The 69,531-nt window shown below is 46.3% G+C and overlaps 4 protein-coding genes across 10 annotated transcripts; 2 read left to right on the top strand and 2 right to left on the bottom strand.

Annotated features, from left to right (window-relative positions):
- The first annotated feature begins 3,276 nt into the window (after window positions 1-3,276).
- On the top strand, window positions 3,277-6,828 carry WNT8B (Wnt family member 8B). Its single transcript, XM_061194264.1, has 5 exons — window positions 3,277-3,312; window positions 4,072-4,210; window positions 5,039-5,164; window positions 5,929-6,071; window positions 6,283-6,828. Exons 1-5 carry the CDS (start codon window positions 3,298-3,300, stop codon window positions 6,826-6,828), a joined length of 969 nt encoding a protein of 322 aa, XP_061050247.1. The 5' UTR covers window positions 3,277-3,297.
- A 3,954-nt stretch (window positions 6,829-10,782) lies between these two features.
- On the bottom strand, window positions 10,783-45,425 carry SEC31B (SEC31 homolog B, COPII coat complex component). Of its 7 annotated transcripts, none has more exons than XM_061206559.1 (28): window positions 44,880-45,425; window positions 42,569-42,653; window positions 42,330-42,431; window positions 39,353-39,439; window positions 38,873-38,996; window positions 32,779-32,974; window positions 32,481-32,576; window positions 31,378-31,521; window positions 30,876-31,018; window positions 29,921-30,020; window positions 29,640-29,801; window positions 28,961-29,095; window positions 25,816-26,046; window positions 23,797-23,871; window positions 23,440-23,538; window positions 21,458-21,557; window positions 20,758-20,936; window positions 20,361-20,487; window positions 19,857-20,002; window positions 18,970-19,143; window positions 18,296-18,457; window positions 14,524-14,701; window positions 13,794-14,102; window positions 13,507-13,565; window positions 13,072-13,218; window positions 12,657-12,773; window positions 12,130-12,201; window positions 10,783-11,902 (listed from the first exon to the last, which is right to left on the bottom strand). In XM_061206559.1, exons 4-28 carry the CDS (start codon window positions 39,429-39,431, stop codon window positions 11,723-11,725), a joined length of 3,534 nt encoding a protein of 1,177 aa, XP_061062542.1. In that variant the 5' UTR covers window positions 39,432-39,439; window positions 42,330-42,431; window positions 42,569-42,653; window positions 44,880-45,425; the 3' UTR covers window positions 10,783-11,722. The 7 variants fall into 7 exon arrangements, with proteins under 7 accessions (XP_061062542.1, XP_061062686.1, XP_061062708.1 ...); XM_061206703.1 differs by having other exon boundaries at window positions 13,117-13,218; XM_061206725.1 differs by having other exon boundaries at window positions 28,961-29,050.
- A 105-nt stretch (window positions 45,426-45,530) lies between these two features.
- On the bottom strand, window positions 45,531-50,694 carry NDUFB8 (NADH:ubiquinone oxidoreductase subunit B8). Its single transcript, XM_061206973.1, has 5 exons — window positions 50,567-50,694; window positions 50,176-50,302; window positions 48,590-48,689; window positions 47,998-48,153; window positions 45,531-45,714 (listed from the first exon to the last, which is right to left on the bottom strand). Exons 1-5 carry the CDS (start codon window positions 50,649-50,651, stop codon window positions 45,622-45,624), a joined length of 561 nt encoding a protein of 186 aa, XP_061062956.1. The 5' UTR covers window positions 50,652-50,694; the 3' UTR covers window positions 45,531-45,621.
- Window positions 50,695-50,786: 92 nt separating this feature from the next.
- On the top strand, window positions 50,787-61,107 carry HIF1AN (hypoxia inducible factor 1 subunit alpha inhibitor). Its single transcript, XM_061194251.1, has 9 exons — window positions 50,787-50,850; window positions 52,342-52,560; window positions 52,851-53,101; window positions 55,741-55,889; window positions 58,228-58,373; window positions 59,172-59,278; window positions 59,702-59,765; window positions 59,992-60,102; window positions 60,955-61,107. Exons 2-9 carry the CDS (start codon window positions 52,384-52,386, stop codon window positions 60,997-60,999), a joined length of 1,050 nt encoding a protein of 349 aa, XP_061050234.1. The 5' UTR covers window positions 50,787-50,850; window positions 52,342-52,383; the 3' UTR covers window positions 61,000-61,107.
- The last annotated feature ends 8,424 nt before the right edge of the window (window positions 61,108-69,531 follow it).

Raw genomic sequence — 69,531 nt, 5'->3', positions numbered from 1 at the left:
GTCACCCTTTGAAGGACATCTGGGTAGTTTCCAATTTTTGGTTATTCTGAATAAAGTTGCTATGAGCATCTGAATACAAGTTTCTGAGTAAAAATAAGTCTTCATTTCTCTGGGATAAATGCCCAACAGTGGAACTGCTAAGTAGTGTGGCAAGTCCATTTTTAGTTTTGAAAGGAACAGCCAAACTATTTTCCAGAGTCAGATTATTTATTTTTGGAATTTAATTATGACTCAATCCCTAGAAAGTTATTCCACTGTTTACCTGTTTCTGATTAGAGAACTATTCTTCTCAGAGTCCTGTGGAGTCAGATGGACCTGGATTCAGATCTTGCTTCAATCACTAATTAACTGGGTGAGCTTGAACAATATATTTAACTTTTTTGAGTCTCAGATTCCCTATTTGAAAACTAGGGATAACAATGCCCAAGATAGTAAGGATTTAACAACATCAACATGTAAAATACTGAGAGTAGAGTGTCTGGTAGACAGTAGCAAGTTAATGCTAGCTCTCTTCCCACTCCACGGCAAAATAACGATCAAACATTACTCCCAACATTTTTGGTATTTGAAATTTTAAAACTCCAAGCAAAGCATAATACTAGCTCCTTTTGTACATGTTCTTTTTTTTTTTTTAACTAAATTAAGTAGATTCCTTATGCAAAATTTTTCCTTGGAAAAACCATTTTCCCTTTCTTCCTCTCAATTACAGACTTGCTTTATTGTGCTTCACAGATCTTGTATTTTTTACAAATTGAAGGTTTATGACAACCCTGGATTGAGCAAATCTATTTGTGCCATTTTTCCAACTGCAGTTGCTCACTTAGTGTTTCTGTGTCACATTTTGGTAATTCTTGCAATATTTCAAACTTTTTCATTACTTTTATATTTGTCATGGTGATCTTTGATGTGGGAATTCCCTAGCGGTCCAGTGATTAGGACTCATCGCTTTCAATGCCATGGGCCTGGGTTCAATCCCTGGTCGGGGACCTAAGATCCTGCAAGCTGTGCAGCACGGCCAAAAAAAAAAATTGATATTACTATTGTAATTATTTGGGGGCACCACAAACAATGCCCATATAAGATGGCAAACTTAATAAATGTGTGGGTTCTGACTGCTCCACCTACCAGCCATTCCCATCTCTCTCCCTCTCCTTGGGCCTCCCTATTCTCTGAGACACAACAATATTGGCATGAGGCCAATTAATAACCCCACCATGATCTCTAAGTGTTCAAATGAAAACAAGAGTCACTTACTTTCAATCAAAAGCAAGAAATTATTAAGCTTAGTGAGGAAAGCATGTCGAAAGCCAAGATAGGCCGGAAGCTAAGCCTCTTCCCCAAACAGTTAGCTGCATTGTGAATGCAAAGGAAAAGTTCTTGGAGGAAATTTAAAGTGCTACTCCAGCGAACACAAGAATGATAAGTGAAACAGCCTTATTGCTGATACGGAGAAAGTTTCAGTGGTCTGGATAGAAGATCAAACCAACCACAACGTTCCCTTAAGCCAAAGCCTAACCCAGAGCAAGGCCCTAACTCTCTTTAATTCTATGAAGCCTGAGAGAGGTGAGAAAGCTGCAGAAGAAAAGTTTGAAGCTAGCAGAGGTTGGTTCATGAGGCTTAAGGAAAGAAGCCATCTCCATAACATAAAAATGCAAGGGGAAACAGCAAATGCTGATATGAAAGCTGCAGCAAGTTATCCAGATTCCAGATCTAGCCAAGATAATTAATGAAGGAGGCGAAACTAAACAACAAATTTTCAATGTAGATGAAACAGCCTTCTACTGGAAGAAGATGACATCTAGGACTTTCATACCTAGAGAGGAGAAGTCAATGCCTGGCTTCAAAGCTTCAAAGGACAGGCTGACTCTCTTTTAGGGACTAAGTCAGCTAGTGACTTTAGATTGGAGCAAATGTTCATTTACCATTTTGAAAATCCTAGGGCCCTTAAGAATTATGCTAAATCTCCTCTGCCTGTGCTCTATAAATGGAATAACAAAGCCCGGATGACAGCACATCTGTCTATAACATGGTTTACTGAATATTTTAAGCCCACTGTTGAGACCTACTGCTCAGAAAAAAAAAAGATTCCTTTCAAAATATGACTGCTCATTGACAATGCACCTGGTTACCTGAGAGCTCCGATGGAGATGTACAGTGAGATTAATGTTGTTTTCATGTCTGCTAACACAACATCCATTCTGCAGCCCATAAATCAAGGAGTAATTTTCACTTTCAAGTCTTATTTAAGAAATACATCTTATAAGGCTATAGTTGCCATAGATAGATTCCTCTGATGGATCTGTGCAAAGTTAATTGAGAACCTTCGGAAAAGGACTCACCATTCTAGATAATTAAGAACATTCATGATTCATGGGAAGAGGTCAAAATATCAACATTAACAGTGGTTTGGAAGAAGTTGATTCCAATCTTCATGGATGACTTTGTAGAGTTCAAGACTTCAGTGGAGGAAGTAACTGCAGATGCAGTGGAAAGAGCAAGAGAACTAGCATTAGAAGTGGAGCCTGAAGATGTGACTGAATTGCTGCAATCTCATGATAAAACTTGAACGGATGAGAAGTTGCTTCTTATGGATGAGCAAAGAAAGTGGTTTCTTGAGATGAAATCTACCCATAGTAAAGAGGCTGTAAATATTGTTGATATGACAACAAAGGACTTAGACTATTACATAAATTAGTTGATAAAGCAATGGCACTGTTTGAGAGGATCGGCTCCAGTTTTGAAGGAAGTTCTACTGTGGGCAAAATGCTATCAAACAGCATTGCATACTACAGAGGAATCATTCATGAAAGGAAGAGCCAATCAATTCGGCAAAATTTACTCTTAGTTTAAGAAATCGCCACAGCCACCCCAACCTTCAGCAACCACCTCCCTGATCAGTCAGCAGCATAACATCGATGCAAAACCCTCTGCCAGCAAAAAGATTACGACTCACTGAAGGCTCAGGTGATGGTTAACACTTTTAATAATAAAGTATTTTTTAATTAAGGCACTTACATTGTATTTTTTTAGACATGATTCTATTGCATACTTAACAGACTACAGTATAGTGTAAACATAACTTTTATACGCACTGGGAAACCAAAAAATTCACGTGACTGGCTTTATTGTGATATTCACTTTACTGCAGTGGTCTGAAACCAAACCAGTAATATCTCTGAGGTGTGCCTGCACATTTGCTGAAGTAACTCTCACAACTCTTGGCAGCAGAAATGAATTGGTGTACCTCTATTATGTTCTGTGGTTTTTCTCTCTTCCAGGTCAGTGAACAATTTCCTGATGACTGGTCCAAAGGTAAGACAAAAAATTCCTTTGATTTATTTGGATTTCACTCAGCTTCTTGACTGAAGACTACACATGTCAATATCTTTTATTATATCTTTTATTATGCTGTATATATTATAGGCAGAAAAACTGTGGCACAGAAAGGGTTAGGGACACACCCGAAACCCCACAGCAAACTAGTGTCAGAGCCAGGACAAGAACTCAGGAATATTGACTCTGAATTTATGGCCAGAATTTCCAGAGCCAGAAAAGTTTTCTTTCACAGTGTCAGGCTACAGTCACCCATCCTTCTCAGTGCAGGGTGGGAGGCTGTCTTCCATTTTTAAAGTGCTGGCATTGTACTACATGATCTCTAAGGACATTTTCAGCTTACAAAATGTTCTCTTCTAAGCTAGTAGTAGGATGAAAACAGCTGAAAAATCATGAATTATGTAATTGAGGCTCATTTTGGAGTGACAGAATAGTATAATGAATAGAGGCAGTGAGGTCTAGAGTCTAATGAAACTGATTTTCATTCCTACTTCAAACATTTGCTAGTGGTGGGACTTTGGGCCAACTGTTTTACATCACCTCTCTGAGCCTTAGGTTTCTACCTAAGTTTATTTGTGATGTTATTTGTGATGTTAAAAGCATATTTAAAGTGCTTACTCTGTCATTATTTTGGAGGGATGGGAGTGCACAGGAAAAGAGGTGCTTGGCCACTTTAGGGCAAATGCCTCCCAAGTTCAGTTGCTGTGAGTCTGAAGTTTGACCCCTGTGTCCCTGCAGGCTTACTTGATCTACTCCAGCAGCGTGGCAGCTGGTGCCCAGAGTGGTATTGAAGAATGCAAATACCAGTTTGCCTGGGACCGCTGGAACTGCCCTGAGAGAGCCCTGCAGCTGTCCAGCCATGGTGGCCTTCGCAGTGGTAAGGAAAGCCTCGGCCACAGCTCCCTGGACCCCCTGGCCACAGGTTAGAGCCCCACTCTCCAGGGATGGCCCCCTGCCTCCTCTACACCCTTGTTACTCAGCTGGTGTCTGTTCTCAGGTCATCTCCCTCTCCAGGATCTTCTCTGTTCCTTCTCCAGCTCCTCTTTCCTACCTATAGAGCTTTTTTCTTTCTTCCCCAACACCCTCACTGCTCAACAAATGGACCTTGCCTCACCCCCAATCCTATACCACCCTCAGTCTCCCGGCTAGCTAAAGGCTTCCTCAAAATATAAATAAGGTAGGTAGGGGTCGTAAATCTTCATGCCTCTTAGTGCCTTCCTTCAGCAGGCTTAGCAGAGAGGTACAGGGCAAGTGGGAACTGACTTGGAGCCCGGATTCCCATGGAGAAGATAAAAAGCAGCCATGGAAGGAAATGAAAGAGCTGCCAATCAGTGGTTCTTTTCAGGACTGGCTAGCACCTGCCTCTCAGACTTCAATGTTCCAGGAGGAAGTGGGGATGGTTTCTTTACAACCTGACCTTCAGATTCTCCCCCATTTCTTTCTTGGGCTCTTTCCCACCTAAATCTCACCCATATCAACTATAATCTAGCCACTCAGTCATAAAATGTGTGACCCGAAAAGATGGGAAGGAAGAAGAGCAGGGCTGAGATCAGGGCTGGAGCAGATCCTGGAAGAGAGTAAGGTACATTATAAAGGTGGGGAAATAGAATGGAGCAGGGAGAGGAGGGTATAATGATGGTATTAAAGGTATGTCTTTGGGCTGTAACTCCTCCCTCTAACTCACTCAATTTTTGGTTCCTGTCAGCTAATCGGGAGACAGCATTTGTACATGCCATCAGTTCTGCTGGGGTTATGTACACTCTGACTAGAAACTGCAGCCTTGGAGATTTTGACAACTGTGGCTGTGATGACTCCCGCAATGGGCAACTGGGTGAGTAGTGATCTTGGGGGTGGGTAGGACAGCCCAATAAAGTTCACTTAAGTAATGAAAAGCTTGGTGGGTACTTGGTGGGGTGAAGAAGAGTTGTATTCTTCTAAATCTGAGGAAAATCAGGGCGAACCAGTTTGAGCCCAAACCCTACAGTGACAAACCAGGCTAAATGTAGCTGGGGACCCTTCTCTGACTGGGTGGTTTCCTTAATTTAAACACAATAACGATAAAGGAAGAACCCTCCCTTCAGAATCACTCCTATTACTGTCTCAAACATAGGGGGAACGCCCTTCCATGCTGTCTATCCTTGTCTCCTTTCCACTGTTTACCTCCACTATCCTTTCCAACCCTCTGCCCTGCAGCTCAACTGCCAACTGCTGTTCCATATTATCTCAATTGCCCTTCTCTCTCCCCCTCAATGCTGTGCTTTCCTCACCTTTTTTGCACCATCATGTCCCTTCCAGATGTCAGTCGCTGGCGGAGGTCTGCACACTCTGACCAAAGGCCAGAAACATAGTAACGGGGTGAGCAGGCACCTGCCTCACTTGGCAGCTACTTATGTCCTGGAGTCCTGGGCACGGGATTGGCTGAAGCTGGAAGTAGGAGCACAAAGGTGGCAAAAACAAATCTAGGGTGAAACTAATTTGGAGACAGGGCACTCGCCCCACCTGAACCCTTCCCCACCTCAGATCCCCCAAACCCACTTAGAACCAGCAGCCCAGGAGGCTCCGGGCCGTCCTTTCTTCCCACTGCATTTTTTCCAGGGGGCCAAGGCTGGCTGTGGGGAGGCTGCAGCGACAACGTGGGCTTCGGAGAGGCAATATCCAAGCAGTTCGTCGATGCCCTGGAGACAGGACAGGATGCTCGGGCAGCCATGAACCTGCACAACAACGAGGCTGGCCGCAAGGTGAGTCCTGCAGCCCCTGGGGTCAGGCAGCTGGCTCCATCCACTGCCAGCCCTAGGTGCGGACGGCTCTTCAATTCATTCATCAGATTGGGGAAATGCGGCATCGAGGCGGCTGGCCACGCACACTAGCTAGAATCCTCGCAACCCGCCAGAGGGTGACACTCCCCAGGCGCTTAATCCCTGGCCCGCTCACTCCTAGCTCTCTTCCCAGGCGGTGAAGGGCACCATGAAACGCACGTGTAAGTGCCACGGCGTGTCTGGCAGCTGCACCACGCAGACCTGCTGGCTGCAGCTGCCTGAGTTCCGAGAGGTGGGCGCGCACCTGAAAGAGAAGTACCACGCAGCTCTCAAGGTGGACCTGCTGCAGGGTGCTGGCAACAGCGCGGCGGGCCGCGGCGCCATCGCAGACACCTTTCGCTCCATCTCCACGAGGGAGCTGGTGCACCTGGAGGACTCCCCAGACTACTGCCTGGAGAACAAAACGCTAGGACTGCTGGGCACCGAAGGCAGAGAGTGCCTGCGGCGCGGCCGGGCCCTGGGCCGCTGGGAGCGCCGTAGCTGCCGTCGGCTCTGCGGGGACTGTGGGCTGGCGGTGGAGGAGCGCCGCGCCGAGACCGTGTCCAGCTGCAACTGCAAGTTCCACTGGTGCTGCGCGGTCCGCTGCGAGCAGTGCCGCCGCCGGGTCACCAAGTACTTCTGCAGTCGCGCGGACCGGCCGCGGGGGGGCGCGGCGCACAAACCCGGAAGAAAACCCTAAGTGTCCCCTTCCCCACTCTCCTTTCCCAATTTGTCCTTGGCTTCTTTTAGAGACCCCAGTAGTAGAGGAATCTAGGGAATAGGGACCCCCACACTACCAAGGCCAGGGATCCCGAGAGGGAGAGAGACGCTGCAATCTCTCCTGTGCTTGCCACTTTCCAACCTGTTTCCACAATTCCTCTGCTCTCTCCTCGCGCTGTCTGCATCATCTGCTCACCACACTTAGGTCTGAGAACCCTCTGTTCTGAGATTCTGAGCTATTGATCTTCCTTGGAGTAGGAAGAGAATAGGCGTTCCTCCTCCCGGTCCCAGCTGCCCTAACGCCTGGCCTAGCCTGTGGAGAGCTTAGGAACTGGAAGAACCCTTCCGAGATATGCAGGGCCCAGGGAAAACATAGCTTTTTTCTTTTACCCGTCTTCCCCGCTCCCCTCATCCCCTCCCCCTCATTTTTCTGCTGCCAGCTCTCTGCCATAGCCACATCTTCCTTCTGCAGAGGCCCTCCTGTGCTTCTGATTCCCTAACTGCTGGCATAGACTCCCCAGGAATCTCTGCTTTCTCTCCCCCCTTTCCTTCCTTCCTTCCCTGAAGGGATACTGAGGAAACTGACCCAGGAAAAAGCACGTCTTTGGAGGTTGGTTCCTAGAGGCAGGGGTTGAAGATGGAGGAAATGGGAACCCTAGAATGCTGACTTGCTGAAAACCAAGGGTGCCACTCATCCTTGTGATACCATGTCTCTAATGGACTTTGCCAGTGGGGCAATGACCTTCCTAGACAATCACCCAAGGTGCTCCAGACACATACCCACAACATCTAAGAATGATGTAAGGGCAGACTGCCGGTCATTTCCTACCCTTTAAAGTAACCTCCTCCCTGCTCCTAACCTATAGCCTCCTAGCAACCAACTTTACTTCTTCTCTTTCCCCAAAGGATCTTATTCCCCTGAGCCAAGACTGAGATAAATAAAGCTAATTTCCCATTCAGACCCTGGTTTGCACCTCTGAAGACAGGTCATGAGGAAGGAGAAGCTGGGACCCTTCCTTTTCACTAACCTGGTTCTCAAACAGGCAGGATTCAGGCATTGGATACTTTCCTTCAATACATAAACTTCCTGCAATGAAACTGTTAATAATAGGAAGTTCAGCACCTTGAACCTTAATTTATTGCAGTCACTGTGACATGTGCCTTTTTTTCAGGTATTGAACTTATTCTTGGGGATATGGGGAAGAGCGTGTGTAAGATATAACCTCTAGGTCCTCTCCTCCCTCCCACCTTGCCAGGATACTATCCTCCTGTGAGCCTCACTTCCCTGATGGCCTAAGTAGTTATCCTGGCCTGACAGAGGTTAATCTGCCAAGGATTAGTAAATCATCCCCATAAATCTTCTACTAATACATTCACTCAGTAGCTAAGGCCTTGCTGCTGGTTGTGCTTGAGTCTTCTGGTTCTCTTCTCAGAAAGCAGCAGTACAGCAGGGACTTGGTGAAATAGGGCTCTGGGAAGGGAAGAACTAATCCCTGACAGACCCTCTGCAGCCCAAGGAGCTTGCCGGTCATCTCCCTTCCCCTAGGGTGGTCCTGGGTCATAGGCACCAGGTAGCCCCGCAGCCCTTCCGGAGCAGAACTGGTCAAATGCTAGACAACTTCATCTCATCTCTTGTAGAGGAGGAGAAAGCACAGAGGAGTGGCTCCAAGTGGGTAAAATGGGTGGAGGCTCTAAAGGCTGACCAGTGACAGTGGAAAGGCTCTCATATTCCAAACTGACACAATGGCCAGGTCAGACCTCAAATCCCTGGCCTCATCCCTACACATCTTCTGGTCCCACTAACACTTACTAAGGAGAGAGGTTCCCCTTACCTCCTTACAGGGGACATGCTTCCCTTCAGGGTCTCCTAGTGCTTCATTTCCAGTTCCATCAGCAAAAGGCCTTTTGCTCCTTCCCTCAGCTTTGATCTGGGCCTCTTGAATCTCCCAACTTGCCCTTCGTCCCTAATCAAGCAGCAGCATGTACTAACTTGGCTGTCTCACTTGGCAGAATTACTTGATAGTGTACAGTAAGAAAATCTGGCAAGGCAGCTAGAAAATATAAAAGTACAATGTTGTAAAGGAAAGCTACATTCTCCAGGAGGTCTCTCAGCATACAAGTAGGAGAACTATTGTGCTCCACATTTGATAACTCCAGGTCAGTACTTGAAACATGTCATGCTGCCAGAAAGTTCTTTCATACGTTGTTTTGTATTCCCAAATGGATATGATTGATACCACATTCATTTGCATCTATAAAGAAAACAATACTGAGCTACCTTAGATCTGGATTGCTTTTTTCCCCCTCTTGCATTATCTATTCATTCATTTATTCATTCAACGAACACCAGAGTGGAAATACAGTGGTGAACAACACACTGACCTCCTGCATTCATGGAGTGTAGGTTCTCTCTTATAATCAATCACCGGTGCTGTGTTCCCCTTTATAAATGTGGACAACCAGACCGGTTGCTTGGGAAGACACCTTCGAGGTCAGCTAGTGAAACCTTCTGTTTTACAGATTTAAACTGATGCTGAGAAAGATGTCTGGCTTGCTCCACCAACTAGTAAGGTACCGTGGGGTGAGTCCTGGAACCCAGACCCCTTCCCTCCTCTTGTGTGCTCTTTAGGAGTCCATCTGTCTCAGCCAGGGGACAGAAGCAGAGGGAGGTCCTGAGAAGTGACAAGGATGCTGGGTGGAGGGGACAAAACACTGTCTCCTTCCTGTCCTTAGCCCGTGAGCCTACACACAGGCAGGGCTTTCTTTTCTTGAAAAGAATCGCAGCCTCAACTGGCCTTAGCAGCAGGTTAGGGCAAAGACAGAGACAGGGTCGTGCTCAGCGCTGGCATTGCTGGTGGTGGTGGGAGGGAAGGGCAGGCCAGGGCACTCGCCTATTGTGGGTCTGGATTGGATGCTTCCACTCATTCATTTCCTTTTAATTAACCCACATTCCTGGAGGAGAAATATTTATGTTGGCTCCCATAGAGGCAATCCGCAGACTGGAAAGAAGGGGGAAGAAAGCCTGCCTTAGCAAAACAATATCTCTAAAGAGCTCAAGAAGAGAAAATAAGAGAACAAAATGCCATTAAAATAGCCTTCTACCCCCACCGGAGTCAATGAAAACTTCATTTCACATGCTAATCCCCCACTCCGCCCCCTTCTCTTCTCATAACACCTTTCCCAAAAAGTGTTTGGGAAAAGTCTTCGCAGTCAGTACACAGCTCCCCGCAGCTCAGACTTCTCCTTGTGTTAGTTCAGGGCCCCAAGTGAGGCTCTCGCTCCAGCAGCGGCTTTTTTCTCCCCACCTTTAATTTAAACAAAGACTTCGGAGTTCATCAACCTCCCACTGAAATTCACAGCTGCTGAACAAACTAATCCCCTCTCCCGGCCTTTCTTCCCTTCAATGGGCTCTTGGCTTCAAAGACACTTTGGGAAAGGACTTTGCTGGGGCTCACACTGCTTCATCAATAGAAGTTAGTGCAAGTATTATCTGAAGAGCAAGTGGCTTTACAAACAAATACTGCCTAACAATCCCTTCCTCCCAAACACACACATCTAGCCTGCAGACATGATGCGATCTACAACAGGATTAGAGATCGTACCCCTGTCTTCACACCCAGCCCCTTTTGTGTAGCTGAGCTCAGCCCTGAAGTGGTGTGGGGAAAACCCTGGAGCTGAATGTCAGGCACGGATAGAGACACACACACACATACACACACACACACACACACACAGCAGAGTGACCATAAACGCTGCAAGGAGAGCCTAATTCAGTGCCACCTCCTTTCTTCAACTCTCCTGACTTCCTATCTGTCCCCAAGCCTCTCCCCTGCCTTATTAGGGTATAGGGAACAAGAACAAAGAGGACTGGGAAGACAGATAAGAGCAAACTAGGACCTAGAGGAGATAATAATTGGGAGATGACAGAGGATACCAAACTAAAGCAGCTTTATTGCACATAAAGTACATCAGTGCTTCAAATGCAGAGTCCAACCATGAAAGCGCAGCCAGAGAAGACAGCCCTGAGATGTGTGGGGCTGGGGGAAGAGGGCCTCCAAGCCTTGAAGAACAGTGCTAGAAGACTCTTTCATTAATATGGCTCCTATTCCAGAACCTGGCTTCTAATCACAGAATGAGTGGTCTAGGCCTTGGGCCAGGGATCAGGCAGGCTGAGTCAGGGGCCACTCCCCACAGGTAGTGGTCCCTCTGCTCCTATCCCATAACCTAAGACAGCTCTCAGCAAGAGGCATCCCATCCACCCTCCACTTCACCTAGCTCACCCTTAACAATGCTGGCAGTTGAGAGGTCCCTTCTTAAAAGGGTCTGAGTTCCTTCTCTTCGTTGTGCTCAGCACCCATCCCTCATGTGTATGACTTGTTCAAAGGGTGAACAGCAGTCAACTCTACCCCAGCCTCTGCAGCTCAGAGAAGTATGAACCTGGAAATATGAAGTCAGAGGCAAGGAAAAGGTAAAGTCAGGCTCATAACCCACAGAAGGGGAAAGACAAAAGACCCACAAGATGGGTACAGTCGAGGTAGACTTGGAAGTAACGATCCTGCTCACCCTCTCAGAAGCCACTTAGAATATCCCTGGGGGAGAAGACACACTGCGCCAGGCCCTGTTGGAGTACAGTTTTAGGGAAAGTGAAGAAGAACAGGCTGAGAGAGCCCTGAGCAGATCCCAGAGGGCCACGCATAAAGGGGTGGAGAGCAGGCACTCTGCTGGTTTGGAGCCAAGCCTACAGCATCATATACCTGGCAGCAAGGGAAGAGGGCTAGGAAAAACAAACGGAATCTGTTCCGAAATTTCCCTTTCCTGCAGGAAGGAGTTAAGTAACAGTAGAAGTGGCCTCCTGGCAAGAGGAGCTGCCTGGTCTAGATGTGTAGCTTATGAGCGATGGTGAGGACGGACTTCAGGACAGGCATGAAGCTGGAGACCTCGCTGAAGCTGCTGCAGCTCACCACCTGAGCATGGACGGCGAGGCCCCGCTCAAAGCTTCCTGCGTCCACACATCGGGCAACCTCGTGGAGCCCAGCCAGAACAGGAGGCGAGAGCTGTGGAAGGATTAGCCCGCAGTTAGTAAGCCCAACCCCGCCCCTACCCTGGAGGCATGGAAGGGAGAAGAGAGGACTTAAGTTCTAGAGCCCAGTCCAGGCAAGATGTCTATATTCTGTAAGGAACCCAGGGTCGGTGAGGCCTATAGGAAGGACACTGGGCTCCCTTTGGCCATGGGTGAAGGTGGAAGAGCAGGAGGCAGAGGAGCACCACTGACTGTACTTACTGTCCCTTCGCAGAGCTTCTCATATAGACACTCTAGACGTTGGGCTGCTTCATCCAGCTTCCGTTTTGTCTTCTGCAGGGAGGGAAATGGATTCTGATTCCAGCTACTATGCCTAACACTACACAGAACCATAAAGAATCACGGTACCTTAGAGCTAGAATGGCTTAATGTTCTTTCATTTCACGGAGGACAAAAAGGAGACCTGAAGAGGCTAAGTGACTCGCTCAAGCTGACACAGCCAGGAATGAATGGCAGGTCTCCTCACTCCTGGTCTCACCCTCCTTGCAGTCCTCCCTGCTGCCTTTCCAAGAGCTAAGTCTCAGTGCTGTTTGGTCTTGCTACCAAGGAGATAACCTCCAGACCAGACAAGTCCTCCCCAACTCCACATGGACATCAAATAAGTATAAGATACAGGAAGCATGTCCAGGGACAGTAAGAAGAGTCACACAAGGAACTGGTCTACAGCTAAGGGATCCTGGGACCAGCTAGGGTAGGAGGGAAGCATCATGGGGAAGGTTCAGACTCACTACATCAGTGGCACAGAGGGAGCAGCGCTGCAGAAGCGCCTCAAGGCTGATCTTCAAGGACTGATGTTCAGGGGGCAGCTCCTTCCTGTCCATCTTCTCAGGTGGCCGCTGCAGTTGCTGAGGAGGGAGCAGGGACACAGGAGAGAGAGGCAAGCTGTCCTGCTCACGGCTCCCCTCAGGACTAGGCCTCAGTGACTTGGGGGTCACACTGCTCCCACTAGAGCAGAGCAGAGCTGAGGAGGGGCATCCTCCCTTGTCTGCAGTAGGGACACTTGGTATCTGCCCCCCACCCCATCTCCTTCAGCCCAGAGTCTGCCTCCAACTTGAGGAATGAAGCCATCTACCGTGCTCCCTGCTTTTCTATACCCAAGAAAAGAAGGTTTCCAAGAGGAGGGAAACACATCATTCCTGTCACCTGCAGGCTAAGTTCTCCTGGGGCTCCAGGGGGAGCATGACTCACACTGGGGACAGCAGGCTGTGAGGAAAGGACCCCTCGTGGCTCAGGGGTGAGGCACATAACTGGAGCAGTAATTGGTGCTGGGGGCATAAATGTCTCTGGCAACTAAAGAGAGAGAAAAGAAAGGCACGTGAGTCTAAGCTGAAAGACTCCTTCGGCCCTGCTTTGAGGGAGTGGCAGAAATTATGAATGAACGAGGGCACAGAATAGTTTGTGGGGAACCTGGAAGTGAGAAGATGGTGAATGTGTATAAGAAGGAAAGAGGAGGGAGCTGAGGGGAGAAGAGTGAGTGGGGAAAGCAGAATGGGAAGGACCAGGCTGCTTTCTGTACGGAACTAGAGTGTGGGTCGTCGGTGAATGTATAAGGGGTTGAGTGGGGGGAGATGTGTTGACCTCTTTCCTCTGGAGGTTTCCCCTGGGCACTGGAGCATTTTCCAAGGAATCTTGACGTCCTGAATAGTATAAATATAGAGGTATTTTAGGGGCATGATCAAAAACACTGGAATTTTTGGTCTGAAGACCAGGAAAATTATTTTAGTTGGAGTCTGCCACACCTCCCTCCACAGACCAGCCACACTCTGAGTTGACATTCTCCAACCCCAGTTCATTGGCTTGAGGAAAGAGACTCCCAAGGTGGTAGTGGGGAGGGGAGGAGAGGGAGGCCATGGGAGAAGACTGACCTGGTTGAGGAGTCAAGATGCCAGTGGTCGGGAAGGCATCGGCGCATGGAGCACCTGGCCCTCCTGGAGGGTGTGCTGCAGAGAAGGTGACAGGAGGGGCTGGCGGCTGGGAGCTCATAGGGTTGAAGCCTGGTGCTCTCACAGGAAGCAGAGGGAGCCGTCGAGGAGTCTCAGGCAGGGAGGCAGAACCAGCCTGCATAATGTCTGGGGGTGCCGTGGGTGGACCAGGAAGAGGCCATGTTCCAGGGAATCCCATGGGGTTAGGAGCTTGCATCCTTTGCCCTCCTGATAGCTGCGGCTGAGATAAAGCTGAAATGGGATAGAAACAGGTCATTTGCCACCAAATTTCAATTTGGGAGAGACTCAGAGCACATCAGGGAGGAATAAGGCAGCAATAAAAAAAAACTATAATAATAATAAATAACTAATACATGTGTATGGAGATCTACCATTTACAAAGTACTTTTAACTATATTCTTTATTTGACCCTCAGAACAATCCTGTGGGGTTGAAATGACCAATAACAACCACTCTCAATTTTCAAAAGAAACAAAGTGGCTAGGTATATTGCCCACAGGTACAAAGCCAGTAACTGACAGTACTGAGAATTCAGACTTCAAACTCTAAGCTCCTCTCACTAGATAGACATACTGCCTCCCAAATCCATTCTGGCCATGCCAGATGTTTTCCTCTGTGCTCCGCCTAGACAGGTCTCCACTCAGTCACTCACCAGGCCTTACCCCAGGGACCACAGGCAAAGACTGGGCTTCCTGGAACCCAGATGGCCTGTAGTCACTTGTATTCTGCATTCTGGAGCCCTGATAAGGACTAGGACGGGAAGGTGTCAAGGGCATCACAAGTGATGACGGAGGTGTAAAAATCCTTGTCCTTGGAGATGGAGCTGGAACCTGATGGAAGAGAAAAAAGGGTCAGCACTTGGAAAGGAAAAGAAAGGTAAGTAACTGAAAACAGAAAAACAACAAAGAAAATGAAACAAAATACTAATTCTTAAAAAAAACCAACAAAACTGATAAACCTTTATAAAGACTGACAAAGATAAAGAGAGAAGACACAATTCATCAAGATCAAGGATGAAGCAGGGAACATTACAACAGACCCTGCAGCCATTAAAGAGATAACAAGGAATACTACAAATAACTTTACATTCATAAACTTGACAACTTAGAAAAAACGGACCAATTCCTCAAGAACCACAAACTACCAAAACTCAGCCAAAATTAAATAGAAAACCTGAATATTTCTATAACTATTAAAGGAATTAAATTTGTAATTAAAAAGCTCCCCCCCGCAAAAAAATCTCTAGGCCTAGATAGTTTCACTGGAGAATTTCACCAAACATTCAGAGAATTAACACAAAGTTTACATAATCTCTTTCAGAATATAGAAGAAGGAACATTTCCTAACTCACTTTATGAGGTCAGTACTACCCTGATACCAACACTACAAAATAAAACTACAGACCAAAATTTCTCATAAACTTAGACACAAAAATACTCAGCAAAATTTTAGCAAATCAAATCCAACAATGTATATAAAAATAATATACCACAACCAAATGAGATTTACTCCAGGTCATGCAATGTATATCATGATATATTTAAAAATCAATCAACGTAATCCACCATATCAACAGGTTAAAGAAGGAAAATCATTTGATCATATAAAATGATGCAGAAAAAAACATCTGACAAAGTTCAACACTGATTCATGATTCAGTACCCCAGGAATAGATGGAAAAACTTCCTTAGCCTCATAAAGAGCATCTACAAAAAACCTAGAGGTACCATCATACTTAGTGGTGAAAGACTGAATGTTTTCCCTCTAAGACTGGAAACAAGGTTAGGGTGTTCACACTCACCATTCTTATTTTAGTACTACAATAAGGCAAGAGAAATTAAAGGCATACAATTTGGAAAAAAAGAAATAAAACTGTCTCTATTTGCAGATGACATAACTATCTACATAGAAATTCCCAAGGAATCCACAAAACACTCCTAAAGCAAATAAATGAGTTCAGGAATCTCATTTATGAGCATTGAAAAGTCACGTGATACAAGATTAACACATAAAAACCAATTATATTTCTATACACTGACAATAAACAAGTGGAAACCAAAATTAAAAATGCAATACCATTTGATTTCAAATTGCTCAAGAGAAAATTAAATACTTATGTTTGAAATGAACAAAACATGTCAGGAGCTGTATGATGAAAATTATAAAGTGCTGATGGAGACAGTACTGGAGAGACATACCATGTTCATGTATGGGAAGACTCAATATAGTAAAGATGTCAACTATCCCTACATTAATCTATAGTTTTAATGCAATTCCTGTCCATTTCTGCAAGTTTCTTTTTAGATATAGGCAAACTTACTCTAAAATTTATGTGAAAAGAACACGGTCCTAGAATATCCAAAGCAATTTTGAAACAGAAAAATAAAGTAGGAGGAATTACTATTCCCCATGTCAAGACTTACTGATATAGAGGTAGTAATCAAGACAGAGTGGTACTGGCAGAAGGACAGACACATAGATCAGTGGAACAGAACAGGGGACTGAGAAATAAGCCCATATGAATATGTCTAATTTTTGACAAAGGAGCAAAATCAATTCAATGGAAGAGGAACAGCCTTTTCAATAAATGATTCTGGACATCCATTGGCAAAAAAAAAAGAAACCTGACCCAAATGTCACACTTGCACAAACATTAACTCAAAGTGGAACATGGACTTAAATGTAAAACATAAAACTATGAAACTTCTAGAAAAAACACAGTAGTAAATTTGGGGGACCTTGGACTAGGCTAAGAGCTCTTAGACTTGACATGAAAAGCATGATCCATAGAAGGAAAACTTCATAAACTGGCACTTATAAAATTAAATTTTTTTGCTCTGTGAAGGACTGTTAAAAAGATGAAAAGTAAAATTCTTACATGGTTACACACACCACACATACACACACACAAATGAGTACATGTAAAACCAGTGAAATCTGAATCTGTGGATTATACTAATGTCAATATCTCAGCCTTCATATTGTATTGTGGTTGTGTGGGACACTGGCATGGGATGTGGTGGGCTTGGGATGCATGAGACTTCCCAATACATTTCATTGTATCTTCCTGTGAATCTGTAATTATTTCAAGATAGAAAAGAGAGAGTGAGAGGAAAGGGGGAGGGGAGGGAGGGAGAGAGAGCCAGCAAGTAGGGAAGGAGAAGGAGGAGGAGGGAGGGAAGAAAATTAGGGTGGGAATTAAAGGTGGGACAGGATGAATCATCAGAACTTTTCTACCTGATACCTTTATCTATAATCTCCCTGGATTTTATTCCCCTCTAGTAGGCTCCTGGTCTCATAAATTAGCAGCATCCTATCCATCTGGGCACTGTGGTCAGTCCCCCCTTTTAGCACACTCCTCTTAACCATCACCAGTTAATTTCTGTCAATTCTACCTACTAAATATCTCAAATCCAACCTCACTCTCTCGTTTTAGGTCTTTCATTCCCTCATCATCTCTTGCTATAGCTTCCTAACCACCTCTAGCCTTGCCCTTCCTAGACACATAGCTAGTCCTTCCCCTGCGTAAGACCATTCAATAGCTCCTGCCTGCCTTCAGGGTCAAGTCTAAACTCTTTTTAAAATTAATTAATTAATTAATTTATTTATTTATGGCTGTGTCAGGTCTTCGTTGCTGCGTGCCGGCTTTCTCTAGTTGCGGAGAGCAGGGGGCTACTCTTCATTGCAGTGCATGGGCTTCTCACTGCAGTGGCTTCTCTTGTTGCGGAGCACGCGCTCTAGGTGCGTGGGCTTCAGCAGTTGTGGCACGTGGGCTCAGTAGTTGTGGCACATGGGCTTAGTTGCTCTGTGGCACGTAGGATCTTCCCGGACCAGGGCTCGAACCCGTGTCGCCTGCATTGGCAGGAGGATTCTTAACCACTGCGCCACCAGGGAAGTCCCTCAAGTCTAAACTCTTGAACACAGAATGCCAGGTCTCTCCTGATCTAACTACCACTTGTTACCCCAGCTTCATCTAACTCACTCCACTGCCACAAACACCTGTTTTGTAGCCCCATTAAAATGTTAGTCATTCCTCAAATGGGCTCTGCTTACTTTCCCTTCACTGCCTTTGTAGATGCCATTCCCTCTGCCTGAAATAGCCTTCCTTACCTCTTCCTTTGCCTAAATAACTTTCAACCTTCAAGACTCAGATCAAACATCATACTTGTTCTGAAACATTCCCTGAACTTCCCCCGTCCCCCAGTAAATTGCTTTCTTCTGTGTGATCTCATGGCTCTTTAATCATAAGTGCCCAGTAGTTGTTCAATAAACAGTTATTAGAAAAATAACTGAATCTATACTTTATGAAGACAGGAATTTTCATCATTTTTTTCACTAATATATTCCAAGTGCCTAGAATCATGCCTGGCACTTGGTAGACACTTAACAGGTATTTTTGAATGAATGAACAAGCAAGATCTTACCTGGTGAGAAGACTGGAATCCCAGTCTGGGAGATGATGTCTCTTGAGAGTGGGGAGCAGCTCCCACAATAACCCGGGGAAAGGGGAAAGGGGGAGACTGCTGGCCCAAGACACCAGAACCCTGGGCATGAAAAAGCCGATCTCTCAGCTGCTGAATTGGTGGCTATAAAAGTTATAATCATGAAGAACTGTGTTAAGTAAAGTTAAAACAAGCAAACATCCTCTCTTACAAGCCTGGCCCCACATAGCATTCAAACTTCAGCCGACCCTCTACATTTCAGCCACCTTAGAGGACTCAAAAGGTCTCTGATTCCTGCCAAACCTTCCGTCTTGCTGTTCTTTCTGCCTAGAATGCCTGACATCTTCTGGTAAGCTCTTTCTCTTTGAAGGTCCAGCTCAAATGTTTTAACCACTGGGAAGCCTTCTTTGACTTCTCCAGACAAAGCCAGCCCCTTGCCTGTGAAGTCCCACAGTGCTTAGTATAATCTTCTGTTATGGCAGGATAAATTACTGACATCTGATTTTCCCCCAAGAGACTGTGAACCTCCTGAGGGACTAGATCTTACTTATCCTGGGAGCTTCAGCATTTAGCATAGTGCCTGGAACATGGAAGTGCTCAGCCAGTGTTAGATGACTGAATGAAATGGTTTGCTCTCTCCACATGCTCCCACTCACCTGAGTACAGTCACTGGGTAGGTAGCTCATGGCAGTGACCAGGCTGCCCTGGGCTGCCAGAAGGTTGGCATACTGAGCGATTCTGTAGGTTGTGGTAGGGCCTGGGCTCACCCCATCAGGACCCCGCAGCAGCTTCAAGCTCTTGTTAAGGACCATCACCTTCTCCATCAGGTCCTACAGGGACAAGGATAAGGGCAGTCAGCCCTCTTCAAAGCACATCCTGCTCTCCAAGCCCAGGCAGCTCAACCAAGGACTTCTCTGCTATGGGTATGAGGGCACCTGGCCATAGCCAGGTGCAGGTAGCAGGTGATGATATATGATATATAAGAGACATGACAGTCAGAGAAGGGCCACTTGGTTTCACTTCCCAAGCCGTTTGGGTCTTACACTCTTGTACATTTCTGCCTCTTCTTTTTGGATTTTTTATCTTTTATGCTAATACATCATCAACTTCAGATTCTGTTATACTCTTATTTCATGTGTGACTTTGTCTCCACATGAGTCTGTGACCCCCACCTTCTCTGGGTACCCACAGAGTATCTGGTACAATTTAGATACAGGACTTTTCACAGAAGCTAACAGAAGGCCCAAGCTCACAATTACTCAAATATAGAGTAAACTTATATACCCAAACCTGAAGTGGGAAAAAATTACGAAGGTTAATATCTAAGCAGCTGCTGCTCAGCCTCCCTTGCCTGAGAAAGAAGGAAGATGATAGCTTATCCATGGAAAAGGTCCCAGACTTTAGGGGCCCTAATTTCTTCCCTAATACCCTGATTCCAGCCTGGTTACTCAGAAGACTCACCTCTGATGTCCCTGCAATCTCCACTGCTAGCCCCTCCTAAAGGCCTGGTGTGGGGGACCAGGGCCCTGCAGAGACGGGGTACCTGTAGAGCCATGGGGGATGAAGCCCGGAGGCATTTTTCCCAGCACTCCACCAGCCGCTCCACACTTCCTGAGCACACGTAACAGAGTCTGGCTTCAGAGGTTAGTGCCCTGCCACCCTCCTGCTCCATGCGAGTTCCCAGCATGTCTGCAGAGAGACAGAAACTTCTTAAATGGCACAGCTTCCCTGTGCTCCTCCTTCTCCTGTTTGAAAACAGGTGGGGGACCATGAGTTATGGGACAAGTAGCCTCAGTGGTTTTAAGACAACAGTGAGGCTAATCCTGCTCTGCAGCGAAGGGCAAAGCTCTTGCACTGAGATGTGACAAGAGACAGTAAAAGAGGACCATAAATGCCCTCTACTAAACGTAGAGGGATGCACTCTAGCCCCTGACAACATGGCTTGACCTCCCAGAGTTCAGGCCGCTCCTCTATCTCCTCCCTCAGTGTGTCCACTGACTCCATGCTAGAGTCATACCACTCCATCCTGGAGCTGAGGGCGACCTACCACAGAGCTTGGGGAATTTCTCTGGCCCTGAGTATGTCAGTAGCAAGGCCAGAGCCTCTCTCCAGTTCTTCAGGCTACAGGCACACACCATATCTTTCCAATTCTTCTGTATAACACAGGCTAGCAGCTGTAATGGGCAGAGAGGGAAGGAGGCCATCAGCCGTCCATCCAGCATAGGCAGCAGGAGTCACACACACAGATGTGCTGAGAAAAGCCCCTCATAAGCAGCCTTCCTGTTAGACCACTGACTAGGGGCTAGTGGTAAGGTAGGGGTGGTTAAGAGTAGGGAGAGAGAGAGATAGGCAGATCGTCTAAACACCAGTCCCAAAGTGTGGACATCCACTTGACAAGGCCCAAGTAATCCCCTCCCCTCCTCTCCTGCATGGTGGGCAGTTACCGGGGCAATTCTGGTCTTCTTCTTGGCCAAGTAGTGCTCCTGTGTTTGCTTCAGCAGATCTGCGCCCCCAGCCTGGGCCAGGATGATGGCATCAGCAAAGCACTCTTCCTTCAGACACAGCTCCACAGCGGGGCCCAGTTCTCCAAGCAGGAGAGCCTGGCTCAGGAGTCCGCCTGTGTCTGTAGGTAGAGGCATCCCCTCTGCATCAGCCTGCCCTCAGACCCTAGCTTCCTGTCCCCAGCAGGGCCCACAGCCCACCTCCTATACTCTGCATCCCTCAGTCTCCCTTGCCCCAAACTCCCAAAATTCATTCCCTCACAACAAAGTGTAGTGGGGTGTACTGGGGTGCCCAGGTCCAATGGTAACTCTCTAAGGACAGGACCCAAGACAAGGCAGGGACTCAGGTGGCAGCATCATAGGTGTGATGTGTGCTTGCTCAACAAGAAGAGGGTCACAGTTCTTTAAGCAAAAAGACAGAAGGATAGAAAAAAATACCTTGGTAGAAGGCCTTCCATACAAAGGACCCATCCATGAAAATCTTCAGCCAAAGAGAGCTCTAACTGGTACAGAACCACCCAGCATTTGTGATCACGGCGGGAAGCAGGAGGCCGGGGACAAGAAGGGAATGTCCTCAAGTCCCGAGAACTCTAAGCCCACCCACTCCCACACAGAGGGTTCCTCTCCCTCAGGGTCAGGGTACCTTCTGTGATGGGGATCTCCCACGGAGTCATGTCCTGAGGGACCAGCTCATCAAAGAAGGTTGAGCAGGCAGAGGCTTCCTTGGTGGTATGTTTGGAGGTCTGTACAAAGAAAGACAGAGGTGGCTTCTTGGGAAATGAGCCCAGGAACAGAGAGCTGGCTTAGTAGCTCTCTCTGGGAGTGCTATTAAGAGTTGGCCCTTCAACAGAAATAAAAGCAAAAATAAACAAGTGGGACCTAATTAAACTTGCAAGCTTTTGCATAGCAAAGGAAAAAACATAAACAAAACAAAACGACAATGCATGGAATGGGAGAAAATATTTGCAAACGATGCGACCGGAAAGGGCTTAATTTCCAAAATATACAAACAGCTCATACAACTCAACAACAAAAAAACAACCCAATCGAAAAATGGGCAGAAGACCTAAACAGACATTTCTCCAAAGACGACATACAAATGGCCAACACGCACATGAAAAGATGCTCAACATTGCTAATTATTAGAGAAATGCAAATCAAAATTACAATGAGATACCACCTCACACCGGTCAGAATGGCCATCATTAAAAAGTCTACAGGGACTTCTCTGGTGGCGCATGGTTAAGAATCTGCCTGCCAGTGCAGGGGACACAGGTTCAAGCCCTGGTCCGGGAAGATCCCACATGCTAAGCAGCAACTAATCCCGTGCGCCACAACTACTGAGCCTGCGCTCTAGAGCCTACAAGCCACAACTACTGAGCCCACGTGCCACAACTACTGAAGCCCACGCGCCTAGAGCCCGTGCTCCACAACGAGAAGCCACCACAATGAGAAGCCCGCGCACCGCAACGAAGAGTAGCCCCCGCTTACTGCAACTAGAGAAAGCCCGTGCGCTGCAACAAAGACCCAACGCAGCCACAGATAAATAAATAAAATAAATAAATTTATTAAAAAAAAAAGTCTACAAATAACAAATGCTGGAGAGGGTGTGGAGAAAAGGGAACCCTCCTACACTGTTGGTGGGAATGTAAGCTGGTGCAGCCACTGTGGAAAACAGTATGGAGGTTCCTCAAAAAACTAAAAATAGAGTTGCCATATGATCCAGCAATCCCACTCCTGGGCATATATCCAGACAAAACTATAATTCAAAAAGATACATGCACCCCTATGTTCACAGCAGCACTACTCACAATAGCCAAGACATGGAAACAACCTAAATGTCCACCCACAGATGAATGGATAAAGAAGCTGTGGTACATAAATACAGTGGAATACTACTCAGCCATAAAAAAAATGAAATAATGCCATTTGCAGCAACATGGATGGACCTAGAGATGATCATACTAAGTGAAGTAAGTCAGAAAGAGAAAGACAAATACCATATGATATCATTTATATGTGGAATCTAAAATATGACTCAAATGAACTTATCTATCAATACAAAACAGAAACAGACTCACAGACATAGAGAACAGACTTGTGGTTGCCAAGGAGGAGGGGGTGGGGGAGGGATGGAGTGGGAGTTTGGGATTAGCTGATGCAAACTAGTACATATAGAATGGATAAACAACAAGGTCCTACTGTATAGCACAGGGAACTATATTCAATATCCTGTAATAAACCATAATGGGAAAGAATATAAAAAAGAATGTATGTATATCTGAATCACTTTGCTATACAGCAGAAATTAACACAACATTGTAAATCAACTATATTTCAATTAAAAAAAAAAAGAAGAGTTGGCTCTTAATGGGTAAAGCTAAAAGAATAACCAGGTATGGTTTGGGAAGTGCTCTACTTCATGGTTAAAACACAACTCTACTCCTAGCCTAAAAGCTTAGGTCTCTGTGTCTCACTCTGGTTTTAAATGAGTGAGGAGTTTGAAGACTTCCATAGAAGCTGAGCACTTACTGAGAGCAAAGCTTAGGGCTAGGAAGGGGAAGATACCCTAAAGGCAGATCTTCTATGCTACCCTAGGTTAGGGTGGCTGGGCTCCTACCGCACCTGGATGCAAAAGGCCTGTTGTCTGTTACTGTTGAGGTCAACTCCCTTGGGCTGAGGGCTCTCACCCAGCCCCAAATCACTCTTCAACCATGTGGCCACCTGCAGGGAGAGACTTATGAGCACCACTTTTCCCAGCACGAGGTCAAATAAGCATTATGCTTTCTTCCCACCTCCATACCCCACCAACTGGACTCGCTAAGATCCTTGATGTATTTTCCTGGGAAAGAGACTACCTTCAGGAGGTAAAATGCTCGTATATGTATTAATGGAGCCCAGGAAGAGGTATTCTGAGATGGTTTCCACTGGCAGGATTCTCTTTTCTGCATCAAGCATGTTTCTGATGTGAAAGCAGCTTACCTTCTTCTGAAGTTCATCTTTATTGTATCCTAATAGTTTTAGGAATTTCATTCTGGAGTCCTTCTCTAAGGTCACCTAAGGAACAACAGAACATAGAAGTCTCCATAAATGAATGTGAAAGACGCTCTCCTGCACCAGCCGGACATCTGTGCCAGTGTACCCTCAAATGTAGTTCTTTGTACTACCAGAAGTGCCCACTGAGGCCAACACCAACTCTCCCTATTTCTCCCCAGACTTGATTCCTGTTGGGATGTGGGCAGATGTGTTAACAAACCCTTTCCCCCTTCTGCAATGAGAACCGGACCTTCAGTTGACTTCCTAGATCTATTGCCTTGGTAACCTGATAAGAGTAAAATGTCAGCTATGTTTCTAGGCAACACAACTTGTGACTGGTAAATTGCATCTGGACTGGAACTATGTAAACTATAAATAATTGATGTGGACACCAGGCCATGGGCTTTCCTGATAGCAAGGACTCTTGTACTAAACAGATCCCTTGCAGGGACCCTAGAAGCTATGCTTTTGGAGTTTGTACAAGAGATATTGGCTCTTGTGGGCCTGGGGCTTCCAAGCCAGGGCAGCTAGCACACCAGCCTGATGTATATATCTCATCTTCTTGCACCTGGGGAGCTGAAGGGGAGAACTCTAAGCTGCCTCATGGACTGTAACAAGGACTCCCACAGAAGAGAACCACCGGATGCTCCCTGATGCTGCCCTGCTGACAAGCTGTGGTTCCCGTCCCCTGTCCTTCTGAGGAGACTGATGCCAAGTTAGCCTTCAGTAGTCTTATGAGTCTAAACGGCTAGGTGAGAAGACTCCTAAGTGGAAGTTGCATGGATATAGTAAACGAAGTCAGCTTACCCACTCAGTGTTCCAGATACTAAGGGCCAAGGCTTCCTGAAGCCCTACCCTAATGGGTTAGCTGGCCTGGGCCCTTCATTTATCCCACACTGAACCATGAATTCTTACTATGATCTTTCTCATAGTCTCTCAGTGCCCCCTTCTTCTTCTATCCTCTTCTCCTGGAAATGTTCATCCATACTCAGCTTCAGGACCATCATGGACAGCTCTTGCGTAGCTTTTAAATCAGACTCCCCTCTGTCCTATGGGCACCAATGTCTCCTTTGTTCAGCAGAGTAAAGGCTGAACTCCCGATTATTCCCTCTACTCTTTCTCACCCCACCATTCCTGGAGCTACTACCTGTATCCTGCTTATAACAATAGCATTATTTCTTACTATTTTCTTCCCACATCTTTTTCTAGCTTCATTCTATGGTTGATGATCTTCCTCAGATCCTTTTCTCCTTCTCAGATTCCTGGTATCGACCTTCATAAAGTTCTAGCATATCTGAAGTACAGACTCCAAGTTCTTCTCAGACCCTCCAGGACAGGCCCTGTCCTTCTTTTTGCATTCTACTCTATAATCCCAAAGATATGACTAATCCTCTCACTGCCTGTCCAGTTACTTCTTTCTTTCTTCAGCTCTCTCCTCTCACGTGCTCACTTCCTTTGACACGTAAAGCACTCATCGTGGTGTCATAAGCAACCTGAAATTAAACTGACGCTGCAACTGAAGCCATGCCTCCAGAGTAGAGTGGGACTTGAGCCCTAAGTCCCACCACAATGACTTGCCTTGGGTTACCTGAAACAACTCAAAGCCTTCCAGCTGATCTTCTTCCCTTCCTTTCCCTTTCTTTCTTCTCCATTCCCATCACCTTAACTGCCCTGTGGCATGGCACTGTGAAAGCCTTCACCTTGGCTCTGGTAAAGTATCCAGGACATCAGCAACAGTAGAAAAAAGGCAAATGCTACTTGTACTCCTCAGTTTCCCTAGCCATAAATGGTCTCTGAGCCTCGGGTAAAGGGTGAAGATTTTGTGCCCAGGGTGGGTGCCATGTAGGAAAAATCCTAGCAGGGTTAGGGCCTCTGTAATCTGGGCCACGTGGTGGTTGTTGACAGAGGCTGGGGTGCCCGGCTTTGGAGAAACACTTCTGAGCAGCCAGCCTTCAGGCTTCCTACCTTCAGGAACTGCCAGAGCATCTTTTCGCTTTGCAGTGATGCTTGCTGGATCTTGTTCTGACAGTAATTCAGGAGATTTCCTGATCCCAGGCCCTCCTGCAGCTCAGCTGACCGCATGAGGAATTCAGGTTCTGTGGTGACCTGACTGATGAAGACTAGGCGGAGGCAAGGCTGTGGCACCTGATGGGCAGGGGTGCTGGGGAGGCCAAAGGTAACCAGCTTCCCCCCAAACTGGTGAGGAAAAACAAGAAGGGTTAAGGTAAAAATTAACACCAAGTCAGGATCACAGGGAAGGCTATCTATTGGTCGACCCTAGGATAGGAAAGCAATAATAAGAGAACTCCTGGGGGTAGAATAGGATCAGGAATTCAGCAGTGAATGTGCCCCCATCCCAAAACCACTCCTGCACTTTCAGCACCATCAACTTAAAACTTCAGTACGTGGTACTCATCTTTTCCTCACTTGTCCTGGTACCACCTTTCTCCCAGTCACCTGGACTAACCTCCTTGGCATTATCACAGTCTTTTTACCCACAATAGCTGAGCAACAACAAAGTCTTCCCTCTTCTTGTTCAATGTCTCCCATGCCCAGTGCTAGCATGGGTCTTTTCCTCCTCCATTCCAAGCCTTAGACTACAACCCTATCCCTGCTGCCATTCAGGAGCCTGTACTGGTTTCACAAGGCCCTGGAGAGAGCTTAAGCTCCTCTGCCTAGAGTGCACAAAATCTTTCAAAATCAGGGCCAGACCTGCCTCTCCAGCACCTCTCTCTCTGTTCATTCATGTGATCACTCCGCATCTCCAAAGTGCCCAGTTCATTCCTGCTTCTGTGCCTTCACCCACCACAACCCCACCTGAGCATCCTTCTCACCAAATGAGGTACTTTATATAAAGCACCTGGCACAAAAGCAGAGCCCAGGAAAGTTCCTTTACTCCAGCAGTTCTTCACCTGGGCTGCACATTAAAACCACCTGGGGAGATATCCAAAGTCACCAGGCTGTACCCCAGACAAAAAAATCAGAAGCTCTGGGGGTGGTACTGGGCATCAGTATTTTTTTTAAGTTCTTCAGGTTATTCCAACTGCAGCCATGCTTGACAACTACTGCTCTAGTCCCCAACCATTCACTACTACGCCCTCCTTAATGAATGTTCCCAGCCAGAATTCTTCTCCACTCTTACAGCACAAAATCTACATTACAGATTGTGCTAAACAGAACCATCTTAACTTTTGATTTGTATAATACTCGATAGTTTTACAAAGTGCTTACATATATTCTTATTTGAGTTTCATGTCAATTCACAAATACAAGCTCAGCAGGTACTACTATCCCTGTTTTACAGATAAGAACACTGAAGTCCTGAGTTAAGTGACTTGCCCAAGGTTACCCAGCTGGTAAGAGACAGAGCTATGATAAGAATTCAGGCCCCTTGACCTCAGAGTTCTTCACCTCTCATGGGGTTAAAGACGGGCATCATGGAGGCGGGTGGTATTTAAGCAAGTGACCTTGAAAGGCTGCAGTAGGATTCAATGGTCAGGAGAGAAGCTGAAGGGTAAGGTACAGGTGGAGGCAGCAGAGTTGTTATTCATAGAACAGAAAGTAGACATATGTAACTGGAGCAGAGCGAACACATGAGAATAAGGTGGGAATAAAAACTGGAGTAGGACTTGGCCATTTCAGGGGAAGTGGAAGTTGGACAACATCGCCTGTTTTAGTGCCTTTTTTTTTAGTTCAGCAGAGAATTTTCCAGGGCAGGCAACTTTGTGCTGGATCGAGATGAGCTGGTGCAGGCCCAAACACTCACATAAGATGTGGTGCTCTGCCTCAGCCTCAACAGGTGGGTGCGTCTCAACTGGAGAGACGAGGGGCTGAAGTGCGTGTTTTGCCAGATCTACCGGCACCTACGTCCTAGGGGCATCCTGGTCCTGGAGCCCCAGCCTTGGTCATCCTACGGCAAGAGAAAGACTCTCATGGAAGCAATCTACAAGAACTATCACCGAATTTAGCTGAAGCCAGAGCAGTTCACTTCCTACCTGACATCCCCAGAGGTGGGCTCCTCCAGCTAGGAGTTTGTGGCCACACTCCACAACACCTTCAAAGACTTCCAGTGTCCCGTGTAACTGTTCCACAAGGCCCATCCCCCCAGCCACTAAGTGGCTTCCTGAACAGACAGTGTGAAGAAGCTGCCCGCTGCTCCAAAGGACCTGGGGAAAGAGGAAAGTATCCCAAGGTCTTTTCTTTCTGGCTCCAAAGATAGTCTCCTCCCTTGGATCTGCAGAGAAAGCCTTTCCTGTGTTGCTGCCCCAGCCTCTTCCCTACACCGCTGGCACCTAAGCAGCAAGCCTGGCTGTGCTGGAGTCACCATCATCTTCCTCTCCCCCACTCCACTGGGCTGGATGGCATGGACGGTTTGCTGACCTCTGTTCTCCTAGGGCATGGGAGGTGGTGGGTATCAAGTTCTCTAGCCTCTTCCTCCTGTTGTCCCAAGGAGAGATTCCCATTTCTCCTCGGCCCTTGTCCTAGCTGTGTCTCAGTGGACCACGGATAGATGGACTGAGGGTTTAGAGGGGAACGTTGATGGGGAGGCCTGTGGTAGTACTGTGAAAATACTTCCCTCTGCTGTCCCCCACTGGGGGGGGGTTGGGTTTGGAATGTGAGAACGGCACAATAAACTTGATGTTTAGGGCAGTGCTCCCACCCCCCCAAAAAACTGGAGGTAAATGGGGCTCTGTGTACATTTGGCCTTGAGTCTATAAGGCAATGGCGGGGGCGTCAAAGGTTTTGAGCAGAGGAGTGAGAGGATGAAATCTACATTTGTTTTTCTTTCCTGCTTTGTATTCATCCTGTTCTTTTTGTATTCTAACCATGCCTGGACTCACTACCAGTCCAGGTATGTAGATGTGGAGAAAAATCAGATGGAATCTCAGGCAGTTCTCCATAAATGAGAGTTCTAAAGCAATCAATTCCTTTTAGACAGGACTGGCACAGCAAGCAGGGTGAAGGGGTAGAGAGGGAAGCTACAGCAACTCTCTGCTTGAGCAGTAAAGTGGGAGCTGATCTGAGACACAGGCAGTGAGAATAAACCTCTTACAGAAGACAGCTCCATGCTGGGCACACAGTAGGCTTCACACACACACACTACACTTACAGCAAATGAAACACCTGCTGGCTTTCTCATCCATTTGGGGGGTTTTTTCAGGGGAGGTATCAGTGATGCTTGGGCCACTTGCTCTGGCACCTGCAACGGTGGGAGACGCTGGACTTTGCTAAAGGAAGAAGAGATCTGAGGGCAAAAGGACACCTGCATCACCAGTGTGGAGTGGTGGCTTAGCCAGGAACTCTACCTACAAACTCCATTTTGGGAGGGATCCTTGAGATACCCAATTTGGCCCACAAAGGCAGGACTCTCATATTCCAGGGGACTGGTAGTGAGGATGGGACTCCCATGCAATAAGGCTCTTGGGAAGCCTACTGCATCCAATGTCTACAGTGGAGTGTGGCACAAAATGGATCTATAGGAGGTAGGGAGGAAAGACAGTTCATACTTCCAAAATAGTGAAGGGTCCTAGCATGGAGGTCCAATTTCCCCAAAATACCGCTGGGAACATCCAAGAGCAAGAGTCAAGGTAAAAGCCTCCTTTGTATTGGGCAGGAACTGACATCCTTCCGGGAAGATGGGCACTGGAGCAAAGGTTCAGCCTTCCCAAACCCAGGGCTCTGGTCTCCCAAGTCTCCAACAGTCCCCACTTCTTTCCAGGCTTATGTCCTTCCCTCTCCCGCCAAACAGAGTCCCTTCCCGCCAGCATTCTCCACCAAGCCCTTCAAACCTTGTCAGCCTGTCTCATCTGCTGGACTTCCCAGCTCCTACCCATCACAGAGTATAAACTGATCCAGCCGTCGAAGGAGGCAGCAGAGAACACTGGAGGGTCCTGAGGGCACCACTGCACATCAAAGCACCAGCTGCTCAGTGTGGGTAGCTTATACACCACCTAATATGAGGGAACACAACCATTAAGGAAACCTTGACTTAGGTAAGGAAACCCAGAACACATAGGTGCAGCCGGGACTCCCCTACCATCCCAGCATGCCCACAGAAGGGCCAGCCTACCTCACTGCTCCCCAGGTTCCAGCACAAGATCTGGTTGTCCTTGGCACTACTGAGCAGTAGCTCATCATCAGCCTGACTCCATGACACTGACAGGATCCCCCTAAAAAGGAAAGGAAAGAGGAACTAACATTTGCTGAATGCCTACTGTGAGTAGGGTGCCTTATGTATCTTGGATAATCTCATCCCCCCAAAATAAGCAGTCTGACTTCATTTTACAAATGAGGAAAATGAGGCTTTGGAGGAAATTAAGGAACTTTCAGCAGTCAAGCAGCCAGAACCCAAGTCAAATCCCAGAGCCTGTGCACTGTGCACTATACCACTCTGCCTCCTACAGGTCACTGAAGGATGGCCTGCTTCTCTTCCCTGATTGTAGGGTAGGAATTATGAATCAACATGAATCAGGCAAGCACCCATCCCTATGGGTGCTTTTAGCCCAGGAGGGTAGTGAGGACCTAACGCTCAGAAGTCCCCAAGGGGCATGGCCCTTGAGTTAGAAAGAACAGACTATGGGGCTGCTTTCTCTGTTGTAGGCCCAAGAGCTACAGCTTCAGAGGCAGGCCTGTTCACAGAAAAGACAGGAGCCAAGGTTCTCTTATTAAGAACTCTTGAAGGAGGCAACCTAATCACCTAAAGAAATGAGTACTGTCCTCAGATCAGAGCTTGGGGACTCTCCCAGGGGGACTAAACATTGGCTCCAGTATTTCTCATGACCCTATCCCCACTCCCATCTCTGGAAGTTAGATGGAAACTCAGGCTCTTTTCCATAACCTCTGGGTCTAAAGGAACTCCTCTTGATTGGAGCTGGAACTAGAACTGGGTAACTATGTGTTCACTGGGATAGCTTTGAAGCCAGGGAGAACGTCTGGTAGCCAAAGTGAGGCATGCATTGCCTTCTACCCAGGTCATTTACGCCCCCGCCCTCCAACAAGGATGTGGATGGGGTTTGAGATGCTACCTGCTGTGACTCTCCAGCACCTTCAGGGGTGAGGAGGCAAAGCGCAAGTCCCACAGATGAATTACTGGAAGACGATCATCTTCTGAACATAGCACCAACTGGGTGGCTATGTCTGGGTGCCAGGCCAGGCCTGAGCAGTGCATCTGTGAACAAAGCAGACCCCAATGGGCAATGTAACCTGACTCTTCTGGTTATGAACCTTTTTTGTCCAGCTGAAATGGGACCTCTCTGAGGGCAGGTTTTGTGTCTCTCCTATGTGACTGGGAACACCACAGCCATCGGGGAATAAGTGATGACCATAAGCAAGGAGCACCAGAAGCCTCCAGATCAGCTCAGTTTAGCTTCCCTAAGCTTTCACTCTCAAATGGGAATCTGCTATGAGGCTGAATCCACAGGTGTAACAGCCGAAAGCAGAAGCCTGGCCTGGGGGAGAGCAGCTCCAACACGAGGCCTGAGAGAGACAGCAGAGCCCGAGCCTATATTCTGCCTGTATTCAACTCACCCTGTTGCTGTGATCACTGACTTTGATGATAGGTTCATTCTTCCTGAGATCCCACACGACTGCCTTGCCGCTGGGGTGAGCAGAAGACAGAACGTGTTGAACTTGACGGTTCCAAGAGAGTGCCTTGATGTCTTCTGGGGGCTGCTGAGGCAGGATGTGTGGGGGGCAGGTTGAGGACAACCTGTCACTCCTGGACCAAGAGACAGCTGCTCTTCCACTGCTCCCAACCACCCACAGAAAGGCCAAGAGTAGACATGGGGCTATCCAAACCAAGCCAGTCTCGGGAAGCTGGGAGGGGAGTTTTCCAGAGAGGATGCTTTAGGAAACTGGTGTAGAAGCTGAGAGAAGGACAGATGCACTTGGGTTTTACTCCTATCCCAAAGTGCTCCTGAGAGGATAGAGTCAAGATTTTAAAACAGCCCTCTCGTCTCTGACAAGAGAGAGAGGGAGAGGAAAGAGGTGAGGGAGAGAGGGAAATATAGACACCCAAGACCCCCCGAGAGAATGAGGCAGAGAGAAAAGCCGTTGAAACTTTTAGGGCACAAGGTGCTATCAAATTCATACTGAACTTACCTCACGATACTGTAAGCATAAGAAACAAAAGCGAGGAAGAAAAAGATGGGCCCAGTTACAGACTGACAAGACAGGTACACTCAGAGACAGAGACACACGAGTCCCCCAACCGCATGGGGGAACCAGATACAAAGACAACACTGATCCTCCCACAAAAAGGGCAAGGGTGGATCTGGGTGTCCTACTCTTGCCCCTGGTCAGCTAAGCTCAGGGCCCAAGCTTGCCTAAGCTATACTACGACAAACAGTATGCTCACGCCTTCTCTCAATGTCTTTTACTCCCCTCACCCTTCTTCATTTGCCTTCCAGAAACCCCTAGGTCAGTTAATGACCACAAGCCACCCCCAACCCGTCCCCACCCGACTCCAACTCTATTATCTGGCTGGTAGGCAGCATGTTAGTCTGTGGAGCTTTAGTGCCCTCCAGTGGTGAAGATGGAAATCACCTGTGCTCTGGCTGCCTCCAGAATTCAACGCTCCCCGGGAAAATCAGCTGCACACTCTTAAGCAGCAGCACCAGACGGCTCCTCACCTGTGACTTGGATCCTGGGGTCATTGGCACACTCAGGTTATTCAAATCCCAAATGAAGAGTTCAGAATCATTGGCCCCTGAGGCCAGGAGGTTGCCCTGTATGAAGGAACAGGCCTTTGGAGACACGCTTCCCCAGGAAGAGATGAGAGCAGAAAAGGGGGAAGGAGACCCACATGTGGGGCTTCCACAGCCACCCCCACAACAACCCGGGAAGGGCTCAGAGTTAGAGACCACAGGTCACAAGCAAACGCTTCCCTTCAGATCTGTCAGCCGTGTCTGATTAACTGAAATGTAGTACCTGGAAAGGATTAAAGTCAAGGGCTCTGACAGCCCCCGTGTGCTTCTGTATCTGGGTAATCACAGGCTCCTTTCCCGAAGACAGGATGTGGGTCACATTGTATAGCGTAAGCATGCCATCGTCCCCGCCGCCTGCAATAACCCCGGAGCCTTCCAGAACCCCATTGCCAAAGCTCCCCCAGATCAGCTTGTGAAACCTACAAAGAGGAGGAACTGGCATCAGCACCAACTCAGGTCCACGTCAGTAAGCAGGGAATGGGCATCTCTGTCAGCCTCCGCCATTACGCAGGCATCCCCACCCTTAGTCAGGGCCCGCCTGTCTCCCTCATTTCCCAGACACAGAACAGAGGTCTCCTCTGCCTGGTCCTGCCCTCTGGCTGAAAAAATGTTCCATCTATGTTACACTAGAAGCCAGGAGGCCACAGCCATGGAGCTGGGGGAGGGGTGCTTTTTTTGTTTTTGTTAATATTACTGGGTTTAATATAAACCCAGTGATAAACACTTCAAATAAATTACTTCTTAATCCTCCCAACTCAAATGACAACTAACACTTATTTTGATGACTTCCTACGTACTAGGCACTGTTTCAAGTTCTTTACATGTATTAGCTGATCAACAACCCCATGAGGTATTAACTCCATTTTCAATTGAGGAAACGAGGCACAGAGAAGTTGCGAAACTTCTGTATATACAGTTAGTAATTTTACTCCCATTTGACATCTAGGAAGTGACAGAGTCAAGGTTCAAAGTTAGGCCCATCTTATGCCAAAGCCTGAGCTCTTAACCATCATAAAATACTGTCTTCTATTTAGAGCAAGGTCCAAACTCTTCTACACCTGAATAGAAGCAGGTTCCTTAGGCCAACAGTTGCTGTCCCCTCTTCCCTCTTAAACTAGAAGTGAGAAAAGATCTAAGAACTCTCCCATCCCATGCCTCTCCCATGTGTCTAGTCCACTGGAACTACCATGTGGATTCAATGGGCCAGCCCTAGAGACACAGTGGCACAAAGAATAAATGCACCGTTTGGGAAACACTTTTCTGGCTTTCTGAGCATCTTTCACACAAGAAAGAGATGGACCCTGGGCTCCCTGCACACAAGTATGGGTCCCCTGCAAAGCCCCTAGGGAAGGCATGTGAAATCCCCAAAGCCTCACAGGTGGTCTGTCCTCCATTTCACTTGGCTATCCTACTAGACAAGGATATTTCCACAGCCTTCCGAGAAGCCAGATTTCACACTGAATGATGTCATAAGATCTCTAACTGAAATTAAATGTTCCCACACCCTGGGAACAATCAGCAAAGAAATTGAATGGGGCGACCAGGCAGGAACCTGTTTGGCCAGTCATTAGAGCAGAGCCAACGTGTCAAAAGTGAAGAGCTGAGCACTAGTTCAGACCAGGTCAGCATCTGAACAAAAACAGCAGAGCTGAACAAACGATGGGTCTCAAGCTACTGTCAGAAAGGCTATATTTTCTAAGGTTGCGCTGACCTTAACAGGGCAGAAGAATGTGTTCCATGCTGGCTCCAGAGGCTGCCATGTCATCCAGGGGCTAGAGCTCAGCATGGACAGAGGCAAGTCAATAGGATAGCCAGAGAAGCCTCTAATAGGTCACACAGGAAGCAGAGGTAGGTATGGCCATGGAAACTCACATGGGAATGCAGTGACCTCGGTATGGTCCGAGCACATGACATACAAAATCAGAGTAAAAAGTACCTGAGACCACCTGGGAGTCACCAAAGGGTCGGAGAAGAGAGCCCAGTTACTTTAGAGTGGCTGAAATGCAGAATACGGGGTGTGACAAAATGATTTTTCTTTGTGTAAGCATGCAGGAAGTACATTCCTATTGTTAACACTTCACTAGTAAGGGTGAAACTGGAGCCCAAATAGCTGTGATAGACAACACCTGGGAGACGGGGAACACCTGGGACGAGTCAGGCAAGGAAGGAGACTTGATCAATCATCTCTGCCCTGCAAATGGACACGTGTGTGTGTGTGTGTGTGTGTGTCTGTGTAGACAAAGAGAGAGCACACAAGCATGTGAGCAAATGTGACAAAACATTAACAACTGATGAGTCTAAATGAAGGTATATGATTGTTCACTGTACTATTGTGCAACTTTTCTGTGTTTGAATATTTTAAAAATAAAAAGTTATAAAACAAAAAAGATGGCCTTTGGCCTGCAAATAGGAACTAAGAGATTTAAGTAGAAGGTATAGGGAGACGAGTTTGTATAGGAAGGTGGGAACTTTGAAAACATGAGAATACAGGTGGAATTCTCTGCTAAAGAGCTTCTCAGGATAATGATGGCAATGATGGAGACCATGTGGCATCACAGAATGAGGGGTGGCACCTAAAGAAAATACAGGTTCCTTGATTCCCACCCAGACCTTGTGAAGCAGAATTTCCAGAGACAGGTCCTCAGAATCTACATTTCTAATAAGAGCCCCCCAGGTGATTCTAATAAGCTGCCAAGGTTGAGAACCTCTGTACTAGATACATCAGACTGTACACCAGCTTAGAACAATGGGAAGAAGTTGAATGCATAAAGATAGAACCAGCCCCAACAATCAACTCATGGCTATGCTCCTGGCAAAAAGAGAAAGACAAGGCTGGAGAGAATAAACTGAGACCTGTGAGATCAGAACGTCGCACCAGCTAAGCTCATCTGAGGCCAAGCTTCAGCTACCTTAGGATTAGGAATATGTGCTGTATAAATTCTTGCTCCCATGATTTCTGTACTTCTTTGTTTTGGATTTTGATTTTATTTGCTTAGTGAAGTTCCTTATGAAAAATCCCAACCTCATGTTAGTGGATTAAAGTGAAAACGAGTTTGTCCACATCCTGGCCAAAATAACTGAGGAAATCCAAGTTTCCTTAAAAGTCAGAGAGATGAGGGCAGTGCTCCAAGCTGGAAAATAAAGACGCTGGGGTGGAGCGATGGCTGTCTGAGAAGAGAACTACTTTTCTGAATGCCTAGTATGCACCAGGCTACTATGTGCCAACTATGTTACTCAAATTTACAGTAGAGAAAACAGGGTCAGAGAAGTTAAATGATGTGTCTGATAGGACAGTAGATGGCAAAGCTGGGATTTGAACCCAAGTCTGTCCAACAACAAAGCCCATGCTCTCTCTCCTCTGTGATCTTGATGTCTCTAGAGAGGAGGCAAGTCTTAGAAACAAGAAAACTAGGAGTAGTACCAAAACGATCTTTTACTGCTTAGTGTTGTCCCTTACAAAGGCACCTAAAGAGGGGTCACAGTGCTCCCCAAGTAGCTAGAACTGAGATAAAGGTATTGGAAGATAGATCACCTACTTTCTCCATGTTACTAGAGGATGGGTCAGACATAGGTTACAGAGGCCACTCAGAGATCCAGAACCTCAGTGTAGACAGAGGGAGAGTGCAGCAAATCACCCACTGACCCCTGAACTCATTCAGCCATAGCAGCTATGTCCTCAACTCAAAAGTCAATACATAAACAATGTATTATTCTCCCAGAAAGCTTTCTTCTTGAGCGAGATTCATCTAACAAACCAAACATCACTTGCTTCAGTGCACATGCTAATCCATATTGATTCTGATTGCATCCAGTGGCATTTATCCACACACTCTCTTCACTCTATTTATAGCTTAAGGCTGTCCCTTATCTACACCCATACCAGTGTTTCAGAACATTTCTCTTTCAGTCAGGTATTTCTAAATAGATAATATTTCTCTGATACATCATGGGTTGAGGATAAGGGGATCTTCAGGATTCAAATGTGGTTGAGGCATGGGTCTGGTAAAAAGGGCAGGCAATGGAAGGGGGAAGACTTTGAAGAGTATGTTTAGTAAATAATAAAGAGATACAGAGAGGTGTTTGTTAAAAAAAAAGGAAAAAAGGAAGGAGACTAAGCTAGAAAAAGGGAAGGAGAGATTGAAGATAAGACTTAAATTTGGAGTTCAGTAGGTTCTTAGAAGTCATCTTGTACAACCTCTTCTTTACATATAAGTGAGGAAACCTAAGATCACTGATGGAATTCAATTGCCCAAAGTCACATAGTTTTAGCCAAGGTAGCAACCCAACACAACTGTGCTTTCCATTAAACTAAGCAGAAGATGATACAGAAAAGAGGAAAGCATAAAGCAAAGGATGGGTTGCCCTTTGTCTACCCTGATCATCTTGGTCAATTGTCTGTGATGCTGACTTTTGAGTAAGTGACCTAACCCAGGCTGGAACGGAAAGAAGTGGGTGTCTTAAACCCTGGAGGGTCTAAGATGATTTCTTCAGAAAGGCCCCAACCGAACTGTGTCAAAGGTAATCCCTTAGGTATTTGAGAATGAGAATCAATCTTTAGACACAATTATAGAGGTGGAAAAAGGAAGCTAACTGTACTATGTCTTTTGGTTGTAGTCCCCAAATTCCTGCAGGGTAGAGCAGGCTGTGAGGTGATGCTTCATGATTCCTGAATACAGTACCAACATTTCAAAAAGGGTCCCTTCAACCTAGCTGGCTGCCAAACAAACAGATTGTTACCCTTGAAAAGCTCTTAAGGCACTAAGACTAACTGAAGACTAACTATAACTAACTGAACTGGTGGACGTGAATGCTCCGTTTGGTAATCCAGAAGTTTCTAATATCACTCATTTATTCCACAGATGTTTTTTAACCACCTAATGACAGGCACTGTTCTAGATGCTAAAGATATAGCAGTGAATAAAACAGACAAAAATCTCTGCCTACATGGATCTCAGGATTCAGTTTCAAGGTTTCTTAAGCAATTACATTGCCTCTTTCTTAGGAACTCTTAGCCCTAAGGAGCCACTACTGTGCTGAAGCTGCTGCTTGGCTGGTCAAAGAAAAGAGTTCTTGCGCTCACTGCCCCTTTTCTTATCTTCAGGAGTATAAACATTATTAAATTAGCTCACCCCTTTCAGCAGCCCTTTCCGAAATGCTTGCTTAGAGGTTAAGAATATCTCATCATTACTGGTAAACCCACCAAGGCCTGCTCTTCAAAAGGTAAAGGTACTGGAAATACAAAGAAATGTTAAAAACTGCAAAATAAGGGATACTGTAACAAAGTGACACAGGAGCTCAAGAAAAGGAGAACAAAAACTAACTTTCATTATTAGGTTAAACCATGAAAAGAAAGAAGAGGGTACTTCTGTCTAAATATCTTAATCTAATCACTCAGATGGACCAAAAAATGCACAAGAAGATGGAGAGTTGCATTCTGGACCAGCAATCTCTAAAGTGGGATGGGCAAGATAATCCTCTGGGCTGTAAGAAAAAGATTTATATTTTTAATATTAAAAAGTAGTACAGTAATACATGTATATTATCTATACTGAATATATACTTGAGTACAGTGAATATTCACATTTTTCCTGATTGTACAAAAATTTAGAGATCATTGATTCAGACTGTAAGCCTTATCTTTACACAACCTGTAAAAGAACAGTTGAATAATAGAAAGAAGGTAGGTTTTGGAGTAAGACAAGCCTAGACTTAAATCCTAGTTTCTCAGAGTTTTGGTCCTCTCCTATGTAAAATGGGAATAATGGTATTTATTGGTTAGGCTCATTTTGAGGAATGAATAAGATATTATACAGAGCCCCTAGCATAATGCCTGGCATGTATACATGTGCTTGGTGAGTGCTAGTACCCAGCCCTGTAAGCCTGCCAGAGCCATGAAATCCATGAGTGCCCAATTGGTGCCTGACAGCAATGAGGAGAGGATCATTCTTTCGCCTCCCACTGGCAGACAAGGAAATATTGTGTAAGGCTGTTATCTTCACAAGAGCCAAGGGAGGAAGGAGCCAATTCCTCTGCGTTCAGAGACAGATCAGGTACTCGTGGGTCCAGGCTTCTGTGAGGCGTCTCTATCACATGATTCTGCATGACGCTGCTGCTGCTGACCACAAAGGCTGGAGTGGGTGTTTTCAAAATCCTCTTGCAAAATAAACCCAGAGTTAACTTCTCTCCTACTTAAAGATCATTCTCCCCTCACTTGTCTCCTCATGAGCCCTGAGAAGCACATACTACTCCCGGGATTCCCCATCAGGGTCTACATCAGGATCTGCCCTGCATACCCATCAAAAGTTCAGACATAGTACCTGCTGGAGGCAGAAAGGACTCCCTTGCGTTTCAAGTCCAGAGAGGGGTCCCTGAAATCAACCTCAAAGATTTCCAATGTGCCATCTGTACTAAAGGAGGCATCTAGCTGCTGGGCAGATGTTCCTAGGCACAAGAAAAGTCAGGAAGAGGCAGCATATGAGCAACAATATATGCATGGATTTGGGGTATAAATGGTTAAGCAGTAGAGAAGAGGAGGAACAGGAGACGACTGGATATACCCTTTTTCAAATGCTAGCTCCAAAGAAATCAAGAAAGCATGAGGTGCTTAGCCTTAAGCCAGAGTCCAAGGTTGCCCCCAGGTACCCAAAACTCCTAATATCCCTTTGCATATGCTGCTAGCCAACCCCAGATTTCCATGACTCTAAAACTTTCTCTGAAGCACAATAAAGAACCCTGGATAGTAAGTTTCCCTTCAACCTATGTACTCCAGTGGATCCTCATCCACAGTATCACCATACCTGTGGCCAGATACACAGGGTACTGGCTAGCTGGGCTCCACACTTGTACGGCTGGCCGCTCAAGTTCCTTCAGCTTCATGGTCTGTCCTGTAGGTGGCAGAAAAGTGACATGGCCCTCAGCCTACTGAAAATAGAAACCAGCAAGCTTAAGGGCCAGATCAAGGGAACACCTGTGGACATGAGAGCTTGTTTCTCTCTCCACCATAGAATGGGGCATTTGGGGGCAACACAGGGTAACAAATACATGACCATCTGCAGATCTGTAATGACAGTTCATTTTCCCAGTTACTGAAATCTAATGCTTTAAACCCTAAAAGATATTCAAACACACTGGTTGCCACAGGCCCAAGGGTGATGATAACCATCAAACCAAATAATCTCTCAGTGACCCTATCCAATCCCTTGGTTTTAAACATCATCCATATGTCGATGACTCCCAAATTTATATCGGCAACACAAATCTCTCCTCTGAGCTACAAGTTCTTATATACAACTGCTAATCAAATATTTCCATTTGGATATAGTAAAGATACCTAAAAGTTAGTCTGTCTAAAATAGAATTCTCTATTCCACCATCTCGCCCACCCATCTGTTCTTCCTTCAGTTTTCTTCATTTCAGCAAATGGTACCACCACCCAGCCAACTGATTAACCCCTAAACCTGAAAATCACCCTAGATCCCTCCTTCTCCCTTATTCCCTTCTAATCCATCATTAAGTCTTCCAAATTTTGCCTCCAAAATATATCTTAATCAGTCTATTTTTCTCCATCTTCACCACTGCTCTATTTGAAGATACTATCATCTATCACCTAGATTACTGGCCTTCTCCCTGCTACTCATCCCTGTCACCCAATTCATTCTCTGCATAGCAGCAGGAGTAAACTTTTAAAATCAAAAATTGGATTTTGGCATTCCACACAAAATTTTTCAGTGGCTTCTATCACACTCAGAATAAAATGCGAACCCCTTTGATCCCTGCTCAAAGGCTCTAGCCTAACCACTTCAACTTCATCTCTTCCTACTCTCCCCCTTACTTATCGTGCTACAGCTGCATTAGCCTTTTCTCATTTCCTGGCTTTTCCCCACTTTAGAGCTTTGTAAATTCTGTTTGCTATACTTTGACAGCTTTTTGTTTCATTCTCTGCATGACTGGTTCCTTATCACATTTTTCAGGGCTCAGCTTCTCACCTCCTCAATGAGGTGAGCCACCCAATCCAAAACAGATTCCTTTTTTCTTCTTAGCAATCTATAATTATATATTTATTTACATCTACATTGTTGGTGTTGTCCACTAATAAGTAAACTCCATGAGAGCTAGCACTGTGTCTGCTTTGTTCACCATGTTATAACTAGCGTCAGAACAATGTCTGGCACATAGTAAGTGCTCGATAATATTTTATGAATGAATGCAGACATCTATTTTAACTCAGTAGCTTCCAAACCAATTCTAACACATACTCAAGGTGCCATCCCAACAGGCTTGCAAAGCGGCAGGGAAGTTTAAAAAAAAAAAAAAAAAAAAAAAAAAGTAGTTGGGGCTTCTCTGGTGGCGCAGTGGTTGAGAATCTGCCTGCCAATGCACGGGACACGGGTTCGAGCCCTGGTCTGGGAAGATCCCACATGCCGCGGAGCAACTAGGCCCGTGAGCCACAACTACTGAGCCTGCGCGTCTGGAGCCTGTGCTCGGCAAAAAGAGAGGCCGCGATAATGAGAAGCCCACGCACCGCGACGAAGAGTGGCCCCCACTTGCCGCAACTAGAGAAAGCCCTCGCACAGAAACGAAGACCCAACACAGCCATAAATAAATAGATAGATAGATAGATAGATAGATAGATAGATAGATAGATAGATAGATAGATAAATAAATAAATCCCAAAGTTAAAAAAAAAAGTTAACACTGAACTTGATGGAGTAAACTTGGGACCCACTGTGACCTGCTTGAGCAAGCCACAGCCAGGTTAGTCTTGACCTACCAAAACAAAAGTTTTACTACTTAATAATCTCAAATGTACTCTCCAGCTTGAAGAAAGTTTAAGGCTGCCAACTCAGCCAAGATTTCCCGGGGACCTCTAAACACTTGAGGAATATTCGGACAAGATCGTACATCATACTACACGGTAACCAGTGCCACCTGCTGGTCAATACCATTTTCACGTTTCTGGAGAAAGGTCTCTTAAGCGGGAGCTGCAATTAGCCGTGTGCACTTGACGTGCATATCTCATTTAATTCTCACAATGGTTCTGGGCGGCCAGTACTGATACTATCCGCATTTTACAGAGAAGAAAACTGGCTAGGCCAAGCTGTGCAACCCAACAGCCTCCAGAGCCCAGTGCTTTTAACCATTATACCAGTCTAAACTAAACTCCATGAAGTGTTTAAACCCCAGCCTACAAATTGGGAAGATGGGCTTTTAATCCACTTTGTTCAAAGACATCTGTTCACAAAAAAGGTCCCCGCTGCGGTCAGAATGCCAGGGGCCGGAGGCGTTAAAAGTGGGAGAGCTATGACCACTCAACCAAGAGCTGCACACGCTCGTGCAGTGAAAGAGGACGCCAGCTACCCTTGGCTGTCCAGTCGCTCCGGAGGATGGTCGGCCTCCCCCGCGGCGCGCCGGCGTCAGCACTGACAGGCCTTCCCGCCCAGGCCAGAGGCAGAGACCCGTTGCCGACATTGGGCCCAAGCCAGGTCAGGGCCCAGGGCTGATGGGGGAGGCGCCAGGGCAGCGCTGGAGAGAGGCCGTCTTCGGGCTGAGGCACCCGGGTGCGGCAGGGAGAGCGAGCCGAGTGCAGGCCGAGAGCAGGGCAGGCGTCGTGGGGTCCCCTGAGAGGTACACCGGCAGGAGCCCCGGGAGCGGGGCGGGCCGGAGTCCCAGCGAAGGGCGAGCGCGCCCCGGCACCCTCCCGAGAGAGGGGCGGCGCTCGGGGTCCCCGGCACGGCCTCCCCTCTCAGCGGCCCCGTACAGGCGGGAAAAACCAACCTGCGCGGAGAGCCCAGGCCAGGAGTCTGGCGCGGCGTAGCTGGACCGGGAGCCGGTCTTCTCTCAGGGCTTCGGAGCTCAGCGGGGCGCTGTGGACGGCGGCTGCGGAGGGCCAAAAGTAGTCCTGGCCCGCAGGTCCCACCTCCCACACGCGCCGCCAGGCGCCGGGCCCAGCACCCGGCTGACCCACGGAGAACGTTCCCTAATAGGATTATAGCTTTTAATCGGGCCTCCCTCACCTGTCCTGTGATTGCGCAGTGGGTCAGATCCCGCGACCAGTAAGTTCTGGTCTATTCAATTTGAGTCAGGCTCCGCGGGCAGCCTCTGAAAAGGGAAAATAACTCATTATTTACTTATTGAAGCGGAGAAGACCCGGCCCTAGCTCCAGGAGCTCTCAGTGGAATCCACTTAGTTTAAAAGGTAAAAAGCAATCTAGGCCATAAATAGCGGTGAGTGACTTTCTGCAGCCCAGCAACAACTGGTGCCCCCAACCGTTGGTTGAACTAATTAAAAGCTATAGATGGGCGGGGGGCGAGGTACCAGGGGCTTCCTGGAAGGTTTCAGGGACGAGACGGGTGTCATACGTTGGGGCTTCAAGAAGATAGGTGAACTCCCAGCTAAGAGGAAGGGGCCCAACCGGCTAATAGCGCCCTGGTGCTTCCCATACCATGAATGAAAGGGACTACAGTTGGGGGAGTGGGCTGGATTCAGATTGTGGAATACCAATTCAACTCTGCAGATAATTGGGAGTTACTGAAAATTATGAGCAGATATGCAATAAGATTATATCAGACTAGCAATATGGATCACCATGCAGAGAACAGAGCTGGAGGCAGGGAATCAAATTAGGAGACTAATAGAACAATCCAGGTACCAGGTGATGAAAGCCTGGATTAACATAGTGGCAATGATTGTAAAAGAAAGCTGGACAGGCTCTTGTGACTGATAAAAAGTTGGAGGGGGGGTGATCATATATATTTTTTATATTGATTGAGGGAATTATGGCATTTCCAAATAAAATGTTCTGTAGGCAGCTGAAGATCTTAGACCTAAGTTATTTGATTTAAATTTTTAATTTAATGCATGAATTCTACCACCATATTCCAGCCTGATATACCCCCAAAGATGGTGAGCTGGTTATCTTATGACTTATGACGTGGTCCCAAGTCATTGTGACACAGCTCTAGATTTCCTTTTCACGTGGACATGGGAGTTTTGAACTCAGGACAGAAAAGAATTTAGGGCATTGGTGGTGCCTGCCCACTCTATGTACTAAGTATTTCTTGAACTTCTTAGCACAACAGTGGATGAGAAACAGGGTTGAAAACTGAACCTCAGGCAACACCTCGAAGTAGGGAATGAGGCCAAGGTGTCACTGGAGTGCTCTGAAAGAAATCTGAACCAAAGGCATAAGGTCACAGTTTCAAGTAGGACATGATTTAAAAAAAAAAAAAGTAAAAAAAGTGCACCCTTCTCTCAACCCAGACACCTTAGAAATTCTTTTCACCTCGTTTTACAAATGCCAGTCTCCTCTTCTAGGTAACTTCTTGAAGGCAATTATTTTCTTGTTCAACTTTATATCCCCAGGACCTATCAGTGTCTGATATATATTAGGCAGACAGACGTTTGTGAAATGATTATCAAATGCTCTAAAGGACAGAGAATGAAAACATATAAAAAGCAGTGGAGACCTTCAAAGAGAGGCATTTCAGTAGAAGTACCCACTCCCTGATCTCATAAAGGTCTTTCACTGCCTGAATACCACTAAAGGACCCCTTATTTAGCATGAATGGACTTGCTTCTACAGATCATGTTGAATGTATGCTTTCTTATGAGACAGGTTTTCAGGCAATATCATTGTAATTTAAGAAAATGTCCCTAAAGGGAAGAAAAGAACATAAATTGGTTCTCTTTAAAACAGATGCGTTGAAATAGACCCTCAGGGCTTCCCTGGTGACCCAGTGGTTAAGAATCAGCCTGCCAATGCAGGGGACACGGGTTTCAGCCCTGGTCTGGTAAGATCCCACATGCTGCAGAGCAACTAAGCCCGTGCGCCACAACTACTGAGCCTGCGCTCTAGAGCCCACGAGCCACAACTACTGAGCCCACGTGCCACAACTACTGAAGCCTGCCCGCCTAGAGCCCGTGCTCCGCAACAGAAGCCACCACAATGAGAAGCCCACGCACCACAACAAAGAGTAGCCCCCACTCACCAGAACTACAGAAAGCCCGCACACAGCAACGAAGACCCGACACAGCCAAAAATAAATAAATAAATTAAAAAAAAAAAAAAGAAACAGACCCTCAGAAACATGGTTTTTCTCTTTCTAAGGCTATTATAGGAGCTTGGATGAATCATTAAGGTAGTGAAAGCCATGTATAGGTTCAGTAATAAGTCAATGACTATTCTCTAATTAATAAACATAGGTAATGTCAATTTATCAATTTATAAGAGTCTAGGATTCAGAAGTTGCTTTGGAATAAATACATATTTTCTTTTTTTTAATTGAAGTATAATTGATTTACAATGTGTTTTTAATAAATACATACTTTTTAAAAAATTATTTTTGGCTGTGCTGGGTCTTTGTTGCTGCGCACGGGCTTTCTCTAGTTGTGGCGAGTGGGGGCTACTCTTCGTTGCGGTGTGCGGGCTTCTCATCACGGTGGCTTCTCTTGTTGCAGAGCACGGGCTCTAGGTGCATGGGCTTCCGTAGTTGTGGCACACGGTCTCAGTAGTTGTGGCGCACAGGCTTAGTTGCTCCGTGGTATGTGGGATCTTCCCGGACCAGGGCTCAAACCCGTGTCCCATGCATTGGCAGGCGGATTCTTAACCACTGCGCCACCAAGGAAGTCCCAAATACATATTCTTATAAGAGATATAAGATTAGAGGCAATCACAGCCCTAGGCCAGTCCCAAAACACCTATTTATCCTATAATATACTTGAAACATGTTAGAATATTGTTTTTTAGCTAACCACGTATTATTAAAAAGGTTTTTTATGGGAAATAAATCTTGCTCCAACTTGAGAAGTCAGGAACATATCTTCCTTCTTCCGCAACCCTGTAGATGGGGAAAGGAGCTACCCTTACCACCTGCTGTACAACTGGAACCCTCAACTACTTTTCCCAGTGAAATTAGCAAATCAACATCTTCTTGTGCTTAAGCAGTGGCTATTCCTGGGGAAATGAGGCACAGATACCACAGTACTAAGTTTTATTAGCGATTTCATTAAGGTAAAATCTCTAGGATTGAGGGAGTCAGTTAGGGGGCACAAAGCCCACGAAGCCTCCTCAGATCTCATAGTGAACCACCGGCTCAGGTTCTTTGTTGGGATCGCCACCTCGTTCCAGGTACAGATTATTGTAAGGATACTGCTTTGGTCCCTAAGAAAAAAACACAGGTCAGCAAGAACAACATATATCTATGTAGCCAATACCTGGCTACACCCCACTCTGAGTGAAGAATCACACACAGTAAATGGGTACACGGTAGCCTTTGGTCAGACCCAGCTGGGCTAGAACAGCAGGGACGGCACTCCTCTTCCCTGCTCAGCCCAAGGCAGAGAGAAAGCCTAGATTGTAAGAGAAGTGGTGCCTACACTGTGTGTGTGTGAGTGAGAGTGAGAGAGAGAGGGAGGGAGGGAGAGGGAGAAAGGAGAAAGAGAGAGGGAGAAAGGGAGAGTGTGAGGGAGAGCTTTCTAAATGAGATGATGCATCCATCCATCCCACTCTCTCTCGGGGTCGAGACAGACTCAATCTCCTTTAAGTCACTCAGCCTCTAATGGTTCCACCACTAAAGTGGCCTAGCAAATGAGGCGTGCAGGAGCAGCAGTGGGGGAAAGCACAGAGGAGACACGGCTCGGACGTGCTTTAGGGGCTGCTGGCTTTACCAACAAACAGCTGTCAGAGAACACAGCTCAAGGGGAGGAGAAAAGGGTGATGTGCTTACAGAACTGAAAAATGGAAGAGCCACACTGTGTTTCTTGCTCTCCTGAAGTGAAGTTAGCGCTCACACCAGCCCTATGTGCACTCTCCAGCCTGGGGCCCCTGGGGCTCGGTAGGAAGGCTTGTTTCAGTGCACACAGACACACATGCTACTGTTAGGACATTGATTATCTCAGCACAGGTAGCACTGTGCAGCCAACTGCAAACAGCAGCCTCCTGCTTTCAGTTCCTTTCCTCACAATCTACCCTGTAGACTACTCCCAAATTAATCTTCCTAAAAACCTAGGCTTCATTATGGCATTCTTCTGTTCAGAAACCCAACATGGCTCCCTGCTGCCTAGAGGCAGACCAAGTCATCCCTGTATCCCCAACCCTTAGCACCTTCTGTACCTGGTGCGTGATAGGGGCTTCATAAATATTTACTGAATTAGTGCATCACTATACCATCAAGTCCAGATCCCTTAGCCATGCAGTAAAAGGTGCCCAACCTAACTGATCAAACTCACTTCACAATATTTTTTTTAACACAGCAGTTTTGACACCTCATTTCCCAGGACATCAGAATTACCTGGGAACTTGTTAAATATTGATTCTAGAACCCCATTCTGAAATTACTGAATTAGGCTCTCCAGGAAGTGGGGCTCAGCAATCTGAATTTTTAGTAGCTCTCCAGGTAACCAATGCAGCTGGTTATCTAGGAACTATTTATAAGCCTATTCCACTCCAGCTAACTCACTGTCCTCTTCCTTCATTCTATTTTCTCTCGCCCCAAATGTTCTCTTCAACTTCTCCCCACCATCTAAAATATATATATTTTAGCATCTAGCATAATCCTTCTCCTTAACAGCACCTGATACCCCCAGCATACACATTCACTACACACATATATACACAAAAACTGTGCCAAATTCCTATATATATGTTCCAATGTCATGTCATGTATCTAAATTTTCTTCTTATCCAAATTAAACGTCCTTAAAGCTAGACAGTATATTTTCTTTCTTTTTTTAAATTTATTTACGTATAGTTGATTTACATTGTTAATTTCTGCTGTACAACAAAGTGATTCAGTTATACATATATATACATTCTTTTTCATATTCTTTTCAATTATGGTTTATCACAGGATATTGAATATAGTTCCCTGTGCTATACAGTAGGACCTTGTTGTTTATCCATTCTATTTATACTAGTTTGCATCTGCTAATCCCAAACTCCCAATCCATCCCTCCCCTACACCCCTTAGCAACCACAAGTCTGTTCTCTACAGACAGTATATTTTCTATGTCCTTTACATTCTCTAAAATCTAACTGTCCATGCTTGCAGTAAACATTTAATTGCTTCCAGTACCCTATAGGAAGTGCCCTTCACACCAACAAAGGATAAGCTTTCAACTCGAGATTCCTTGACTCTACCTTAAAAGATCACTTGCTGAAATATTATAGGTAAGTACAGTTCCCCAAATGGCAACTCTAAAGACTAGCTGGCTTCTCCATTCTCATTCCTCACCTAGTCCTACAGTTTCTTCTCACTCAGACTGATCCAAGATGCAGGCAGGAGCAATGCTCTGGTACTTGTACCAGGCCAGTGGGTAAGACCCTCTATAGGCCTTACCAGGAAGTCAAGCTTGGTATTGGCTGGATCCCTACTCCAGAGACTTCATTCCCTCAGGAAACAAGGCTAAGTAAGTGTGGCTGAGGGAGCACTTCTCAGATACTCACCACAGGCTGGTAGGTGGGGTAAGTCTCCCCCACCCAAAACATGAACAGCATGAAGGCCACGAAACCGAAGAGGTGCTTACACATGAGATTCCAAGAAACAGGAGTGGGGGACGTGTCCACACGGTTCCTGATATACATGTCTAGGTCCCAGTGCATCTGAGACAAAAAGGCAGATCACTGTCACATACTGCTCTTCCTGCAAAAGGCATGCAGTCTAGAGTGATTAGAGCCTCATAGAAGGCTTGAAAGGCATTCTACTGCCCTGGGCAATATTCTGAGAGCCACATCTGAGATATTGTAGCCCACAGGACTGGATGCTGGCTTATGTCTAGGTTCCGCTGACCAGAGACAGCTCAGTCATAGAAGTTCACAACTCTTACAATACAGAGCTTTGACTCTTACAATACAGAGCTTTGATTACTCCCAGACATCCCGTTTCACACAACACACAGGGAACATCAGATCTCAGACTGCTGGACCTCGCCTCCTTGGGCAGAAAAACTTTAGTGTTACTTGGGCAGAAAAGTGCCATTTGAGCTACAGAAGACATAGGGAAAAGGAAGGAAGGTCAAATGGGATATGGTTCTCTCACCGGTTCACCCCAGTTCAACCGCAGGTCTGGGTGGTCCCAGTCATACCATGGATCCCTCTCCTGCTGTGAGCGGTCAGGGAGCTTCGGGTAGTCACCATACCTGAGAGACAGCAAGAACTTCTGGACAGGGCTCTGAGCAGCCTCACTCAGACAATTCACAGTCTCCTCATCTCAGAGATGAGAAACCAAGTGACAGAGATAACTGCCTCCCCTAAGGACAGAGGAACTGACCTTCAAATCAAGATCTCAATTTTTTCCCTGAGGTGTACATATTGAGAAATGCTGAGTTAAAGAACCACTGGTAAATATCCCAAATTTCCCCCCAAAAAGACTGTGCCAGTTTACATTCCTACAAACGGTATAAAAGAGATCCATTTCCCTGAATGCCTTCCAATACCAAATTTATCATTAATAAAACAAAATGTTATTTGATAAGTGAAAAAAAATCTCAATTTTTACTCACTAAGCACAGAATAACCGAAGAAGTCCAAATTGTCATTAAAAATTTATGTCAAACTCTGAAACATTTTAACATATGTAAGCTTTTCTTATCTTCTTTCAACAGAAAGAAGAAAAATCATGCAATGTTATAATGTTAGTGCTGGAAGGGAATTTAACAATCAATCACTCTGTTTCCCCCATTAGACAGAAAAAGAAACTGAAGTTCAGAGTCTGAACCTAAGATCACCCAGTTAATTGGAATAAAAACAAAAGGGTGCATATTAGAAAAGCACTTTTCATAGCAACTGTGTTTCTCAACCACAGAGTTGACATACATCTCCAAGTCTCAAACACCTCATGGGTCTTCTTGATAAGCTGGATTTTTCCCCAACAAAACCAGGTTCAACTTATACAGACTGCTACCGAGGCTGCTCTTGTCCACAACACAATAAAAGACATAGGAAATGATGACAACTAGACATGTGTCACAGAAAGTGATTGGAAAACAACAGGACGAATAGGAGCTGCTGAAACCACGGCTGAAAGAGTGATGCTAGGACAGAAAATGAGGGTGATGGTAATCAACTCAGACAATTAACCACAGGGATGTTACGGGGGTGCGGGGGCAAAACCATCAACTGGGGTAAGGGAGTTGGCTATTTAATCTGCTTTAAAGTTGCTACGACTTCCACAGCGCTAACTGCAAAATATTTCTTAAAAGAGAGATATACACGTAAATATAGAGTACTCCATCTACAAATAAGGTTCTCATGACAGGAATCCAGCTCTAGCCTGGTCACGTGCCTGGATGACAGCACCTGAGCCCAGCAGATGCTCAATCTAAATGAAACCTTGCGCTCTGGATGGAGCCAAAGAAGGTTCCTGCTATTCAGGGGTCCTCAAGGGAGCTATTAAAACCTCAGCTTCCTCATCTGAGGAAACAGCCTGAGCCAAGGAGAAAATTGAAGTCCTCTCGGCTGCAGCTGCTCACCCATCCCCTCCCACCTCCCTCCACGGAGAAAAGCGCCCACACCGTTGACTCTGAGGGGTCACGAAAAGGTTCGGGGAAAAGGGTCAGAGTAGAGCTACCCAACCCAGCCGAACTTCTCCCATCACTACCCAGGTGCGAGCAGACCCTATCTCACCCCATGCCATCATCTGGGTACGGCTCGTAGTCTTCCACCCGCATATTATACTTCTTGGCGGCGGCAGCCCGTTCTTCTGGGGTCCTGGGATAGGGTCCCGGGAGCATGTCCTTGGTAATGTGGGAGGCTGGAGAGCAGATGAGGGCACGTCAGAAGCGACCCCATTCCTCCTGCCACTCTGAAGGCTTCAAGCTGCGGTGGCTACAGAGACCGGAACCCGAGGCTTCGAGGGACCAGCAGACCCTCCACCTGTTTTTCTGAATACACCAACTCCACCTCCGCCCTTGCCCGGACTCGGCCGCCGCGGTATCCACAATACCCACCCTCCGTCCGACGCACCAAACCTCAGGCACCCTCCTCCCACACTGAGGCCTCGCCCGTTCTCGCGGACCTGTCCGTGCACCCATCGGCACCACGTTTCGGGATGCCCTTTGCAGCCATCGGACTCCCAGGACACCCGCCCTGGCCGCCGCCATCTTCACCTTCTTCTTGTTTCACCCCCGCACATGCGCAAAGACCTTGTCACGGCGGCTGAGCGGGGCCAAACGCGACAAGGAAGAAAAGTCTTAAAGGTTCAATAAAGGTGGGGCTTAAACGGTGCTAGGAAGCCAGAGGGAAGATGAGCGGTTGGATAGAGGCAGAGAGGGAAAGCGGGAAGGAGAGAAAAACAAGCAGGTCACTGCTTTGACATTTCAGATTGTTATGTCCCTTTTCTACCTCAGCTGACTTAGACGCATCCAGGGATAACGGGCACTCAGAACCTGAGCATCTCAGGTGGACAGCTGACCCACCTACCCCAGGACCGGTACAAGTAAAAGGAGCCTGTCAATCTCTTTTCTGACTGCTTGCCTTTTTCCTCTCCTTCACTGGCAGTTCCTCCTTCCATCCCCAAACGTGATCATTCTTCAAATTCAGCCCTTGGTCTTGTTTGTTCTTGTTTTGTTTTCCAAATTAGTTATCTCCTTCAGTTAGATGCACGGTGCAACACACAAATTGGCCCCGAACTGGTTCTTTTTTGGTTGTTTTATTTTGGCTGCGCGGCTTGCGGGATCCCAGTTCCTCGACCAGGGATTGAATCCGCGCCCTTGGCGGTGAAAGCGCTGAGTCCCAACCACTGGACCACCAGGGAATTCCCCCAAACTGGTTCTTCAGTTTCAGTCTCGTGTTTACATCCGAATGTCCCAGTCACCTCAACCCAACAAATGTAAAACCAATCCTATCATCTGAATCCACCTCAGATTTGCTAGAATTCGCTCAGATTTACTAGGACTTGGATAAATACATTTCAAGCCGATCCACAATTAGCGAACACTAGCCTAACAAAAGAATTGGGGGGGGGGAATTATTGTTCGCATATGAATATGTGTTCATTTTATCTACACAAGTATGATTTGCATAATTTACAGTACAAATATGCACATATTTACAGGAAGTTTTAGGGTGATCACTGTTTTGGAGTAGAATCCATTATTATAGACATTCCCAAATATATATCAGAGCAATAAAAACTGATATATACTATTCAGTATATGAATTTGGGGGAGAACTACTTTACAGCAACTTGCCCTCTTGTAAATGAGAATCGAATGGATGTTCAGAATGGTTGGACGACATCTGCATTCAATCAATAGCAAACACTGATCTAATTCGGTCAAGATAGACAAAAATGCCTTTAAGTAGGTGAGATGGTGACACAGGCAGAAAAATCAAATGGTGCCAAGCCAAAAGAAAACCGTCTTTGATTTCGAAAGAATTCAAGTTGCCATATATCTTTTGCCGAGGCTTTCGGAGCAACCTTTACCCAACATCTATCTATCGGACAGTTGCTTTTCCTTCTGACTTCCTTAGGTGGGTCAAGTTTGCGTCTCTCCCCATCCATCAGTGTAAAATTTAATGCCCCACTAAACTTGCCTCCTTCTTTGCCTGTTGTGTAGGCCTGGGCACACTGAGGCAGCAATAATTTGTGAATTGGTTAACCCGATGATCACCCCTATTCAGTGGGACTAACGTCTAGTCCCGGGTCTTCGGGGGCGGAGCGTAGGGTGTAGAGCTATAGGTTAACATTAGGAGGCGCTCGCCCAGGGCTCGGCCCCGCGTTCTTAGTGTCTGGAACGCTCTCTCTCGCAGCCTAGCTCTATGGTTTCCGTTGTGTTTTCCCCGGAATAGGCGGAGCTTCCACTTCCGGTGGGGCCGTCCCTAGCGGCGGAGATGGCGGCGACTGCGGCGGAGGTTGCGGCCTCGGGCTCTGGAGAACCCCGGGAAGAGGCTGAAGCCCCCGGCCCCGCCTGGGATGAGTCCCAACTGCGCAGTTATACCTTCCCGACCCGGCCCATCCCGCGTCTGAGTCAGAGCGACCCCCGGGCGGAGGAGCTTATCGAGAATGAGGTAGGGGGCGGGGCCGCGTCGAAGAGGGGGTGGGGGATGGGGGCTGGGGGAAGGGACTAGGTTGGGAGGAGAGGTCAAAGGCGAGTGGTGATGGAAGGGAGGGGTTGTGGACTAGGCCGGGTTGTGGACTAGGGCCTAAGGGGAGATGGAGAGGGAAGCGAGGAAAAATGGGACTTGCGGGGTTCGTGCTGGTTAACAGGAGAAGTAATTTTGAAGTTGGGACGTATTGGAATCTTGGGACAAGAACCCACTAGCTCCTTGGGACGACTTCATTTGTTTTTTCCACTTAGGAGCCTGTGGTGCTGACCGACACAAATCTTGTGTATCCTGCCCTAAAATGGGACCTTGAATACCTGCAAGAAAATATTGGCAACGGAGACTTCTCTGTGTACAGTGCCAGCACCCACAAGTTCTTGTATTATGATGAGAAAAAGATGGCTAATTTCCAGAACTTTAAGCCGAGGTCCAATAGGGAAGAAATGAAATTTCATGAGTTTGTTGAGAAACTGCAGGATATACAGGAGCGAGGAGGTGAAGAGAGGTAAATTCCCAGGTCGTGGTTTTCCATTGGATCTAGGGCATCTGTTTTCCTTTCCTTTACTTATCTGAGGATGAGTTTTCTAGCTTGAGGGATGATGGAATGACTAGACTTGAACTGTGATTCTCAAGTTTGTTGTCTTCATAAAGTGAGAGTCACACTTGCCTAGCAGAGTCAGGTAGGTGAATGAAGTGAGTGAAGTTGTTTGGGTGAAAGCTATGATGAAGCTGAAGGCATATACCTTATTCAAAGTGCGAAGTCATTACTTGACTCTTGTTTCCATTTTGGAGTGCAGTCCCAGGGTTGCCAGATAGTCTGATTTTTTTCAAGAGAAACCAGAAATCAGTATTTTTATTTAAAATCTTTTTGACTTTTAAATGTGGGCAGCTAATTCATATTTTTTAAAATGCTGCAAGAGGCCAATTTAAAATATCTGTCAGTAGATTTCCTGAGATTACGGGTTTGCAACCTTTGTCCTAAAATATTTGAATGGGGGCAATGCAGGCTGAAAAGTTGTATAGGTGAGGGTGGGGAGAATATTGATGTGTTGCGTTGTATTGATGATAGCAAGCACAAGACATATACACACACGGGAGTGACTCTTTCTCTCTACCTTTATCTCTCTTTATGAGGGCAGCCTCTTATGTAGGTCCCAGACAACATTCAGTCCCACAAAATAATGTTGCCTCTGGGGAATTGCTGTCACTGAGTACTTGATGGTGAATGACTATCTCTGTCTCACATTTGGTGCCCAACCCTGGGCTTTTCTGCACTCTCCAGCCTCAGTTCTCTTCCTGACTCTGTTAGCAGTATGTGGCAGAGTGAAAGGATTTGAAACATACTTTTTTATTTTTATTTTTGGCTTCCTGACTCTTAGCTGTTGTCATAATGATGGAACTTTGACCGGAAGAGTTTCCAGAATCTGAACTATGGTTGATTTGTTCTTTATGTCTTATAGAGACTGGTTCAGTTGAATCATCTCATGCATTAATGTCCTCAAATTTACCACAGTGCGTGCGCGCGTGCGCATACACACACATACACCCAATGTTGAGAAGAGAGATTGATTTAAATGATGCTGGTGGAGTGTAAAGCTATTGATTGAACATATGCACTGGAATGAGCATGAGATAAGACACACGAGTCCTCTGGTTCCTCAGTCACTTTAAGTTTCTTGCTTCCTGTAGCGAGAGCATTTTGCCTAAGTCTGAACTATGAGTGTAGTCTGTACTTTATGGATGATTTAAGGAAAATTTTTTACTATGTGCAAGATTTGCCCTATCAGCTGACTTTAGCACCAGCCACCTCTATTGTATAATTGTACAGCTTGTTATGATTCTGGGGTGAAGGGTGTTAGGATCCTCTTTGAGCTATTTTGAGGATTTACTGTTAAGGTTTCACAGGAATTGCTTAGATTCCTGTTTGGGGAGTGTTCCTGACTCTTTCAGAGTTGCTTGAGAAATATTTGTATGAATATATGTACATCATAATCTCTGGGGAACGTTCCAAGGTTGCATTCGAGTCTTGAGGGTTCCATGTCCCCAAACAGGTAGCTGTTTCCAACTTGTCAAGATTTTTAATTAATGTTGCCTCAAACATTGTGATTCCAGGCACTGGGATACCTTTGAGCTTTTGAAGTAATGCTCTCAGGACCATTACTTCTTTTTCTTCACATTTGCCCCATAAATAATGTTTCTTTTGGGGCTTGATCAAGTGTGTTTGGCTTTTCATATCTATTAAGTAACTTCTTACCTTTTTCAGGCATGTTAGGGGCCTTGGGTCTGCGGAAACCTTAGTGAGGTATTTTTCTTCAGCTATAGATGGCTGCTACAGATAGGTGGCTGAATCAGTTAAGATAAACTAGGCTTCAGTCCAGGGCTCAGCGACTTGAAGCAACAAAGGTTTATTTTTCACTCATGCTACATGTCCATCTCAGGTCACCTGGAGACTCTACTTACATCATCTTTTGCACTTTGGGACACAGATTGCTGTAGTAGTTGCCATTGGAAACTTTGCAGTTGCTGTGGCAGAGGGAGAGTGATGTGGTAGTGTGTACTGGTTCTTAAAATTACAGTTTGGAAGCAGCACCGGTCACTTCTGTGGACATCTCATTGGCCAAAGCAAGTTATATAAGCAAGCCTTGCTTCAAGGAGATGAGGAAGAATAACTCTCACAGGGAGGGAACTAGTTCTTGGTGAACAATAATACGAGCTGCCAGAATGGCCATCAAGGGCCAAAGGGGATGTCTCGCGCCCCGAGAGTTTCTGGAACAAGACTGAGTCATCATTCTAGGGTCTGTGGGTAGGCTTCGAGGAAATCTATGAAATTATATTAAAGTTCAATGTGTACATTTTTATGGGGAACCTTGCTTGGATTCTTTTTTTTTCTTCCTTGTATTCTTAAAGGATTCATACTGTGACCCAGAAAAAGTTAAGCATCACTTCTCTAAAATATAAAATTTGGTGTTGAACAGAGCTCAGAGAAGGATAGGTACGGATTCAGTTCTGTGAGAGTCCCATGACTGCAGCTGTTCTTTGTGGGAGATGTTGGTATGGGCTTGGGTTTGGATTTCCAGGTTTGAGAGGCCATGCCAGGGACAGTGTGTACATGCACTAATGGGATTTTCTTCTTGGGGAACATAGGTTGTATCTGCAGCAAACACTCAATGACACTGTGGGCAGGAAGATTGTCATGGACTTCTTGGGTTTTAACTGGAACTGGATTAATAAGCAACAGGGAAAGCGTGGCTGGGGGCAGCTGACCTCTAACCTGCTGCTTATTGGCATGGAAGGTAAGAAATCTTTCAGAAAGCAGCATGGCTTGGGGTCATATGAAGTGATTTCTGAACCTTTCCCCACCACTTATTCGCTCCATGACTTTCAACAAGTCACGTAACTTTCTTAAGTCTCAGTGTCCTAATTTGTAAAATGAACACGGTAATATCTTATAATTAACTATGAAGATTAAATGAGGTAACGTATGTTATGTCAGGTACTCTAAAAAGAAAGTTCCCTGTTCCCTTCCTCAGCTGCTGTGTGAGTATATATATTCAGATATTAGGGATCTCTAAAATTCTGTTGTTTTCTATTGGATCTGTCTATATTCAGAAGATTTTTATCCCACTAGAAGAGGGAAACATTTTTCCAATGTAAATTGAACCTTATCATTTGAACAGATAATACATTAATGGGGTTAAATTCAAAAGGTGTAAATAGGTATGTAGTGATAAATCTCTCTTCCATTTCTATTTCCCAGCCTCTCAGTTTCCTTCCCTCCCTGGAGGCACCATATGTTATTAGTTGCTTGTGTATCCTGCTAGTGGATTTTACACGTACATAAGCAAATACATGAATACTTTTTTTTTTTTTTAATAAAAAGAGGAACCTTTAAACTCCAATCAGGAGAAGGAGAGCTACTTACCAGCCAGGGTCATTGTCTTATTCTTATTTTCATTTTCTGTCACTTGCTCAGTGCCAGGCCCATAGTAGGTACTTAGTAAATGGTGAGTAAATTGGGTTGAACAAGGAAGCAGAGTAATTACCTATTGTCATTCACCACTAGGCTCTGAAGTCTCTTCTTCCCCTTTGATTGTCCTTTCTTCAGATTTGGGTCCTTTGCTGCCAGTGTTAATAAAAGCTTCCAGCAGTGCAACTTATGAATTGACCCTTAACCTGACCCTTTGAAACCAACTCTTGGTTGACCTGCCAGGAGCCAGTTCTTGTTTACTTGACTCTGAATTTTTATGTTGCCTTCCTATCCTGTGGTGTAGAGAGCAGGGAAACAGATCCCTCAGGTAGAGATGAAAGAGCAAGTCTCCTTTGAGGATGCATATGGATCTCTGCACTTAGGAAAGCAGCTGTCTTGGCCCACCCAGGCAGACCTGGGGAATGTTTTCTAAACTCCATTCCCTGCAGAGGTCCCTTGATCTCTCAAAGATTGTGCAAAGGATAAACATCAGATGCAGCCCCACTTACAAAGAGTAGATGGAGCATACATATGCTAGGGCAGAACTAATTCAGGATGGCATTTTAAATAATTTGCCTTATTCAAAGTATACAACTCTCTTCAGGAATCTGATATGCTTCCCTCGATGAGAATCAGCGCTCCAGTGTTGATCTAAAGAAGTGTTGCAATCCCACAGGTGTGATGAAGTGGGAGCAGAGGTTGAGAATCTTTGAGCTCCAATAGAGCTACCCAAAGCAAGTACATATTCGTACAACTTAAAATGACTGATTAACTCCATCAAAGAAGATCATGCATGCATTGCTGATACCAGTCATTTCAGTTGTTTCTAACTCTCGTTTTTTTGCTGCCCTTGAATTCGTGCCATAGTCAAGAAGAGTACAAGTACAGGTTCCCTTCACCTGTCTAAAAGAGCATTCCTGTGAAACCTTCTATAAACCGAGATGATGCAAAACAAAGAAGCAATTACTTTAGGACACATCTTGCTAATGGATGCACAAAGTAAATCGAGATAAAGCACAGATGCTCACAGACACAGTTCAGAGCTATGGTGGCTTGATGCTGAGATGCTGAGTGTAGTTGCCAGGGGAGGAGATTGGCAGTACCACTCTCACTGCTTGCGCTTGCTGTCTCTATGATGGCTCGCTGCCAAACAAACACTGAATGATATTTTTGCTTTTTTTTTTTTCATAAAAATGAAAAGGATTCTTTGGTTTCCAAATTTCCAATCCAAATTCTTTGGATTTCTTTTGGTTAGCAAAAACAGGTACAAATGTAGGTCTTTTGTAAACGCAAAGTGACGTAAAGCGAACTTTTGAAAAGCGGGGCGTACCTATACAGAGTATATTATTTTGCCATACTTGTATCACTTTGATGTGCAGTTGCTTCCCGTAAGGGCAGCAGTCATCACTTAAGAAAGTCTACTTTGCTAATTGATGGTGAACTTTTAGCCAGTGATGTTTGCTACTAGACTTATCACCCATTAAAAGTGTAGCACCTAATTGGCTGAGAGTTGTAATTACAGTCTCCCTGATTTTGCCTGCAATTTTGATTTGGAACCCTTTGCTGAGAGGGCAAGCTGGGTTTCTCTCCAGCACTGGGGCCTATGTTCCATCCTGTGCAATAGAGTTACTGCTCTGAATAAGAAAATGTCTGTCTTCCTACAGGAAATGTGACACCTGCTCACTATGATGAGCAACAGAACTTCTTTGCTCAGATAAAAGGCTACAAGCGATGCATTTTGTTCCCTCCGGATCAGTTTGAGTGCCTCTACCCATATCCTGTTCATCATCCGTGTGACAGACAGAGCCAGGTGAGCTCGTGTGGTCTGAGGAGGGTGTAGAACTCCTTTGAGATCCAAGGCTGGCATGTCTTTCCCCTTCTCTGTGGAGGTATGCCAGGTTTGGACAAACTCAGAGGACAATTTCACAATGTAGTTTATATATTCCAGGTCCCTGTGGTGGTCCCCAGATGTTTAGGGCAGACCCCATCAGTGATGCTGGTGGACTCTGGTTATTCTGTTTGATTGAATTATAAGTTCTTGGAACAAAATGTGTATGTCTCCATTGGATTTAATAATTGTTTACTTTTGTCATGGATGCTACTTCTTTTTGATAAAGAGAAGGGTGAATAGAATTGAGATATGTCACTTAATGTCTTTTCTGGATCTCAGTGAGGTGTGTGGTTGACTTTGTGGCCAACCAGAGAGCGCCTCTCCTTTCTTGAGGAGAAAACCGCTTAGCTACCTCGTGTAGAAATCTTTGCTGGTTAGAATATGTATTGGGGGAAAAGTTTCTGAAGGTTTGGGTGAAGAATGAGTCCTAATTTCTCAGATCTGCAGGCCATGAGTAGGTTTTCTGACCTTTAAACTGTGATGATTGGCTTCTGACCTCAGGAGCACTGAGGCTTAGTATTCTTTATCATTTAACATTCAGCAATGCCCATCTTCTTAGGTCGTTTTCTGAGAGAGTTTGTGTATGTTTAATGTGTGTTGTGTCTTCTGCTGGATATAAATTCTAAAGACTTTTTTAAGGCATCTTTCTTGACTACCAAAGTTACTGATAAAAATTTGGTGATTGACTGATTTTTTTTTTTCTCTTGAACCTCTCAGGTGGACTTTGACAATCCTGACTACGAGAGGTTCCCCAATTTCCAGAACGTGGTTGGTTACGAAACAGTGGTTGGCCCTGGTGATGTTCTTTACATCCCAATGTACTGGTGAGGATGGGGCTAGGACTGGGGGCTTTTAGGGAGCATTCTTTCCCATTCCCTGGAAAGCCTTATCCATGTCTCTTCTTTTGAGTTGTGGCAGGATTGGACTTATGTGATATACAGGAAGGTTGGCATATCCAGATGATGAGCATACTGAACATGGGGGAAATGACAATACTGTTTCTAGACAAGATGACAGTTCCTCAAGTCCAAAGAGATCCCAGAGGCTTGAGGCTAGAGAAACTGTTCTTGACTCTTTGGTATTTGAAGGCTGAACACCACTGCCTCTAGCCCCAGGGTGTGTTTGATAGGATGAGTGTGAAGATACTGTCTTCATTATATCCCTTAGCAGGATTCTACCTAGTTTCAGAGGATCCCTCCCTCTGAAAAGTATTGGTGGCAAACAGGAGCCTGTTTATTTTCTTGCAGGTGGCATCACATAGAGTCATTACTAAATGGGGGGATTACCATCACTGTGAACTTCTGGTATAAGGTGAATATGGTTTTTTTCGTAGATGGGAGTGGGGTGAGGTAGGTGTAATAAATTATTTAGGGGCAGGGTGGGGAGGTTGGCTATCTCTGGAAGTGATTCCCAGGTCTTTGGGGGAGCTGGAGAGGGTGGGGTTGAACTGGGTTTCTTAAGGGAGGATGGTGCTAGGAACAATGGGTGACACTGAAGCCTGCTAAAGACATTTCCTGAGCTGCTGCTTCCTTTGCAGGGGGCCCCCACCCCTAAGAGAATTGAATATCCTCTCAAAGCCCATCAGAAAGTGGCCATAATGAGAAACATTGAGAAGATGCTTGGAGAGGCCTTGGGGAACCCACAAGAGGTATGTGGCTGCCCCAAGATGGCACTCCTGTGACTCAGTGGGCAGAGTGACCAGGGAGAGTCAGGATTGGTGTCACAGTCTGTGTAGCTCTTCTGTTTCAGTGTCTGTTATCCTGTTTCTTCATAGAGGTTATGGGTATGTTCAGAAAATCCTTGTTTTCTGATGAGAGCTGGGCTTGACTGGCGGATCAATTATAATCTGTTCCATGCTAGTAGTAATGTTCCGCATGGGGCTTGTGTGCCAGCTGGGGACCCCCGAGGGGATTCTTTTGGAATGGGAAGCGAGCAGTAAAGCATCTACTCACACGCTCCCAGCTGTGCCAAGACTGCTCTAGGTAATGTTGAGACCTGCTTCCCATGCAGGTGTGCCAGTGGCCCATTGGGTAAATGGGGGAGGTTTGTATTTGTAATGCTCTTACCTCTGTCCTGTGGATAGCCTCAGCATTCAGAGCACCTGTGGGCTTGGGAGATCGCACCAGCCCCGATTACAAATGATCTTTTCAGGATATAGAGTCACTTAAGATTCTTAAGTCACATTTACAAAACATGCATGTAAACACTCGGGGTGTCTGGGATTATGAGCTCCTCTGACCTTCTGTCTGTCAGTTTGGTTCTGCTTACAAATGTAGGGTATTGTGAGAGGGAAGGTAATACAAGATGGACCCAGAGGAGAGGGCCATGCTCCAGAATACTGAGTTGACCGCTAGGAAGAGAGTTGGTTAGAGGGTTTACAAGATTGAATGGAAGCCTTGTCCTTGCCCTTGGCTGGACATCGATGTCTCCAGACACACCTCATCTGGCTCCGGGGCTAGGGGACAGGCAGTTCTGACTGGCTCCTCATGTTTTTTCACAGGTGGGGCCCTTGTTGAACACAATGATCAAGGGCCGATACAACTAGCTTGCCAGGAGTCGAGGCCTCCTGCCAGGTGACTGCTAGCCCGTCCACACCGCTTCATTGATGAGGACAGGAGACTCCAAACGCTAGTATTGCACGCTGCACTTAATGGACTGGACTCTTGCCATGGCCCTGGAGGCAGGTGTTCGGGGCAAGGCAGGGTGGTTGGCACTCCACTCCCATTCGGAGGGACTTCTTACCCTTGCCTCTGTGCCCCAGCACCTTCCCTCTCTGCCCCCTAAAGTCCTGCATTCAGTGTGTGGAGTCCCCAGCTTCTGGTTGTCATCATGTCTGTGTGTTAGTCTGTCAACCTTGGGATGTGTGTGCGTGTGTATGCCTGCACACGCGTGTATGTATTTGTTCCTTGCTCCCTCCTTCTGGGTCAGGATGCCACCTCTGGCTCTCAGCTCTGTCTCCTGCAACCTCAGTGCCTCAGCCTGAGAGAGGGGAGATGTTCTTGGACGCCCACTGCATCTGGGCTACAGGGCCACAGCTATCCTAACCATGAGGTCATTCTGCCCCCTCCCAGTTTTCACAGAGTGAGGCTCTAGGCTGTTGGGAATGGCTACTGAGACTCTAGTGGGGAGAGGGAGAGTGGGGAGGGTTGCCTTTGAGAGCCTAAATAGCTTCCTAGGAGAGCAAATTAGACAGGGTTCCAACTTGAACCTTCAAGCTCAAGCCATACACAGAAAAGAGCCTTGGGACACAGGAACCAAGGATTGTGCATAACTTCCAAATTACAGACACATACAGCTTCTTTCTTTCAGCACCAGCTCTTGTTCTCTGTCCTGGGTGCCAGAGGAGTCATCCTAGCAATGGCTTCTCTAGGTTCTACGGGTGCAAGCCTCTGTGTGGATGTGTGTGTGGATGTTTGTGCCTGTGTGCATGCATGTGTGTCCACACTGGCCTGCCTCTCTGCTTACCAAGTTTCTACTGGTTAACCTTGTCCAGTGGGACATACGGCGGGAGCCCCAAGGCAGTGGTGCCTGACTTGGTCTAAAGCTTTTAAACTCATTTTTAGCCATTGGATGTTGGTCAGGCCTCGCTGCAACCTGCCTGAGGCCAACTGGCTAGAGCCTCCAGGTCCAATGACCCTCCCTGCCCAGGCCACGTCCTCTGTGTCTGTGGAGCTTCTTGGCTCAGGAGACAAAATGGGGTCAAGCCTAGGCAGCTAACTCACCACATGTCATCCACCTCATGGCAAGGGCAAAAATGTAGCCTTGCCTCTTAAAGCCAGCGCCTCTGCCAGACCCCACTGTAATGTTCCACAAACACCCTCAGAAGTCAGGGCAACTGGTGGAGCATGGAGAGGAATTTCCTTTTCTGTTCATAGCTTTTCATTGGAACCCCTCTCAGGGCTGCAGCTTACAGCTGGGCAGCTGTGCACTGCACAACTCGAAGGGCCGTCATTCACACCTGTATAATGGAAGTGGGGCCCCTGGGATTGGGCAGTGTGGTGGCCCTGCGTCTGCTCACCTCCACTCCCATCTCCACGCCCCTTCTCTCTGGAAGGAAAAAGGAGTTGGAAGTCTCTGGGTTCATTTTTTCCTTTTTTTTTTTTTTTTTTGCCAAAGGTTTACTTCCAGTGTCTGAGCTATGGCTCTCACCCCCAGAGCTCAGTTCACAGTTACAGTGCACTGATGGACTGAGAGGATGCATATGTGTGTGTGTGCATGAGCGCACTTGTGTGTATTTTGGGGAGGGGTGTTTACTTTTAGTACCCCATTCTGGGGTTCTCTGATGCAGTGTGGGTGTTCAAACATGGTACCTTCTCAAGTGTAGTTCTTTCAAATATAGCCAATGCTGGAAAATGTGATTGCAGTGATCTCCATCCCTCCATGTCTTTTGGGAAAGAGGAACGCAGCAAAGAAAACAAGGCAGACAGAGGATAAATTGGCCACAAAGACACTTTGAAATATAGCACATTATTTTCCTTCTCAGCAGCTCTGCTGCATCCCTTGCTCATTCCTCAAAGGTGTGGGTGATGTGCAGCAGGGAGGCGTGGTCTCTCAGCTGCTCCTCTCTGGGTGCTGTGCTGACCCAGGTCTGCATGAGGGGGAGGGACCTTCACAGGTTGGGTCCTGATCCTTGGGTAATGTGTCTGGGTTCATGTCCAGTAGTGATCCCTGATTATTAGATACCTAATGTGTGCCTAGTGCTTTTAGTGCAAGGTAGGTATTCTCATTTTACAGTTCAAGAATAAGCAGTTAGTGGCAATCAGGATTCAAACCTAGTACTGTTTGGCTGCAAACCCCCTGCTGTTCTTTTCCACCAAACTACATTGATTCTCCTACTGTACCTCCTTTGGACTACAGGCAGCAGGCAGTGTCTAGTACAGACAGGCTTAGCCCAAAAGGATACAGAAGATACAGCTCAGGGTGAAAGCTCTTCTGGGCTCCAGCTAAAGACTTCTTGGGAAAACTGCCAGGAAGCCATATTATGAGTTAAGAGTTCTGGAAGAAGTTACAAGGAAACTGAGTTCTAGATCCCATTGGTTACTTGTGTGTCCTTGAATAGGTCCCATAACTTTTCCCAGCATGCTTCTGCATCTGTAGAATTGAAGATCTAGATCTAGATATTCACTAAGAACTTTGATTCATGTTCTGCTGCCTCCGTTTCTCCCAATGAAGAGATTGAGGCTCTTCCCTTCACATACCTAGGTTAGGGCTGTTCAGGCTCAAATTCTACTCGTAGCAGAGTAGAACGTTTCTGCTCTTGTTGCTTACTCTATCCTAGCTGGCAGTGTGAGGGCAGACACATGAGGGGAAGCTGGGGGTTTGGGCCTGTATGAGGGTCAGCCATGTTGCAAGATCCTATTTTTACACCAGCAGGTACAGAGGAAACTACTCTTTTGTGAAGTCAAATATTTGTTGGGGGGTTGAAGTTTGGGGGGTGGAGGAGGGGCTGTTCTGGGCATCAGTTGAGCAGATGCCCAGGATGCCTGGGGGAGACCAGCTTCCCCTACAAATCAGAGCTCTAAATTACAAGGTTTTTACCAACACGAACAGTTGGGGGAAGTCGTCTGCTCTCATTTGCGTAATGGTTTCTGTCACTGGTGATTAGACACAGGATGAAGGAAAAGAAATTTGACAATTAGGAATGAGCGATCATTAATCTGAATCTGTTAGGAGACAGGGGAAGGATCCTTATCAGTGGGCCAACCCAACATGAGGAGACCCTCCCTCTGCCCCCTCAGAGACTCTTGGGCCATATACACTTTCACTGTTCCCACCATAAGCTGAGCTGGTATTTTCTTAGCAAAGTCTAGGTGGGCCCAGTCCCCAGGCTGAGGTGGATACAGGAACAGACATCTAGAGGCATGAGCCAACAAAGGGTGTCAAATGCAAGTGATAGGGCAAAGAATAGCAAATAGAATGGTTTTGACATGTGTATGCTGTTTGTGGAAAATGTTTTTGTAATCAACACTCCAGATACCCCACCTGTGACATGTATTTGTTACATTCCTGCACTGCAGGGTGTGGAGAAAACCTGCTCTTTTATCCTCCAGGAGCCTCTGCTTAGTTGGAGAGGAAATCACATGAAACACCCAGAGGTTATGAAGCCATGTGTGGTGCCCCCTATGAGGACAAGGTTAGAGACTGTTGAGAGAGGAGGAAGATCAGTAGATAGCAAACCTCAGCCTCCAGGCTCCTCCCAGCCCCTGGGCTCCCCAGGGAGGACTCTTCATCCTAGGCTCCCAGCAAGGATGATTCTGTCCCTCCCCCCTCGCACGTCATTGCAGCTGTAGTTATGTGGAAGGCACGGAGACCCCTGCCCAGATGTGTGAGCAGGTGATGAGATGAACTAACAGGCTGAGTGTTAACGTGTGGAGAGTCCCAACTTGGATCTTCTCAGGTCTCCGTGTCACCTCATCTCTCATCTCTCTGTCTCTTCAAACATCGTGGACAGGATTTGCACCAGTTATTTGTTTCTCAGTTTTGTGGCTTATATGTTGGTGGGTTCCTTAGATCAGTGGCTCCCTCAAGGATTGGAGGCAGGGGTGATGGTGATGGTTGGTTGTCTCATCAGAATGTGAACTTCCCATGGATAGGGCTGTGTCTCTCCCCTTGGTAACTTTCCTACCTCTGGTTTGTCTACCCTTCAAAATCCATTGCAGGGTTTAGTAGGGCTGCAGAGAGTGGCCCTCAGGGACCAGTTTTACCCAAACAGGGTGGATACTGGGATGCTCCTAAGAAGTGCTCATGGGCTTCCAGAGGCCCTGGTCTTTCTGCCCATGTCATCTTCCCTTTTTCCGGAACCTCCAGTTCTTGCCCCCCAGTCCCTGCCTACTTCTCTGGTATCCTCTCAAACTGCCTGCTCTAAAGAGATGTTCCAGCTTCCTTTTCCAGAGTCCCCCCAGTTTCTCTTACTTATACTCTCCCTGCCTAGGCTCTTCAGCAGCCTCTTCACCAAGGTCCTTTTTCTTAAACATTTGCTTTCTCAGAAGCTCCCTGGCTGCAGGTGTTTGGATTGACTTTCTCTAGGATCCCTTCATGTTCCTTTTCTGATCTGCAATAATTCGTTTACCCACGGTTAGTCCATTTGTTCTGTGTCTGCTCTGTTCTCTTGCCATTCCTTTGTCACTTCTGTACATCCTGGTTTAGCTTTTCTCAACTCTGGGAGCCCTTTCTGCTAGTCTTCAGCCAGTTCTGTTTAATCTTCATAGGACTTAGAATCTTCAGCGGAGCCCTGCTGAGCACTTTTGGTGCATTTCTGGGGGACAAAGCCTCAGACACTGGCAACCTTGAGGACCAGGGGTCTGTGGTTAGTGAGGCCTCCGGAGATGGGTGAGAGGAGGGAACCTAGAGAATCATGGGCAGTGGAGAACCAGTGAGGGGAGATTGAGCAGGAGACTCCCCAGGAGTGGAGCTGGGCCTGGCAAGCCTGGAGGGAAGAACTGAAGTTTGTGTTTCCACATACATGCATCTGTGTGCCTTAGGGTCCAGCAGTTCAGGGATGGTGGGTGTTTTGGGAATGTCTGCTAATTTCTCTCAGGTGTCTTTGGTGATGCTCTGAGTCACCAAATTTGGCTGACTTCTTTGTTTCAGTGTTTGCTGGAAGGGAAATAGCATATTGAGTAGTCATGTGTCAGGAGTGGAGGTCTTCAATGAGAAAGGCCCTGGAAGCTGGGGTAGCAGGAGACAGGGGCCCAGCGGTCAGCTTATATACCCAGACTGTCACTTCACTCCTCCAGATGTTTAGTACAGTAGCTGATTAAAGACATTTAAAAAAAAATTGGGCCTTGCCTTCTTCCCCACCTGAAATCTAGTCTTCAGGTGATATTTTGGGAAGGAGCATGTGTCCTTTAACTTCCAATGAGAAACAACCTAACAATCTAGTATAGTGTATAAAAACATGGATTTGGGAGTCAGATGTATTTGGTTCAGATTTCTAGCTTTGCTACTTATCAGCTGGGCTTGACCTTGTTGATTGACTTGACCTTTCTGAGCCTCAAGTTTCCTCAACTATAATGATATGTGTGTAGGGGAAGGTGGGTGTTGAAAATATCTACCTCAGGGCTGATGGACTGATCGAAACAATGTTTGTAAAGCTTTACCACAGTGCCTGGCAAACACTTAATAAATGGCTGTGGTAGTGGTTATATTTATTTTGTGACTTATTCAGAAACTTGATTTCAGTGATTCCTTCCCTCTCAAGAGCATAAGGAAGAATAAGGAAATTATGCTGGAGAAACTCATATTGAGATGGGGACAGACAGAAGAGCCTTGGTATCTAAATCCACCCTAGAGGGAGGGAAACAGGGAAGAGTCTGATGCCTTCTACTTGGTCAGCCAGACTTTACCGCTCTCATCGGCCCAGGGCCGGCATGAGAAGCTGTCAGGTGTGAGGTCTCCTTACGCTGTGTGAGGGGTGAGGGCAGCTGGGTGAGTTCCCATTACACCTGGAGAAGCTGTTGCCAACCTCATACCATGAAACACCACAGTGGTCAAATCAGGCCCGCTTGTTTCCGTTTTATTGCACGCTCTTCCATGTATTTAAGTTACATATGTGTTAAGATTATTTTAGGACAGAGGGGCATTCCGAAGAGAATTCAGAAAAATATAAGACTGGAGTCTTAATAGCTACCATCTGTGGAGCCCCTGGAGCATTTGTTTCAGGCCCAGTGCTAGTCTCTACCCATGTGCTCTCAGTTCATCGGGGGCGTCAAGCAGGCAGTGTTACAGGTCTGCAGAGGAGAAGCACCTGACAAGCTCCGGCGTTCACAGTAGCCTTCTTGCAAGAAGTCACATAGTCTAAGGTGATATCTGGAAGATAACCAGGGGTTGGGGAGGAGTAAAAGGCATGTTTCTTCTCTGGCTTCTCTCTTCCAGTCCCAAAGCAAACACTCTGTTCCTCCATGTTTAAGGGTTTTAAGAATCACTCGTAGGAAAGAGCCAGACAGTGGACCCCCAAAAGAAGAAAACCCTTTGGTTAGCTACAGAAACATTTGAAAATCATTTTGATTGTCAGCCCAGGTTTGTCCTGGAGTGCAGATGGATTGGACTTGCTCAGTTGTAACCCTTTTCCTGACTGCTTCCGCAAAAGACTTCATTCTGGCCTCTGGAGTTTCACCCTGCCACCCTACTTGGAAAAGATGCTGGATCCAGTTACTTAGACACCAGCCCGAGATGTACTCTGGCTGCCTGGAATTCTCAGCCTCTTCCACACTGATATCCCGCTGATCTCTTAGATTCTTCCCCCACTCCCAGCCACTCCCCTCCTCCCCACTATGAGCCACGCCTCTCTGCAGCGTCCCTCTAGCCACTCATATCCTCTTGGGTCTGACCCTGGTCTCCAGCCCCATGGATGAAGAAGACCTCTCTCTAGCTGGTGCCAAGCCATCTCTGGGCTTCAGGCCATTCTGTAGTCACTTTGCAGTCACCTCTCCACTTCTAGGTTTCTTTCGCTCTGGGCCTTGGAAGCCTTCCTTCTGGCCCCAGAAAATGTTGCTGTGTTTTATTCAGTTTGCTTAAAACTTACTTGGTCATTGAGGTCAATCCTGCCCTTCAGGGAAGCTCTGTTTCTTATCTCCATATCCAAGCTCTTGAATGTATAGTGTATAGGGTAGTGGTTGAAAATGAGGACTTTGCATATTTGGCTTTGAGTCCTAGATCTGTCATCCTATGTGACCTTAGGCAAATGACAAACTACCTGAAATTCAACTTCATATGTATGAGGATAACATTACCTACCTTGTCAGGGTTACGTGAAATAAGGTATGTAAAGAAAGGCTCAGCAGGGTGACTGTTCCATAGCAGAGGCTCGATTGTCATTGACTTCTAATGGCCCCAGCCTTGTCTCTTTTAAAGCCTTTACTTCTCTTCCATGTAGCTTTCTGACAGAGGTCCTGCATCTACTCCCAGTGCAAGTCTAGTTGTCAGGTTGTGAGCAGAGCAGAGATAGGAGCATAAATTTCTTGCTCATGTTACCATTCCCTACCCCTTCTCGGTGACCTCCAACTCACAAGGACTCTAATCTACTATGCTGCCATCGCTGAGGAATGATCTAAAATTTATTTTTTATAATATTAAAAATACCTGAAACACTGTCAGTGAAAATAGAAGACCTCAGACCTGCTGTCACCAAGGGAATAAGCACTGGAAGTGTGAGATGGTGGCACAACAGGTGTGAAGGAGGCACAGCAGGCAGGGACACAGGAGACAAGGAGATGGGCACAGAGGCCACCACGCTAGTCTAGAGGCAGCAGGGCCACAGGCTTGTGAAGTTTCCATTCAAGTTTTTGAATAGTGAGCTTTTGACTGAGCAAAACCCCATCCATTTTACAGTCAGTATAGTCATTGTTCTTACAAGGGTTTATGTGATGTTTTGACAAGAATGGAGAATCGGATGTGACTCCTGGGTTTGAATCCCTATTGGCTGCTTCTAACTATAACCTCTTAACCTAGGTTAAGTCTGTGCCTCCGCCACTTCAGCTGTGAGGGGTGGAAAATAGCGCATGGCTTGCAATATTGTTATAAGCGTTTGTGATGATGTTTTTAAAACACTGAATTCAGTATGGGCACTCAGGAAACGGTTTATTATGAAGACCCAGTGTCTAGTTAGTGCTTGGAGAGCTGGGCTTTTTTGATCCTACTCTGACTCTCAAGATAATGACACTTGAAGTGGAATCACAGAAGAGATGACTTGGAGTGGGGAAGCAAAATGGAAGAGATCACCAGGTTGTGGAAGAGACAAAGTCTGTGAAAGGCAGATATGGGGACAAAGGTGGTCTTGCTAGGATGGGGTCTTAAGGAGCAGAAACAGAGACCTAGGCTCTGGGTTACCATCTGATCCCCAGAATGAAGGAAATAGGGCAGGAGGGTGTCTGGGGGGGACATGGTGTGTCTAAGTGGAAAGGACACAAGGTTCAGGGGCCATGAACCCCTATGTGAATCTTAGATGTCCGTTTTTCAGGCTGGGTGACTTTGGGCACATTTGTCTCCATGCTTCAGTCCCCTCATCTTTAAAAGTGGTCAGTACTATCACCGCCTCCCTTACAGGGCTGATGGGACAACATACGTGAAAATGCTGTCT

The sequence above is a fragment of the Eubalaena glacialis genome, chromosome 1 (assembly GCF_028564815.1).
Source record: "Eubalaena glacialis isolate mEubGla1 chromosome 1, mEubGla1.1.hap2.+ XY, whole genome shotgun sequence".
NCBI lineage: Eukaryota > Metazoa > Chordata > Mammalia > Artiodactyla > Balaenidae > Eubalaena > Eubalaena glacialis.
This window is presented reverse-complemented; position numbering and strand designations above follow the sequence as displayed.

Excerpts from the sequence above, each read along its gene's own strand:
- WNT8B (XM_061194264.1), top strand. Across the intron at positions 4,211-5,038 it reads CCATGGTGGCCTTCGCAGTG|CTAATCGGGAGACAGCATTT; the intron begins GTAAGGAAAGCC and ends GGTTCCTGTCAG. Across the intron at positions 5,165-5,928 it reads CTCCCGCAATGGGCAACTGG|GGGGCCAAGGCTGGCTGTGG; the intron begins GTGAGTAGTGAT and ends CATTTTTTCCAG.
- SEC31B (XM_061206559.1), bottom strand. The coding sequence starts at position 39,431 with ATGAAGCTGAAGGAACTTGAGCGGCCAGCCGTACAAGTGTGGAGCCCA. Across the intron at positions 29,096-29,639 it reads AGATGAGACAGGCTGACAAG|ATCTCTTCTTCCTTTAGCAA; the intron begins GTTTGAAGGGCT and ends TTTTGCCCTCAG. Across the intron at positions 13,219-13,506 it reads GAAACCTCCAGAGGAAAGAG|TTGCCAGAGACATTTATGCC; the intron begins GTCAACACATCT and ends CTCTCTCTTTAG.
- NDUFB8 (XM_061206973.1), bottom strand. The coding sequence starts at position 50,651 with ATGGCGGCGGCCAGGGCGGGTGTCCTGGGAGTCCGATGGCTGCAAAGG. Across the intron at positions 50,303-50,566 it reads GCCGATGGGTGCACGGACAG|CCTCCCACATTACCAAGGAC; the intron begins GTCCGCGAGAAC and ends TCTGCTCTCCAG. Across the intron at positions 45,715-47,997 it reads ACCCCACCTACCAGCCTGTG|GGACCAAAGCAGTATCCTTA; the intron begins GTGAGTATCTGA and ends TTTTTTTCTTAG.
- HIF1AN (XM_061194251.1), top strand. The coding sequence starts at position 52,384 with ATGGCGGCGACTGCGGCGGAGGTTGCGGCCTCGGGCTCTGGAGAACCC. Across the intron at positions 59,766-59,991 it reads CTGTGAACTTCTGGTATAAG|GGGGCCCCCACCCCTAAGAG; the intron begins GTGAATATGGTT and ends CTTCCTTTGCAG. Across the intron at positions 60,103-60,954 it reads CCTTGGGGAACCCACAAGAG|GTGGGGCCCTTGTTGAACAC; the intron begins GTATGTGGCTGC and ends GTTTTTTCACAG.